This window comes from Helicoverpa armigera, chromosome 19 (genome assembly GCF_030705265.1).
Source record: "Helicoverpa armigera isolate CAAS_96S chromosome 19, ASM3070526v1, whole genome shotgun sequence".
NCBI classification, from domain to species: Eukaryota; Metazoa; Arthropoda; class Insecta; order Lepidoptera; family Noctuidae; genus Helicoverpa; species Helicoverpa armigera.
Genome location: NC_087138.1, coordinates 11,020,353 through 11,092,192, shown reverse-complemented (window position 1 = coordinate 11,092,192; position 71,840 = coordinate 11,020,353). Strand labels below are relative to the sequence as shown.

The 71,840-nt window shown below is 42.2% G+C and overlaps 4 protein-coding genes across 7 annotated transcripts; 2 read left to right on the top strand and 2 right to left on the bottom strand.

Annotated features, from left to right (window-relative positions):
* Positions 1-16,564: 16,564 nt before the first annotated feature.
* On the bottom strand, positions 16,565-24,380 carry LOC110375109 (transmembrane protein 131). Its single transcript, XM_049841602.2, has 12 exons — positions 24,161-24,380; positions 23,674-23,717; positions 22,135-22,329; positions 19,862-20,098; positions 19,347-19,643; positions 19,115-19,277; positions 18,949-19,041; positions 18,736-18,883; positions 18,387-18,672; positions 17,846-18,049; positions 17,478-17,774; positions 16,565-16,705 (listed from the first exon to the last, which is right to left on the bottom strand). The coding sequence occupies exons 1-11, from the start codon at positions 24,252-24,254 to the stop codon at positions 17,478-17,480; spliced, it is 2,058 nt and encodes a 685-aa protein (XP_049697559.2). The 5' UTR covers positions 24,255-24,380; the 3' UTR covers positions 16,565-16,705.
* Positions 24,381-24,660: 280 nt separating this feature from the next.
* LOC110375144 (protein cereblon) lies at positions 24,661-29,944 on the top strand. 2 transcript variants are annotated; one of them, XR_007511135.2, is made up of 9 exons: positions 24,661-25,042; positions 27,056-27,276; positions 27,709-27,908; positions 28,032-28,298; positions 28,372-28,502; positions 28,582-28,730; positions 28,804-28,906; positions 29,042-29,248; positions 29,288-29,944. XR_007511135.2 is itself a non-coding variant. In XM_049841603.2 (9 exons), exons 1-9 carry the CDS (start codon positions 25,030-25,032, stop codon positions 29,385-29,387), a joined length of 1,329 nt encoding a protein of 442 aa, XP_049697560.2. In that variant the 5' UTR covers positions 24,672-25,029; the 3' UTR covers positions 29,388-29,944. The 2 variants fall into 2 exon arrangements, 1 of the variants encoding a protein (XP_049697560.2); XM_049841603.2 differs by having other exon boundaries at positions 24,672-25,042; positions 29,042-29,186.
* Positions 29,945-30,440: 496 nt separating this feature from the next.
* Positions 30,441-33,141, bottom strand: LOC110375121 (vacuolar protein sorting-associated protein 26C). Of its 2 annotated transcripts, none has more exons than XM_021333114.3 (7): positions 32,888-33,141; positions 32,348-32,491; positions 32,024-32,272; positions 31,798-31,950; positions 31,250-31,346; positions 30,900-31,025; positions 30,441-30,598 (listed from the first exon to the last, which is right to left on the bottom strand). In XM_021333114.3, the coding sequence occupies exons 1-7, from the start codon at positions 32,945-32,947 to the stop codon at positions 30,513-30,515; spliced, it is 915 nt and encodes a 304-aa protein (XP_021188789.2). In that variant the 5' UTR covers positions 32,948-33,141; the 3' UTR covers positions 30,441-30,512. The 2 variants fall into 2 exon arrangements, with proteins under 2 accessions (XP_021188789.2, XP_021188788.2); XM_021333113.3 differs by having other exon boundaries at positions 31,798-31,953; positions 32,888-33,139.
* Positions 33,142-33,434: 293 nt separating this feature from the next.
* LOC110375120 (kinesin-like protein Klp68D) lies at positions 33,435-70,968 on the top strand. Of its 2 annotated transcripts, XM_021333110.3 has the most exons (10): positions 33,435-33,968; positions 38,320-38,406; positions 39,600-39,725; positions 45,582-45,854; positions 57,377-57,570; positions 68,083-68,384; positions 68,458-68,622; positions 68,743-69,064; positions 69,152-69,382; positions 69,678-70,968. In XM_021333110.3, exons 1-10 carry the CDS (start codon positions 33,864-33,866, stop codon positions 69,967-69,969), a joined length of 2,097 nt encoding a protein of 698 aa, XP_021188785.3. In that variant the 5' UTR covers positions 33,435-33,863; the 3' UTR covers positions 69,970-70,968. The 2 variants fall into 2 exon arrangements, with proteins under 2 accessions (XP_021188785.3, XP_021188786.3); XM_021333111.3 differs by lacking the exon at positions 38,320-38,406 and having other exon boundaries at positions 33,444-33,968.
* Positions 70,969-71,840: the final 872 nt, after the last annotated feature.

Here is a 71,840-nt window from a genome sequence, read left to right as displayed (position 1 = left end):
TTAGAAACACTTTTGATTACCTAATTCCATCCCAATTTTCATTTCTGAATTAAATAAATCAATATAAAAACTTTCTTTAAATTATTGAACCAGTATGAAATTACATAGGGAACAAATAAATACTAAAACATACAAACATAACAAACAAATAAATACTAAAACATAGGGGACAAATAAATAATACAAGGGTGTGTGTTTTTTCTTGCCATAAGTATACGGTGCGCAAAGCGATCCCCACTCTTCCGCTGAGAGCTGATTATCCGTGCCGATAATTATAAAATTGGGCGTCTCGGAGAATTTTTTCAACCATTACTCGTACTAAATCATCTAGGCCCCAATCCACTTAAATAAATCAATATTTTGAAATTTGTCACGTAAACTTAACCAAAAACGTTTTTATTAGAATTCCTCCTTCCGTAAGTATATATTTCTAAAATATAAAATATATATATGTCGGAGACTGTCATTAGTACGGACACTAAACGTCACGCAAGCGCGCCATCTGGTGGCGTTTCCGGTGAAACAACATTTTGGCGCGCTTGGCAGAGTGGTGGCGGTCAGCGTGGCGTCCGCGGAGCTCAGTCTTGGTCGAGGCTTCGTCGAGTCTTCGTGGAGTTCGTTACTGCCTTTCGTTACGTGTGGTGTACCTAGTGTTATTGCCTAGCGTTGTAGTACCTAAACTAATTGTAGTGTCTTATGATTTTTGTTTTGTAATGGTTCTTCTAACCTAACAGACAGACATGTGTTGCTGGGGAGTTTGTTCCGCCACTTCTTCTCCCCAGCCAAAACACATAGGAAGTGGCGAAGGGCGGGCGTTTTGGGGGCTGTCTTTTGTTCTGACTAATTTGAATAAACGTTTGAGTTTTTAGTTTGTTTGAGTTTCTTTGAGTTATCTCTTTGCTTGATTACCCTAACTGATGTCGGACGATAGTGCCATCCTGATGACGCCTCCGACATATACAACATTATTTTTTGTTTGTGCCAAACCTGAATATAGTTTGTTCAGAATCAGTAACTGAATCGATTGCAATAGTTTTTACACCATGTTATATTTTTTCCCAGAATTATCTAAACAGCTTTGAATGTTGGATACCACAAATAGGCATTTATTCTCGCACAACGGCGGTCACGGCGAGTTCATAGCGGGCGCGAGCGCAGTGCTATCGCGTTGCGCGGCATGTGTGCGTTTTGTTGTGATTATGTATTTTTACGGACAGTCCCGTAACTTTACAAGCTTATAACTTTGTGACTTCATGATACGGTTTTGAAATTTCGTACATAGATTCTTTACATAAAAATACTAGATAGGTGTATCAGGTTTCGCATAAACAAAAAATTATGTTGTACATATTTTTAGTAAGAGAGTAATTTCAACGTAACATGAGTATATTTTAAAAAAGCAAAGCGTAATAATGCACTAGGCTGACCTCAAAGAGCAGCGGCGCGTCGGCGCCGGGGCGGCGGCCGCCCAGCTCGAAGCTGGGGTAGGCGCCCTGGCCCGCCAGCAGCACGGTCTCCAGCACCGTGAGGTTGTTGCGCAGGAACAGCTGCGCGCGCAGCGCGGCGGGCGCGGCGGGCGCGAAGCTCAGGCGCAGCTCGGCCTCGGCGGCCGGCGCCAGCAGCAGCAGCGGCGGCGCGCCGGGCTCGGGCCGGTGCTCGCGCCACTCGCGCACCGCGCCGCGCGCCGCGCGCCACTCCTGCAGCGAGAACGCGTCGCGCGCCCACGAGCAGCCCGCGCACTCCGCGCTGCGACACACGCACACAAGCGAATGATTTTCAGGCATAAAAAATATTTAGCATAACTATTGTTTCACCGAATATTTATAAGCCCTTTACAGTTACATACTTTTAAGATAGCAGAATTTTATTTCGCATAATTGCTTTTGGCATAGTTAGAGTTTCGCATTTTTTCGTTTAGTTAGATTTTAGAGATTTTTCCTCTCCTAGTCTGGTTCCATACCACTGTTGACAACGCTCATCTCAAAAAATTTTACCAGTACAAATCAATTTTCTATTAATGAGCCCTTTCATTTCATACTCATATTGCAGAAATGCAATCAAAATAATTACTAATCCTCTATCTAGAATGATCCGCCATATTGGCTTTAGAATAACGTCGAATTATTTTTCAAGTAACTTTTAATAAGCGATTTCATTTGATTTCATACCTATATTATAAATGTGCATTAAAAAAATTGGTTGCCTGCAAAGTCGGTATACGGGCGAAAGTTTTACGTGACAACGACTTTGAGTGGTAAAATAATTTTGATGTGAATATTCATTCGTATAGTAGGAAGAAGGATCGTGTGCCTTTCACTTTTTATGTCTGTCTCTCTCGCTTTTAGGCGGACTAACCATGCCCGAGTGGAAGGGACGCGTGCCTCTCACTCGCTCTCATTGTGAGCGCATAACGTGAGCGGAGCGTAACGCAGTTTCTTGAAGTGTCACCCGGCAAACCAATTTATAAGACGTTGTCACGTCAAAATAACTAATTCGCCATATTGTATTTAGATATAGTGCATTGTCATCGAAAGGACAATGGGCGAAATGTTCGAATGTTGGTCTACTCCCCCTCTAGTAATGAATCATACATCATTTGAAAGGTATTTTCAAGCGTTACATTTAGTACTAACATACTGTATGATCCCTTGCTGGACCCTACAATACTTTAGATGATGGTGGAAAGGAATAAAAGATTGTTAAGTACTGAACACTACTGTATTAACCGAAACGTACTAAAGGTAAAGATGAGCTTAATGGACTATGAGTGAATGAAATGAGTGACGCAGCCCTTGTTGGCTGTAACGAGAACGCTTGACCAACTTGGTAGCTCAACGCGAACTGAACATATATTATGAATTAAAATGTAAGTGGCGTAAAATGCTGATGTGCGGAATGTGCGGTTGCACCGTACATGCTCCCGAGCGGGAAGATGAGTATGAGATGAACATGATAAGATGAGTAACAAGGTGATGCCAATTGGTCCTTATACTTGATGATTAACAAGGTGATTCCAATTGGTCCTTATTTAATGCTTAGAGTCTCTACTTGAACTCCGTTTTACGTGATATAGGCACTGTACACTTGTCTAACTTATGCACCTTTGGAATTTCTCTGTAATCTGACACACACGGAATTTCACACTGATTACGCGCACTAGCACTATATTCCACAGTGGATGATGACAGAGAGGCCCCAGCCTCTGCCCGTGCCGGGGTCACGTGTTGCGTTGCCTGTAGACTTGCCAATGCGGCCCTTGCCACCTCGAGAGAAGCGGTCCGCCTGTTGTGCAGCCGACGCCGTACCATGAAGCCTGCTCCAACCACCAACACAACTCCGATCATCACATAAAATGCTGTGTAGTGATGGATATCGTGATAGGAAAGTTGATTTGGTAACTTTTCACTTGCTTTAAGTATGCGGAGTTGTTTCTTGATTTCGTCGAACTCCTCGTTACTCGAGAGTAGTGTATTGTTTTGTATCAGTGGTGTCGAGATGCCTGCGTTTATGATATGATTAATTGGTTCTATCTCAGGTAGCTTTAACGATGGTTTTATGTTTAAAGTGCTAAAAGCTTCATTGCGTGAGTAAACGGTAAAACTTTCAGTTTTAATTAGACAGTCGTGTTCGACTCCCAATATGCCTGCTTTTATTATCTGCCCCGGCGACACATTATCGCCGCATAGAACTCTTATTTCACACTGACTACAGCAGAAAAATGCGTAATTGTTTATTTTGCTAAGAGCTGTCCATTGGTTCGAACAAGTCGTAATGCTGATCTTGCATTTGCTTGAGTCTGGTTCTAGTTCACAAAATTTTTCATTATTCTTGAGATGATAAATTGGCTTCTCTATATGACATAGATAATTGTCCACATTGTCACTTAGACATACCTGAACGTCGGATATGGACATTGGTAAATACGAGTCCTTCTTTAAATTGATTGCAACATGTTCAGCAATCGGAGTTAATGTAGCCATCCTTGAATTACCTACAGATTGAGGTATTGGGATAATTTTCATGATGGAAAATGTATCTCTAGACACCAGAGGTACTTTCAATTCGAAGATTAAAAACTCTTCAGTCATTCTTGCTTTGACTGTCAATAAATGATAAATGTTTTAAAGTTGATTTGTAAGTTATTGATCGGTAACGTAAGATCCTTTGAAAGATGACTCGATATTGTATTCAGCGTGTTCTTCAGTTGTTCTGGTGACAATAAATGAATATTGAGTCTTCCGTGGTAAACATCTGTTACGGTATCTAATAAACTTGTTTGGATTGTTTTTAGCTGTCTGAGAACATTGCTTGTAGCGATTGCTCCCGTACTGAAATCGTTCATGATTCGATTTCTCTCTGATTCGTTCAATAAAACGTTTTCTATTCTATCTAGCTTGATTGATAATGTATTAAGCATCTTGTGTTGCTTATTAATTGCTTGCCCGTTTCTTTTCAAAATGTTGTATTCTGCTTCAATTACCGTTGTTTGTTGTTTCAACAGCGAGATTAAATGATCTTCATTGTCACGTATGGATTGAATATCTTGTTTATATTGTTCTGCGAATCTCTCATCAAGTACACCGAATAAATTGTTTGCAAGATACCCTACACCGTTGATAAGGCCTCGCTTGCGGCGGCGCAGGTCTCGTGCGCGGCGCGTGCCGGTATGCTGACTCAGCAGCAGGTGGTTATAGTACTCGAGTTCTGAGAATTCATGCTTTAGTTGAACTTGAATTACGTCACAATGTGATGTTTCTTTAAACTTATTGCATAGCTGTTCTAAGTAGCCGAGGTATTTACTGCATGCTTCGGTACCTTGCCAAAGTGAATTCATGTCATAGTATGTGACTATCTTCCATTCATCTCTGATTAGTTGCATGTTTGCAATTTTGTCCAAATAAAAACCTTGATTGTCTTTTAATTGTGTTACATTGTATGAACCGTATGCTGTGGTCAAAATGCTCATGAAAGACAAGAGTAACATTACCAGCGAAAAAAAGCTGTAGTTTACTCTTTTGATTTGATATGGCTTGCCATCCTTTACTTCCTTGGAACGCAACTCTTGTTTGTTGATTCTATCGTTCACAGGGAGAATAGACAGTTTGATAATAGGCCTCTTGATCAGCCCATTCTTTGTTTTCAATGTGACCACCCTGATGTGGCCATCGGCCCCGGGATGCAGCTGGACGACTCGACCAACTGCCCATTTCCCAGGAGGTAAGTTTGCATCGTTAATTGTGACGATGTCATTTAGTTGAATGTCTGGTTGAGAATGTCTCCACTTGCTTCTTGCTGACAGCTGTGTGAGATATTCTGCATGCCAACGTTTCCAAATATCTTGTACTATTTTTTGAGTTAAATGCCATCTTGTCCGCATATCAGTTTCTGTTTCTAATATAGTCATATCTTGATTTAGATTGATAAAGCTTGACGGAGAGAGGAAATCTAGATCGTTGGGGTCTTCAGTAAGAGGACACAATGGCCTTGAGTTAAGTACTGCTTCTAACTGGGCCAGAACTGTGCTGAACTCTTCAAAAGTGAGCTTTTGCTCTCCAACGACTCTTCTTAAATGATATTTTAAACTTTTAACTGCAGCCTCCCACAGCCCTCCTGCTGTGGGCCATGAGGGTGCGTTAAAATGCCATTCAATCTCCAGGCTAGTAATTTCTTTGATGAAATCTTGATCAAATGTTTTTTGTATTTGTTCCAATTCTTCCTGTAAAATTTTGTTAGCACCAACAAAGTTTGTACCATTGTCGCTATACAAGTGTTTCGGCGAGCCTTTTCTTCCAGCCATTCGTCGCAATGCAGCTAGGAATGCTGATGATGTGAGGTCCGAGACTAAATCTAGATGAACAAGCTTGGTTGCCATACAGACAAATACCACTACGTAGCCCTTTGTAGTCTTAATTCCTCGGCCCTTGTTGGCCTTTATGAGCACGTGTCCGGTAAAATCGACGCCTGTATGTTCAAAAGGCTTTGCAATGTTACATCTCTGCGTAGGTAAATCACCCATCAACTGTGTCATCTTGCTTGGATTGTGTTTACGACAGGTAACGCAGGTACGTATACGTTTTTTGACGGCTCGATTACCGCCTATGATCCAATAATTCTTGCGAATGAATGCTGATGTCACCCGTGCTCCTCCATGGAAGGTAAGTTCATGTGCTTGATCTATAATTAAGTTTGTTAAATGTCCTTCGTGAGCTATGATAATCGGATGCATCATGTCTTGATTGATATTGGCCTTGCTTAGTCTTCCTTTGACTCTGAGAAGTCCCTCGTTGTCAAGGAATGGATTTAATTGCAATAACTTGTTTTTTGCTGATAGCGGCTTATTTTCTTTTAAATAATGTACTTCCTGAGCAAATTCTCTGCTGTACATGTAATATTATTTTATGCTTAGCATTTTTTAGTTCATGTAATGTTAAATAAGTTTGCATGCGATTTTTCTTGTATCTCGCTTGCTTGATAAATCTTAATATCCATGCTAAAACTCTTGTTAGTTTAGCGAGTGTACTATATCTTACTAATAATTCATCCAAAATATTATCGCTTTCTTGCTGCGATATGTGATTAATAAGTTTCTTGGCTTTTCGTGCTTCTTCGTCTGTGGTAAACACTGCTTGCTCAGTTTCATGGTCAGGGTCGTATTTTCGGAGCCACGACGGTCCTTCCCACCACAGCGAATGATTTTCCAATTGATCGATACTCAATCCGCGGCTTGCACAGTCCGCTGGATTTTCTGCTGACTTGACGTAACGCCAGCAATCTATCGGTATTATGCTTGATATTTGTCGCACCCTGTTGGCGACAAAGGCTTCCAACGTCCTGGCTCTTTTGTAACCAGGCTAGGACTACCATTGAGTCTGTCCAAGTATATATCTTGATATTATGACTGATAAAGCATTGTTTAATTTTAGCCAACAATTTTGACAATAATAAAGCACCACTCAACTCTAATTTTGGTAATGATATTGATTTGTTTACTGGAGCTAATCTTGCTTTTCCTGCCACCAAAGAAATCTTTGTTACTCCGTTGTTTTCAGTCTTGCAATAAACAACGCATGCGTAGGCTTTATTAGACGAATCGCAGAATCCATGTAATTCTAGCGTGTTGTTTTCTCCTGTACCCAGCCAACGCTCCAACTTGAATTGATTGATTTTGTGCATGTCATCTTTAATGTTTAGCCATTCTTTGCTAATTTGATCGGGTAACTTGTCATCCCATTGACTACTTGACATCCAAACTTGCTGAAATAGTAGTTTTAGCTTTGTTGATAACGGTGACAGCCAACCAAGAGGGTCAAACAACTTTGATATGTCTGATAACATGGATCTTTTAGTTGGTGTTTTGTTTGATGGTTCCATTTTTGATTGAAATGTAAATAAGTCTTGTTTTGAATTCCAACGTAATCCCAATGTTTTTGATGTCTCCATTTCCTTAAAATCGAAATTTTCTTGCTCTCTATTCGCACTGATTGCATCGTCTTGTAAGACTGATACGTTGGACGACCACTTTCTTAAATTAAACCCCCCTGATTTTAGCAATGTGATTAAATCTTGCTTTAGTTTTACTGCTAACTCGACAGAATGCGACCCATGAAGGACGTCATCCATGTAGAATGACTGCTCCAAGGCCTTGATTGCAACACTGTCGAAATTTTGTCTCTCATCTTCAGCCAGTTGTTTTAAAGTCATCATAGCTAAAAATGGTGCGGCCTTGGTGCCGTATGTAACCGTGCATAGTTGGTATACCTGATGACGCATGTCAGTAGTATCCCTCCATATGATTTTTTGGAATTTTTGATCCTGTTCATTTAGCCAAATAAAACGGAACATTTTTTCGATATCTGCCGTAAAAGCAACGCGATATTGTCTCCACCTTAATAGTAAAGATTGGAGATCTTGCTGTAGATTTGGGCCTTTTAACATGACGTCATTTAAGCTAGTTCCTGTTGTTGTTTTTGATGAAGCGTTGAAAACTACGCGAAGTGCTGTCGTAGTGGAATCGTTTCGCAATACACAATGGTGCGGTAAATAATAATCCGGTTGCATGTTACCGGACGCCGGTATCATATGTCCTAACGTTTTATATTCTTGAATAAATAATTTATATTGTTTTGCTAATTCTTCATTATTGTGAAATTTCCTTTCCAACTGTTGAAATTGCGCCATTGCTTTATTTTTAGACAATCCCAACTGTACCTCAAAGTTTTCTTGAAAAGGCAATCTTACTTCATACATGCCATTATCATGCCTTCTTGTGGTTTTCTTGTAATACTCAATGCATTGTAGATCTTCTGCAGATAAATTGGATGATTCCGAGATGTCTTCAATCTCCCAAAATCTTTGTACTTCGTCCACTTGATTCAGGACTACGCTACAATGAAAAGTGTTTAAGTTTCCGCATAAGATCCATCCCAGTCGTGTCTGTTGCGCGACCGGTAATGATAGATCCACCCTGATAATGCCCTCTAAAATGATATGGGAATACACATCGGCTCCCAATAAGATGTCGATAGGACGGCTGACATTGTATTCTGGATCGGCTAGTTGCACGCCAGCTAGATGTGCCCATGTTGGCTTGGTAAATGTACATCTTGGTAACTGATTAATCAGCGTGTCCATGATTACTACATCTGTTTTAAATGTAAAGTCATTGAAATGCGAACAACATGTTATGTTCGTAACGCCCTTGCTACTGCTCTCCTTTTCTCCTATCCCGCAGATGACGGCCTTGCAATACTTTCTTGATAAAGCTAGCTGTTGTGTCGCTCTCGCTGTGATAAGAGAGGCTTGAGAGCCTTGATCTATTAGCGCACGCATTTTGTGGTATGATCCGTCACTTGCTTGAACTTTGATCATTGCGGTTGCTAATAATGTTTCGATCATGTTATTGCCTTGTTGCGCAACGTGATTTTCTTGAGATTCTTGATTTTGCGTTGCAAGGACCACTGGTGTTTTATTCTCAGTAATTGTGTTACATGAAGACTTATTGTTGAACGCTTCATGTAAAGTGTATTATGTCTACCGCTACATTCGCGGCACCGTTTTCGGACGTACATTCCTTATCCCCATGCGAATAAAGACAATTTTTGCACAGACGTAATCGTGTTATAGCTTGTCGCTTCGAACTTGGCGTCATAGTTAAAACTTATTACAATAGTATATTCCATGTGACTCTTTGCATAATGGACATGTTAATTCGATATTATTTACCGAAGTCTTACTTGCTGAATATTTATTCTTGAAGAATGATGACGATGTTTTATTTTGCTTGCTTGTTGATGGTTTGGAATTTTCGTTTTCTTGCGTGAAGATTCCAATGCGGTGAATCTGCTCTCTAAGAAGCTTAGAAACTCCGTCAATTTTGGTAGATCTCTGGGTTTCTTCAGAGATTCCAAATAATGATCATGCGTGTCCGCATCCAATTTCAGCAATAAAATACGCACGATGAATGGATCCCAGCTGTCTATGTTAACGCCTAGGTTCCTTATTGAGTTTAAACACTCTAGAGTGGTATCGTGAATTTTCTTGATCTGAAAACATTTGCTTGTTGAACTACTGGAAGATTCAGTACGAGATCTAGATGAGATGTAAAATCAACCATTTGTTGTTGTACCTATTGTTCAATATCTCCCAGCAGACATTGTAATTGTCAGAACTGATTTGTAAATGCTGTATCAAACGTTCAGCTTCTCCTCGCACCTTGCTTTTAAGAAACTGCATCTTGTGGGCGTTTGATAAGGAGATGTTACTGTGGATAGCTTCAGTAAACAAGTCCTTGAAAGACACCCAATTTTGATAATTGCCACTGAAGAACGGGATGTCGATTTTTGGCGTCCAATTCTCTTTGTGAACTACTGACTCTAGTTTTCTATTAATTGCATTTTTTAATTCATTGTAAATAGTTTCTTGCTTCGTATAAGACACCTCATATTCTTGATTCGTACCCTCTAATTCGCTGTCTAGTTCCCAATGTAAGGAATCTATAATAGACCATCGAGACTGTAGAATACGCAAGGCATCTTTCAACTCCCACTTTTCGGACATAAAATCCAAATTTATCCCTGCCACAGTGCGCTGCAGCGCCCTGAAGTTGCTTGCTTGTTTCTTCAATAGTTCATCAAGCTTGCTAGATGAACCTCTGGAGCATGTCTCGACAGGCGGCGATTGTTGTCCCACCGGATCTTCTTGCTCAGACCATGCAGGACCCTGTTCTTCCTGTGTAGAATCTCCTTGTTGAGTTTCTTTCATCTTCATCAACAAAACTTGATATTGTTGATTGATAAGTTCCTTAGTCGAGATATATAGCTCTTTTGTTTTTTCGTATTTACGGCCAATGAAATAGGGATGAGTCTTACTTTCTTCCATGAGAAGACGTTCGTGATGGTACTGGTAATCAGACCAATATTGATTTAAAGTATCTAAACGTCGCTTGAAATAGTCAGCAGTCTTACGATCCGCTGAGTCTTTTTTGATATTTGTAGCCAACTTTAGGATGGCTGTGTAAAGTTCGTCCTGATTTGCATGTAAGGCCTCCATGACGAGGATTTAATTATAGTAAGAAATAAATGGAAAGATCTTACTTGACTGTTTTGATAACTGCTTACGAATCCTTGGTGATCCGCTGATACACCTGTTAGCCTCAGATTTTGATGATGAAGCGCTTCTTGAGACACCTGTTAGTCTCGAGTCTGTTGCACTGAACTCCTTATAGTTCGCGGGTCCTTGATGACCCTGGGTCACTTGTTAGTCCCAAAGTTTTGTAGTCACTCAACACAATTCACACAAGTTTTGAGTCACTGGTTAGCTAACCGCTGCACTGTCCACGCGCGCGATATGGACTATGCAGCGTGCAATGTTCACAACCGAAGGACCATAAATATGTATGATCCCTTGCTGGACCCTACAATACTTTAGATGATGGTGGAAAGGAATAAAAGATTGTTAAGTACTGAACACTACTGTATTAACCGAAACGTACTAAAGGTAAAGATGAGCTTAATGGACTATGAGTGAATGAAATGAGTGACGCAGCCCTTGTTGGCTGTAACGAGAACGCTTGACCAACTTGGTAGCTCAACGCGAACTGAACATATATTATGAATTAAAATGTAAGTGGCGTAAAATGCTGATGTGCGGAATGTGCGGTTGCACCGTACACATACTACTTACCAATTCTTAGTACTTTTGATGTTAGAACATGTTTAAGGTTTTTCATCGATAGTTAGTTCCAAGTTCTTAGATTTCTTCTCTAGTAATTAATTATATATCACTGGAAAGGCCTTTTTAAATAGAACATTTCGTATGAACATACCTCCTACGAATTAGGTATCAGTACTTTAGAAGCTAGAGCTTAATTTAGATTATATTATCGATAGTTAGTTTCAAGTTCTTAGATTCCTTCTCTAGTAATGAATTATATATCACTGGAAAGGCCTTTTTAAATAGAACATTTCGTACTAATATACCTCCAACAAATTGTCAGTACTTTAGAAGCTACAGCATATTTTAGACATAGTTATTATTTCACTAAACACGTTCTAACTCCCTAAATACTAACAAATGACAATCGCCGCCATACAAGAAAATACTCTACATAACACAAGCTTTCTATTGATATATCTCTTAATGCTAGAGGAGAGGTAGACCAAAACGCTCATTTTCTTTTAACGTAGTGGAAGATATCTACTTCATGATTGAGTTCAAAGAATCCTTCATAACATACATACATAAATTGTCATTCAAGGCAGTTATGTTCAGATACCAATGAGAGCACTTGTTTTACTCGTCTTAACGAACCGACAACCTTACACAAATAAAAGCTTTTAAGATTCTATAAGTGAATTTAATCATTAATCGAGATCAAAAAAGGAGTTGGGAAACTTAATGTTTGTTATTATTATTCAACTTTATGTTTGTTATATCATCTCTGGTCTCTGTTTTATTCCAAAAAGAACATGTATATACAGGGTGTTTGGCGCATGGACCGACACAATTTTTTGGGGGATTCGTGAGGCCATGTACTAGTTTTCACTCATAGACCCAATGTCCTATATGTCACTGTATTCGAGATACGATTTTTTTTGTTTGTTTTTAAAAATTACCGGAACTATCACCTTTAAAACGCTATAACTTTTCAGTCTGTTGTCGAATTTACACCAAATCACTTTCATTGCGTTCTCTGATGTATTATTATTCCAAATAAAACATAAATTCATAGCACTAGATGGAAAAAAAATACTTGTTGAGCTTCCAAACTCTTAAAAATGAAAAAACGTATGAAAAATGTCAAATTCAAAATTAATTATAAAAAAAAGTAAAAGCTTTTATGAACTTCATTTAATAAAAAAAAAATGCCTACTTAATACCCTTTCCAACGATATGCCACATGGGTGTGAAATCATTAATAATGTCGTCACAAACCTAAAGGTACACATTAACCAGTGCCAGGGTAATGAAAACACAAAAATGTTTTAAAATGTTTTAATTAAATTTAAGTTATAAATTATGTTCAAAATGACTGCCTCTGTTGCGAATGCATGCACGGCATCTTTTTCTAATTTCTACAGTCGTCGTCCTCAGTCGCATTTCTGCTTTCATAATTTCAAAGGCGCAATTTATTCTTTCGATTAAAATTTCTCTTGTGGGTACTTCAGTCGCATACACAATTTCTTTTGCACGGCCCCAGACATAAAAATCCAAGGGCGTCAGGTCTGGTGAACGTGCAGGCCAAGGAATTGGGCCGCCTCTTCCGATCCATGAATTTGGAAAACAGTTGTCCAAATGTTCTCGCACGTCTCGCTGGTAATGTGCTGGACAGCCATCATTTTGGAAAATAATTGGTTCTCCATCTAATACTGGTAATACCAATTCAGGTAAATCTTCGAGTAAAAAATTCAAATAATTTTCTCCGGTCAGGCGCTCTGGTAAGAAATGTGGACCGATCAGGTGTCTTCCAATAACCCCCGCCCAAACGTTTACACTAAACTTAGTTTGAAAGGAACTTTGTCTTTTCTTGCGGGGATTTTGTCTTTTTTGCGCCCAATGGTGAAGGTTGTGGAGATTCACAATTCCCTCGTGATTAAAATTGGATTCATCAGTCCACAAAATTCTTTTTAAAAAATTTGTATCATCTACGTCCGTATGCATCATAAATCGGCAAAAATCGAGCCGTCTCCTGTGATCATCATCTATGAGACCTAGAACAATCCATTAAAGACTGGTAAAAATTCACTTTTTGAATGGCAAAAACTAACATAAATTTAAAAGATAAAATTAGAAAAAATAAAAGTTACTAGGTATTTATTTGAAAAACGAACCAGTAAAGCTACAAGGATATTTGTAAACGTTTAAAATAAGTGTATGGTTAAAACCATTTTAAAATACAAGTTTTTTGGGTGCAAAATTTCAGCACAATAAGGTCGAAGATAACTGGTTCAAAATTTAGTTTTACGATTTCGCCTGATAAAATAAATAAAGTACTTAACGTACCTTGAACAGAAGTGTAGTGATACGCATGCTTTCCATTTTCCCGAAGAACTGACCAAACTTTCCAAACCGACAAGTGAAGTCTTTCAGCTACAACTCGAATACTTGTCGTTGGATCCTCATCAAAAGCTTGCAAAATGCTTTCATCAATTACAACATTATGTTGCCTCACATTAACGCGAGGCTCTTGGAAATTTATGTTTCCAGTCTCCCTCAGACGTCGATAGGTTGTAGCAAACGTCTCGTGGTGTGGTATACGCCGGTTAGGATAACGCTGCTGGTAAATTCTACGCGCTTCACGAGCGTTACAATTAGCGCTGCCATATGCCAACAACATGTCAGCATACTCTTCGTTGCTGAAGTTAGGCATTGTAACAAGCACGGTGAATACACCAACAGTTTAACAGAAAAGTTCAACAAACAAAACTTAACAAAAACAAACTTTAACAAAAAACAACGAAATAGGAAAACGTGAAATACACGGACACTTCCGATAGCAGAGATAGTCAAATCTCGACTAAACAAGGATCACATAACAAACTCCAACCCAATGATAGACAAAGACAAGAGATATTTTTCATGCGTAAGAAAGAGACAGGCAGTTTACCTGCCAATTACCTGCTTACCATTGTTCTATCAAACGGGTTCGTTGTTAGAGACGTTAGAGTGCGTGTTCGTTCCTGCTCTGATTTTGACGACATTATTAATGATTTCACACCCATGTGGCATATCGTTGGAAAGGGTATTAAGTAGGCAATTTTTTTTTATTAAACGAAGTTCATAAAAGCTTTTACTTTTTTTTATAATTAATTTTGAATTTGACATTTTTCATACGTTTTTTCATTTTTAAGAGTTTGGAAGCTCAACAAGTATTTTTTTTCCATCTAGTGCTATGAATTTATGTTTTATTTGGAATAATAATACATCAGAGAACGCAATGAAAGTGATTTGGTGTAAATTCGACAACAGACTGAAAAGTTATAGCGTTTTAAAGGTGATAGTTCCGGTAATTTTTAAAAACAAACAAAAAAAATCGTATCTCGAATACAGTGACATATAGGACATTGGGTCTATGAGTGAAAACTAGTACATGGCCTCACGAATCCCCCAAAAATTTTTGTCGGTCCATGCGCCAAACACCCTGTATATTTGCCGAGGCCCCCCCTCTCTTCAACGTAAGATGAGATGATATTTGACTCGGTTTCTCGGACTTCGGAAAAAAGTTTCTCTTAATTACCGGCAATTGTAGTTTTGTCCTATTGAAAAAACTTAAATGGCAATGTTGTAGGTAGTAACATAGCCTCAAAACAAGATGTTTCAAATCCAGCCCACTATATGTACAGTACCTCTTATAATCCAGAAAAATCTAAGAAATTCGGGAAAATACAGATAAATTCCTAAAATACGTACTTTTCTTGTTTATCAATCAATTTTATTGACTTTAAATATGGCGTTTCGCCAATTTCGATACTATGTGACAAAATAAATGTTAGTTAACCATAGATAATAAGGCGAAAAATTAATATTTCACCGGAGAGAGATCAGGAAATAAATTACAGTGTATTTGGAACGTAATAACAGAAGTTTTCATGAAATTTCGTAGAAAAATTTTTTTTTTTTTTAAATTGATAAAAATATAAAACTTGTTTTTTTTTTTTGGGAAATTATAAGTCTAGCCACAAAATTATTTATTGGACACATGTTTAAACTTCTAATTTTATAACTAAGCAACGAGGAAATGGCATAGCCTCTAATAAACTAATTCGTCTTTTTTACAACGCCATCTACTAGAAAGCTTCAATAAAAGATCATCAATTATTGTAACTTGTCCTTCTTATTTATACATTGTCATCTAATTTACTAACTCGGCGTCATTTTTCCAAAAACGAGCCAAGAAAAACGAGATCAACGTTGTTCTTGGCTCGTTTTTTTTTGATGGTAGAATTTAATTTGGATTCATTTTATTTAGCATATTGCCATTTATAACCTTCAATTAAAATACATTGTATTAAAAATTGAAGTTAGTGACGAAAACGCGCTGCAAAACCGACTCCACGTAGTCTTGTCTGCCCTACCCCTAGAGTGCAATTCAGAACCGCGTAGGCGCGGAGGGGCGAGGCGGCCTGCGAGCTGAGGCGCAGGTAGTTTGCGCTGGTGAGCTGCAGTGGTGAGCGTGAAAACCATCGCAGCGCCGGAGCCGTGACAGAAGCCATGCTTGCCGCATGTTGCATGCTTACTTCCATGTGTTATATTTTAAACAAAAAACGCAGTAGGTACGGGTTAAAAAATTAGAAGCTAAATAAATATTTTTATGATGTCACTTAATAGTATTTAAGAAGTTTACTGTTAGAATGCATGTTACAAATTTAGATGCAAAAAAATAACCATCATGCTGAGTTGTATTTAGAGTGGAAGATAACTCGTGGCTAAGATAGTATTGTTAAGATGCTCGACGCTTTATTAATTGTGGCTGACTTAGTAATTTAGAAGGCAACATGCATTTTTGGGGGCGAATAATGATATTAAAAAGAAGCCTTTTTATTTAGCACCCTTTTTTTGTTACCTTTTTTTAACGACGTCAAAAATATTTTTTTTGTTACTTTACGTGACAAAATTGTAAATACAAAAGTTGTAGATGTTTTTATCAAGTACAATTTTGCTATTTAACTTATCATTTTTTTACTGTTAAACCATTTTTCACTATTTTTGAAGGCTTCGGCCCTGGTCTATATAGTGTGATGTGGAATTAAAACTAGTGTGTAAGGGTGTGACTCACTCGGCGTCGAGCGGCAGCGCCAGCACGGGCTGCAGCAGCAGCGCGTGGTCGGCGGAGGGGTTGCGCGCGCGCACGAGCAGCGGTGCCGCGCCGCCCACCGCCGCCAGCCCCGCGTCCGCGCGCGCCGCCGCCAGGCGCGCCAGTGCGGCGCCGCCACGCCGCGCCGCCACGCCCACCGCGCGCGACGTGTGCACCAGCAGCGACACGTTGCGCGGCGCCGCGGCCGCGTACAGCGCGCGGCGCGCCGCCAGCAGCGCGGCGTCGGGCTTGAGCGCGGGGCGCGCGAGCGCGGCGCGGCGCAGCCAGGCGGCGCCGTCGCCGCGCGCCACGTCCAGCCCCGTGTAGCAGTGCGGCGCGCACAGCCGCTCCGCCGCGTACAGCACCGTGCCCACCGCGTGCCGCCCCGCCCACACCTCCGCCTCCGCGCCCGCCCTGACACCCACACCACGCATACATTACTACCACTCCTATGACTTGGACTGACATCGTCGACATCGTCTGATGATGAGGAGTAGGTACTATAAATATGTAATAACAACATTTCTTTGTCGTGTTATGCTAATGACATTCCATGACTGATGATTCCAAAACAATAAAAAATACAGTAAGTTTGTTTTTATTCAAGATTTTTACTTTATTTTCTACCTGCGTATTTTTCCTTGTAATGTACACATCATCATCCTCCGAGCCTTTTCCCAACTATGTTGGGGTCGGCTTCCAGTCTAACCGGATTCAGCTGAGTACCAGTGCTTTACAAGAAGCGACTGCCTATCTGACCTCCTCAACCCAGTTACCCGGGAAACCCGAAACCCTTTGGTTAGACTGGTGTCAGACTTACTAACTTCTGACTATCCGTAACGACTGTCAAGGATGTTCAATGACAGTCAGGACTTACAGTTTAACGTGCCATCCGAAACACAGCCAATAGTGTCTAAGATATACTTAGAAAGTACATACAAACTTAGAAAAGTTGCATTGGTACTTGCCTGACCTGGGATCGAACCCGCGCCCTCATACTTGAGAGGTCGGTTCTTTACTCACTAGGCCACCACTACTTTTTTTTTCAGTAATTTAAAAGTTAAAAAATTCCCTAACGACAATATCCAAGGGCGCATGGCGATAAAATGTACAATTTCAAGGACAACATGTTCACGAAACAAAGAGAACCTAAATAAAACCAAAACTGAGAAATGTGTAAACTTACTCATAAGAGAGCGCAGGGTCGGTGGGCGGCAGCGCCACGCCGGTGACGCGCATGCGCTGCGCCATGCTGCAGTCCAGCACGAGCGGCGCCCGCGCCCACACGTAGGGCGCCACGCGCGGCAGCGCCAGCGGCAGCGCGGCCACGCGGCCCGGCGCCGCCTCCAGCGCCAGCGCCGCGCGAGACCGCGCCGCCCGCGCCCTCCGCGCGCAGCGCCAGCGCCCCGCGCAGCGCGCCCGCCCGCGCCGGCGCCACCACCGTCAGCAGCGCGCCCAGCGCCCCGCGCGCCGCCACGCAGCGCTGCAACACACGAGCGTCACACTCCGCGCGACCACTCCGCGCCACACACACCCCGCACGCTCGCTACTCACGCAGGCGTGTCCGGGCGGCGGCGCGCGCAGGGGCCCGCACGGCGCCAGCGCCAGCGAGGCGCCGGGCAGGTCGAGCGCCACGTCGGTGATGCAGAGCGGCGCGGGCGCGGGGTTGCGCACGGTGGCCGCCACGCGCCGGGTGGACGACGTGCCCACCAGCCCCAGCCGCAGCTCGCCGTCCTCTGAGTTCGGCCAATCCCATTCCTGAAGCGAAACATTCTCGTTATTTATCAATAAATCCTACTTCCTATCCTACTTATATTATAAATGTGAAAGTTTGTAAGAATGTATGGATGTATGTTTCTTATTCAATCACGCAAAAATGGCTGGACCGATTTGATTGAAATTTGGTATGTAGATAAGTAATACTCTGGATCAACATATAGGCTACTTCTTATCAACACACCACGCGGGCGAAGCCGCTGGCGGAAGCTAGTAATTAATAATAATAAGCATTCCTCTTTATTTTATTATTATAGCCGATGACAAATATTCCCATGGGAAACTATCTTTGGTCAGCAGTGTGGGATGTGAGACTCACAATTTGCAGTTGTCCAGAGTAGACGTACAGCGGCACCTCGTAGTCAGTGACGTTAGAGCGCAGCGACACGTGCGCGCTGAGCTGCGCCGCGGGCGCCAGGCCCCCGCGCAGCCGCACCCGCGCCACCACGCCGCCCGCGCCCGGCGCCAGCGCCAGCGGCGTCAGCGACGTCAGCTCCACCAGCTCGGCGCCCTCGCTGAGCGCCGCGCCCGTCACCAGCACCGGCGCCGGGAAGTCGTTGTGCACGCGCAGCTCCAGCGTCTCCGCGCGCGCCGCCGTCACGAAGCTGCGGACACAGGCGCGTGAGGAGCAGCCGCGGGCGGCGCCGGCGACCAGGCGCGGTACTCACTGCAGCGCGGGCGGGTCCAGGCGCAGCGTGCCGGGCAGCAGGCGCACGCTGTAGGGCAGCGCGGCGCGGCCCAGGCGCAGCCAGCCCGCGCACCACGCGCCCGCCGCGCCCGCGCCGCCCGCCGCCGCCGCGCCCCACAGCGCCGCGTCTGCACAGCGGGAGAGCGTTAGAGCGGGCCGGGCGCCAGCGCGCACACTCGGCGGCGACACTCACAGTCGAAGGTGAGGTGCGCGGCGCGGGCCAGCGCCTGGTGCGGCTCCAGCGAGGCGCGCAGCAGCGTCACGCGCACGCCGTCGGCCGCCGCGCCTGCAACGCGCACACGTCAGCGAGCGCACACACACCGGTGTACGCACACGAGGCAGTGAGGAACGAGAGTCACCGTTTCCGTTAGCCATCCCCTTGTCGCTCTGTCCGTTGTGCGTGGGCGCGCGGTCGGCGGGCGGCGGCGGCGGCGCGGGCGGCGCGGGCCCGCAGCGCGGCGCCCACACGCCGCCCGCCAGCGGCGCCGGCGTGCCCGCACTGTTGCCGGCCTCGATGTCGAACTGCAACACGCACGGGTGTCAGGCAGCGGCCGCGCGGCCGGCAGCGGGCGCGGCGGCGGCGGTACGTACCACGTCGGGCGGGTCGAGCGAGCCGCGCGTGCGCAGACGCAGCTGCAGCGGGCTGAGGTGCTCGCCGGGCGGCACGGAGCGCGCCGTGACGCACACCAGCAGGCCGCCGCCCGTCATGTTGCCCTTGATGCGCACGTAGGCCGTGAGCGGCGCGGCGGCGGCGCCGGGCGCCAGGCGCAGGCGCACGAGCGGCCGCGAGCTGCGCGCCGGCACGGCCCACAGCTCGCGCGGGGCCCGCGCGCCGCCGCCCGGCAGCTCCAGCCCCAGCCACGCGCCCGACGAGTACACCTCGCTCACCTGCACACTCACACCTCATCACCACGCCGCACCAACATCACACGAAAAGAGCGCCGCCTCATATTATATGGATAAAACATCAATTCTATACAATGTAATGTTCTTGCCTAACTGTTCTTCGATGTGAGTCATAGACGGCGGTACCAGGTGGAAGAATTATCCGGTACAAATGAGGCACCATAGGTATAATGAATACGGAAACAGAGGCTCGCTCTCACTTGTATGGTGTGGTCGGTGGGGTTGTGCAGCGTGAGCAGCGGCTCGACGCTGGCGTTGAGCGGCACGCGCACGCCCAGCAGCGGCCACACGCCCCACTGGCTGGCCACGCCCTCCGCCGACACCGGGTACTTGTGCACGCCCAGCGACGTGTGGATGTAGATGTGCGCCGACACCGGGCCCTCGCGCCGCCCCAGGTACACCACCGTGAACGACGTGTTGGCTTGCGGCGGCAGCGTCTGCACGCACAATAACTCACCTCACTATTTTATAACAGTACTAGCTTTTGCCCGCGACTTCGTTCGCGTGGCATAGTGACTTACGGCAGATTTTTGTTTTGACCAATAGATGGCGCTGTATGTCCGGTTTTTTTTTTGTTTTCTTTAATAAAAACTATCCTATGTCCTTTCTCAAGTTCCAAAATATGTCTGTATCAAATTTCACACAAATCGGTTCAGTAGTTTAGGCGTGAAGAAAAGACAAACAGACAGAGTTACTTTCGCATTTATAATATTAGTTTGGATTAAACCTACATTGAAAACAAATGCAGTCTCATCAAGGTATCATTTTCAATGGCAATGGAAGCTTGCACATGGTCCTCCTAGGCATAAGATAACATAATATAGCCACATAGGCAAGATAACGTAGCCGGTGCCGATAGTGTTGTAGTCGGCGACGAGGCTAAATATAAACAAGCATGGCATGCATCTGTTTGCGTCGGAGAAAGCGCGCGCCAGCGGGAGATACGCGCGTCGCGTCACACTGTAAACAACGCGCCTCGTAACGTACTCGCTACTCGCTGATAATGATAACATCTTATGTAAAATGTGTAACATTGATTATCTTGACATCCGCCTGAGCGTCGAGCGCACTCACACTCTGGACCACCACACACAACTTCTTTAATCGTTTTTCGGTTATCAAACAAACTATCATCATGGAAAAATATTTTTTTGTTTAAATAATATACTTCTACGTCGCTTTAGAAATCGGTGTCTAGAGGATACTGCTAAGAATTGAGATGCCTTACTTTTCGGGAAATAGATTAAAAATAAAACCAATATAAAATGATTTTGGGAGGTATTTCACGTTGCCAATAGTCGCAGGAACACTGGTGACTTTATCAGATAGGAGACGTGAGATGTGCAGCTGCTTCAAATGTGAAGCATACTCAGTGTGCTCGAAACTTTCCAAAGTTCCGACTCCTTTCAGATTTATGGAAAAAAAATGAGTGTTTTTCAACAATAACTACGAAACGTATGACGACAATGTCCGTCCATGTATTACAGTGTGTAAATAAAGTAGCACTTAACATGGATACGTAAAATGTTCTCGGCGCGGGTGAAGTAAACAAATGCCGCTCGAATGTTTGCTTCATTTTACTTATAGAGGTAGTGTGACTCACTGCCAATAAACGGTTTCTACCATTGCTTGGTTTCAGAACTATAAACAAAATGGAAGCGTTCACATCTGTGGTTCCACTGGTTCTACTGCAACGTAAACTTTGGAGCTGGCTTCTCTCGACCGACTCACTGTTGAGGGTTTTGCCTACACAATTATCGAGCGCCTGCACTGACTGAGCCTGCTCAGTACCTAGCAGTACAGAGGCATTCAGCGGTGTGTAACCCGGTGACCTTAAGCCCGGCGGCGCTCGGAGCTTCGCGTCCTACGTGATGTATGTCAGATAACAAACCACAATGTCGGCGTTCTATTTCATTATGCGATGCTTCCATACTATTTATATAAGTAACAGTGTCACAATTACTTAACTTACCTACTTATTTCTTTTATTTCAATGACTTTGACTTTGTCTCAATTAAATGTGCGTTCACACAGAAAGTCCGGAAAACGGGACGTTTGTATGTATAAATTTGCACATACATATTGAATTCATCTAGTTGCTAGGTTTTACCCTTTTGTGGGCCTGAGAAAAAATGGGCTCATGCATATGACAAAAGCAAAGAAAAAGAAGGGCCTGACTGATCGGTGGATATTGGATCTAGGATACAGTCGTGTCCATGCCTCACGGTCGTACATCATACTCCAATGTCGAATAAAGCCGTAGCAGGTGATGATGACTGTTCTGTTCGGGTAATTTCAGTTTTCTCCGACATATATATTGTACAGCTTACATGTCCAGTGTCGTTCAGTATGTATCCCACATACTACTACGTCGCGAGTGCCTCCTTATACTAGACTAGAGGATTGGCGACAACTCCGCTACAGTACTTACAAGTTTGCGACTCGGGATGTGATGAAATAGGAGGTGTTGTACCTTAGAGTCGAAGAAGGAGGCGTGGAAGTCCGGCGTGGTGCCGGCGACGGAGGCGAGGTGCATGGTGGTGTTGGCGGTGTTGGTGAGCGTGACGGTGAGCGCGTGCGCGGCCGCCAGCGCCGCGCGCCCGAAGTGCAGCGCGGGCGGCGACAGCTGCAGCGCGCCCGCCGCCACCGCGCCCGGCCCGCCCCATTCCTGCGCGCAACAACCACTCTTATCATCTAAACGAAACTCTATTCCAGACAATTGTTTATGAACTACGTATTTAATTGTCAGTCATTCCGTACAGCACAAGTAAAAACATTATACAGAACTATACGCGTGTTCTGCTTTACATCTAGCAACTGACCTCTCTTGCAATATCCTATAAACTACAGAGAGAAAACAACAGATTCCAATACTGTTTAATTGATTGAAATAATTCCATAGGGTGGTGATGAATAGGTAGTAGGTACTAGTTTGTTTGATTTAAACATCATCATTATCATCTGCACTAATCCCAGACCTATTTGGGAAACTCTCAAGTAAAATCTTCTGAATATTTAGATACTTTTGCACAGCAAAGTATCTTCACTTTTGTTTTAAGCTGAGGATTTTTGGAACTAAGCTGACAGTGAAAGGTTTTGGTATTCCAACATAATATTCAAATGGAACACAATAATGATCATTTTCCTCGGCCAGGAATTCAGTAAACATGTGTTGTGTCATGTACCCATTGTCCTGTTGTTGATAGTGGGAGGAAAACAAATAGTTTCATGTCATCCACAACATTTATATGTAAAATAATGTCATACATTATCAACTGAGCTATCTACTGCTGATTCAGGAGACATTAATAAGACTACTTAAAGTTATTTTAGCCTGCAACAAAACGGCATGTCCCAGGACGCTACTCATATATTGGAAATCACTTTCTACTGTATGGTGGTTACATTAATAGTAAAAAAAATGTATGACAGCTAATTGGTGTGTAGCACCCACAGGTGGTGCCTCACAAACAACCCAGTCACACAGAGGAAGTGGTACACAAACAATACTTACCACAAACAACTGATAATATCTTGCTAATGTTAAGGACTTTCATTTGTTATAATGAACGCAAATGGTGAAATACTATGCATGTTTTAGACATTAACAAGCTTGTGTAGGAAAACAACATGAGATGTTGTGATTCTTTCAAAATAAAGTGTGTTTGTCTTTGTGTGTGTACTACAATACATAAACAAAATGTTTTTGGTAAATGTGTAAACTTTTAGGCATGCTAAACAGGAAATTGAATTGGAGACTGATTTGAACAGATTGAATTGAACAGGAGATAGAATTTCAAAGCAGCTAGTGGTCCAGTCACAGAGCACAGAAGGTAAGTTGTGATCCTGTAATGTATATCACTAGTACTGTTGTCACAACCAAAGTCCAGCTTCAGACCCATGTGAGGTGCCTGCTACATTGACCATATGCAATACTTGTGTCGGATTCTGTCTAATAACCAAAGTACATAGGTGCTTCAGAGTCTAAAGTGTAATGAACAGCGTAGCTTACCTGAAATGTAATTCCCTCTATGAGGGAATCATGTACTGTGACACCTGAAAAGATAAATGTACATTAAATAAAGTAGATGTACTGAATTTGTAACATTCCACCAATACCAGGTCGCATCTGATTAAATAGGTACTCTACTTGAGTTCTTAAGTGGGGGTAGTTTTGGGGTGCACAATGACATCACGCCGCGTGCCTCACACGTGCACCCCGCGCTCTTGCCGGCTCCCACATCTCTCAACTTATTAAAATACCATACACAAAGTTAAAGAAAAACGACAAACATGCAAGCACACCTCGTCCCCGATCTAAAATAACATCGCACTGCACACTACCGCCTCACGACGAACCTGCCAATTTATTGTTGCTATTCCTTCACACATTTATTTAAGTTCCCTTCGACCATACCACAAGCGAATTAGGACGAATTTGAAGGAAAATAACTACATAGTTATATTTAGTATTGTATTAAAATTAAAATCGATTTTACCATGGCTCTTTCCCTGAGCTGACAGCTTAGTATTCAGTGTAATATCCAATAACGTCAATACAAACACATAACACCACACTATTTTACGATACATTTTAGTGCAACTTGCACTGTTTATTCACATTTCTCAAACACAATTCGATATTTTTATCACATCAGTCAACTCACGAGACGTGCGTTCGCGAAATCGTGAATGACAACAGATAAAATAGAAATCGTAGAAGCCATTACTACCTACCACAGAATATAAAGAAAATGTAACACAGATAATTGATAAGAAATCTCTCTTATAAATTAATAATTATTTTATGTAATGGAGAATAGACGTGAAATGTCCTGTTACATTTAATACTCATTTCAAAATGGGCAAGACCAGTGTAAAAAGTCCCAAACGTGACTGTGAGGTGTTAGATAACATAATAACATCCACATAGACATAACATCTGACGGATGAAGTTGGCCGAGGTTAAGCGGATACGAGGACTCTAGCTTACTTCGCCTCACAATATTCCTTCATCGTTGTAGGCTCGCAACTTCGCTTCGCAATCTCACCGAGAGCTTGCGAAGTTGCGAGTTGTTTGGAAGATACTTTTGGTTGCGTTTGCGTAGAGAGGTAGAGAGCATGTAGAGAGTCGGTTAGTGTCTGTCAGTTCTATCACTGTCAGCGTCAGGTCAGTGAATGTCACGTCGACTGGTTCGTTTACCAATACACCTGCTGATACGACTGCGTGCGACTGTACGACATAGGAAAACCAAAAATAAACAGCATATTTTCTTTAAATAACGATCAGTGTTACTTCAAGTTTATCTCCTGTGTGAGATCGTCCGCCGTCAAGATCTCGTCTTTACAAGAATTACTTTTGAGCCTGATGGATGGCAATGGTAAATCTAACAATATCTTGATCACATTGTCGGCCTATTGAAACTGCTTATTGTAGTCTTCCGTTAATCCTCAATGAGCGCACCTTACCGGTCTTTGGGAGCCCGCATCCTTCCACCGCTTGCACTGGTCGCCGTTCTTAAATATTGGGTCCAAAGACTGCAGCATTTTTACTAATAAATTTATTTTATTTATTTATTTAGTACACTATGGAGAACTTACAGCTAAACAAAAACTAAACAATGAAAGGAGACATAGTCGACAGAGAGCTAAATAATATACTAAAGGATTGTTTATTGCATGTTGTATTGTGTATGCGAGCAAATTATATATTCTTATAACATAAATACTGTCTGTCGGGTTTGAGTATTTTTGAATGGCCTACGCAAATGTTCTGCAGATCTGGTATTGTCGTGTGACATGTCGTTGAGCTCCCTAAGACATACTTACATGACGACTGATGCATGCGTGCCGTCTGTTGGGACTGGTCAGCTCCAGCCTGATTTGGCTCTCTCCTCAAAAGACCATTCCAGACCGCGTACATGGTGACACTCACACATAATATTATTTGATTTATAACATGTTTGGACTTTAAAAGAGAGTATGACCCTTGAGTTTGTTTCGGTGTTTCTTCTCAGGGATCAGTCAGTTAGGAAATGCCGACCTCAGCGTTCTTAAAATGATGTGTAAAAGTGATTTAATGTCCAACGATTTCATTTCATTTCATGTATATTTACAGAACTAGTATTTTACAATTATATTTACAAAAATAAAAAAGGGGGAAAAATTAAAACTAAGTATCAAAATATTCATCTGCACCGCTGTCAGCGGGGATCGTGCCCAAAAGGCTGGCTGCATTGCCACGCTGGATGGCAATGCATAGCATATCCTTTGGCCGAAGCATAGGCCAGCCTTTTGGTCATGAGTGGTCTCCACTAATTGCTTGGATATTTCGCGATAAAGTCTGTGGGCACTCGGGCCCCATGGTCCCAAGGTTTCAACCCCAAATGGCTAAAACATGTAATTGCCAGTGGGATTTACATATTTGCGCCGTTTGAGATTTTCCGCGGCTGCAGCAGCTGCACCGTGGTAAGGTGCAAGGGTGTTGACGCAGGTTGTGTCCCACACCAATGACCTTCCTATCTTCCAAGGCATTATAGACATCCCGCCTGGTCTCTTGCTATCGTCGCGTGCTAAGCTTTTGGGTTCTAAAACGGCTGGTACTCCAGCGGTGACAAAAGCACGACGGATAATGTCATTTATGCTGGAGTGACGTGCCATGCGACCAGCCCTTTTGCTGCAGGCTGCAGGAAAGACCATGGTGCCCAAGGCAGTCCACAGATTCGCCGCGCTGGCTGCGATGCGGAGCCTCAGTGGGAGTGCCAAGGCGTAGGCACATAGCGAGCCGGAACGTTGTGTCACCCAGCATAATTCCAACGCTGGGTGAAGGCAGTGCGTGAAGCCATAGACCTGACTCCCACTCTCCCACAGCCAGCAGGCGCTCAGCAGTATTGACAGATGTTTCACTTCGTTTATTTCTCGTCAATCTATAGAGCAGCCCGTCCCACGGTCTCAGGGAAGCCGGGTTGTCAGGGAATACTGTATTTGGGCAAGCCATTTTCCGGGCGTTCATACCATCAGTCAGATACGGCTCCTCAGAATCGACCAGTGAATAGGATAGGAATGCCGGTAGACTGGAAATTTTGCGGACGCCGAGGCCACTGAATCTGATCGGAAGGGTTAAAGCCACGCTCGGTCGTCCAAAGCCAAATTAAAAGAGGTGCAAGAAAGAGTAATACGGATTTAGACAGAATTTGGTCAATTCTGTCTAAATCCATAAAGATGTGGCTGCTTCCATAAAGGAGAGGATGTATATAAATTTTGAGCCAAAACAACAGTATTTTACGTAATGATGATGTAATGGATTGTAAATAACTTATGTAGTCTTATTGCAATATTGTTATATGTAGCCAATGCTAGCACTATCTAGCTATAGCTATTTTTTGTTGGTGCAGAAAGCGATGGCAGTGATAGTGGGTCTGAGGAGCTACCAACTCAAAACCGTGACGATCACGGCGAAGCGGACGATCCTGACGAGGACGGCAGCGAGGCTTCGCCGGTGCACATGCAGGCGACGCTCCGACAAGTCTACTACGACAGTGAAGCAGAGTCCGTTGATGTAGAGGCCATTGAAGTAGAGGAGCCCTACGATATATCTATAGCCGCTTCACACTCGGTCAGTAGTCACCACTATTACTGTGATGTCACACTTATCTCATCTTTTTATGTACTCCATATATATTCTGCCTCGTGTAGGTACTACCCAGACTATCCATATATATATAGATAATATCTAACATACTGCCTTACATACTTACTACTAATATTATAAATGCGAAAGTCCGTTTATTTGCTACGCTTTCAAAAAAAAACTACTTAACTATATAATCATTATGAAACTTTGTACACATATTCTTGGTGTTACTAGAACGAACATAGGATTCTTTTTATCAACACACTACGTGGGCAAAGCAGGGGCGAAGCTAGTCTTTATATAATTCCTTATAGACTTTCTCAAGTACTCCCGTGAGTATTACTTCACCTAATATATACCATTTTTTGTGTTTGAATAGTATTGTTGTGAAGTAGCATGTGTTACGTTGCGCAGTACCTGGGCGCGGGGCTGGAGCAGGCGCGCGGGCGGCGCGTGCTGGAGGCGGGCTGGCGCGGCCGCGTGCCCGTGGCGGCGCACCACGGCGTGGTGTTCCCGGGCGAGGTGGTGCCCATGCTGCTGCCGCACGCCGCCGACGCCGCGCTCATCGTGGACGCCATCAACACGCACAAGCTGTTCGGCCTGCTCTGTCCCAGGTCACGAGCATCACGAGCACCACGCACGTCACGCTGCCCTAACTATATTTTACTGTTCAAATATTGCCTATCTAATTCCGTTCGGGGAGAGAGGCGTGGCTAATGACCGCTTATCGCGTGCAGTGAGACCGGCGACAAGCTGTCGGGCTACGGCGTGCTGTGCGAGGTGATGATGTTCGGCATCGAGCACATGCTGGCGCAGCCCACGTCGGTGACGTTCAAGGCGCGCGCCATCCACCGCTTCGTGCTGGAGCGCGGGCCGCGGGCGGCGCTGGCGTACCGCCGCATGCGCGCGGCCGAGCTGCGCGTGCTGCCCGAGCTGGCGGCGCGGGACGGGCTGCGCGCGGCGCGGCTGGCGTCGCTGGACGCGCTGCGCTCGCCGCTGCCCCTGTAGGTCGCCGTGCGGTACCCGGGCCGCTGCCCGCCGGCCCCGCCTGCCCCCGCCTCACTGTGCGTGTTGCAGCGCGCCGGGGCAGCGCCGCCTGCGCGCGCTGGACGCCGCCGCCACGCCGTGGCCGCTCTTCGTGCACGACATCCTGGACTTCGAGCGCATGCGTCGCTTCATCTGCGACTACTTCGACACCATGTCGTTGGGTGAGTGCAACCAGCTCGTACATTAGCCGAGCCTTGGTGTCAGTTGTGACGATGATATGTAAGCGAGTGTGGTGCGCAGGGGACCGGCTGCCGGAGGAGCCGGTGTCGCTGTCGTTCTGGGTGGCGAGCAACCTGCCGCTGTCGCTGGCGGACCGGCTGGCGCTGTTCGCCGTCGACAACGCGCTGCTGCGCCTGCACATGGAGTGCCACTTCATCAGCCGGGTCAATGTACGCGACCGTGGAACATGTTCTATGAATTGGGTTTGTGACATGTTCTTCATGTTGGCTCTTTGGATTTCAGAAAAGCGTGTTGTGCTGCTCGTCGTGCATGACGCAGATCGCGCGCAGAGAACATTTATTTGCCATGTCCAGCGAGGGAGTGCACTCCAATTATACTAATCTAGGTGAGCAAAAGTATCCTGACTAGGCATTTTTTTACCTCTTAGAGACACGGGAATTCTGGAGTTCTAAAGTTTTTAAACGTTCTTGTTTTAATATTAGGCATGACAGTATATATGTATATTAATCATGTTCGGCAGGCGGCTACATGCACGACCTGCTGACAGTCCGCGAGGTGAGCAACGTGCGAGCAGCCGGCCCCAGCAGCGAGGAGTACTCGTGGTTCCCGGGCTACTCCTGGACAGTCGCGCACTGCCGCCTCTGCGCCGCGCACGTCGGCTGGCGGTGAGTACACGCGGCGCTACAGTCGCGCACTGCCGCCTCTGCGCCGCGCACGTCGGCTGGCGGTGAGTACACGCGCGTAGTGACGTGTGTGTGTGTGGCAGGTTCGACGCGACCAAGGGACGCCTGCGGCCGCTCACCTTCTACGGCATCTGCCGCAACTACGTCACGCCGCACACAGACGACAGCGCGCAACATCTGTGAACCACATCGTGTTCAGCAGAGGTCAAAACAAACGAGTTTACCATCGGAAGGAGCTGCCGACTGATGTCATCACCTTTACCCTCCACATCTGAAATTATGCAATTAGCATTCTGCATATTCGTGCTGGAGTCTACAAAGTCACTTGTTCTTTGTGTCTTCAGAGTACAATTTCTTTATATTAACGATGACGTAATTCGGCCAGTTGATGACCGGCCTTGTGCTACAGTGAGGGTAGTGGTGGGCCGCTGTCGGACTGTCCCCGCCACCCTTGCTTGTTCCTCCTACGTCATACATGTAACAGTGTACCTAGTACACACTAGGATTTATATTAGCAGTTTAATTTCAAACTGTCATGCTAATCATTGTAAAGTCTTCATGAAATCTGTACCTATAATTAGTACCTTAATCATTTTTTATATTGACTGTCAAATAAGATCTAAATATGAAATGATGATTGGGAATAAATCATCATAAGTTATGTAAATAAAAGTCATATTTCTAGATAAACTTTCGTTACCTTCTTAATAGTAAGTAAATAAAGTATTTTATGCAGTGCATTGTTGTCTTTGTCTGTATCGACCTACCTTCACCGAGCGCTTAGCTGTCTGCCTGTTGGGCCGACTTCTGACGGATCAGTGCACAACTGACACCTACCTGATGTCCTCCCAGACGTGTCCGTCGACGGCGACCCCCTGTCAACTCCCGGCATTCTGTCTTCGCTCATGGGCCCGGCGGTGACTTGCGAAGCCGAATTTGTCTTTAAAAACTCGGTCACATGAAGCACAGTAGAGCTCTCCGTTTGCATTAAAGTTTAATTATACGACAGTTTGTTTAGCACTAATTTTACGGGCCAAGCGTTTATCAAGGTCTTTAAGACGGTGGGACTCGAAGTAGTAGGCCTACACAACTGAAGTCTACAAATAAATATGTATTAAAGTTTTTGTAGATACTGAAAATGAAACTTGAAACTCGTAGTAATTCGCTCGGATCGCATAATCTCATGTTCCATCAGGGTGCTACGATATGAAACTGAAAATGGATAAAAACAATAAATAATACGTATATCTTTATTTGTAATATAAATAGAATAGATTGAATAATAATATTTATCTTAAATCTACAGAACTATCTACTCCTCAGGAGCAGTATTGGAAAATTTTCAGTAACTAAATAATCGTCATCGAATATAACCGCGATGTTGAGTTCGAACTCTGAAATAAAACATAAGAAAACGTTTTCATCATCTGCTAGTAACTACGTACACAAAAAATAACACTATCATTGATACCCGATTATGTGCATTTGATTTACAAATGCACTCCAGACCTACTGGACCGATTTGAAAAATCTTGCTGAGTTTGATAGAAGGCCCTCTGTAGGTTTAGCCGGGTGAGCGGAGGAGTTCCGAAGGGCCGCGGGTGAAATCGCTAGAGGAGTGCATATTTGACACGTTTTTGGTGCATGGTTGTATGCATGTTGTCATTTAGATGTGTGATGTATCGCGCAGCATACCTATCTTGAAGTTGACGGTGGTGGTGGTGGGGCAGGTGAAGAGCCGCGGCAGCACCATGTGCAGCGGCACGTCGCGCGCGCGGCACACGTCGCCCTCGCCCACCTGGATGTTCTGGATCTCCGTCGCTGAGTACACAACACACTCCCGTCACTTTCCTCTACCTACTACATCTGTATACTGCATGGACAATATACGAGTGCCGTACAGCCTGACAAACTACGGCAAGCACTTATCAATTTAAAGTAAATGATCTTGAAAGCTAGAATTACAAGTCCGCATTTGGTACATATAAACAATGTTGCAATACTTATAGTTAAATGAATGTAATGTGACGAGCTTATGCACTGACCGTCCTTGGAGTACCCCTCCGTACAGCCGCAGGTCTCCACGCGCACCAGCTGCAGCTCGATGGAGCGGATGGGCACCGAGCACTCGTCCACGCGGATCTGTCGTAACACACAACTCTTCTATAATATTCATTATGTTTTGACATTACATACTAATCAATTATGTCAACCATTAGTTATCAGAGGATCTAGGCATTAACAAAGGTGATGAAAATTCACACGTGTAAATTCAGGTACTTAAATAAGGAGGTACATATAATATTTAAGAAGTTCATCAGATTATGTAAGAGAGAGTAAAGTAGATAGAGGTAGTACTGTGGATAGTACACATATAAGGCAGGATGAAAGGATTGGGAGTAACTACATAAAAAGAAGTGTGATGTATTTAACAAATACAATGAGTTGTGGCGTTGTGGACATGTCAAGTACGGTAAATCCGCCGCAGTCATTTACGATCACTCATTAAATTATTAATACTTGTTTTAGTCTCATGAGGAAAATCAGCCCTATCACGAAACAAGATAGTGTATGTTTGAGTGCTTCGCAATACCTTCCCAGTGAGCGGCTTGTCGAGCGCGCAGACGGTGGAGTCGATCTCGGCGTATATCTGGAAGTGCGGCATGGCGGCGCGGCTGCCGGCGCCGGCCGCGCGGATGCTGGCGGGCGTGATCTCGCAGCGCACCGGCTTCACCGGGCCCGCCTCCTGCTGCGCACACGCGTTGCACGTACATACGACTTCATCACAACCACCCAACAACAAATGATGCAACTCTTACCTGTCTGTACTGTACAAAGAACTGACAACTGGTATTGACAGGCTTATTGAGGAATGATCTCTTCATGCTACACTTGAGAGTGTACATGATATTAACAAACACTCCATGATAGGTTTCCAATAGGCCAGGGTATCCCGGGGAGACTGCCTGCCGGGCTCGGAGGGGCATCTCAAAGGGTATCTCGGTGATACCCACAGGGATCTTGCCCGGGGGAGCCAGTTCAATGCATGTGTTTATTAAGTTTATTGGCTGTAAAATGTAAATTCTTTTATTTATTCATTTATAGTACATTACTTATACTTGTAATTTTCAAGATTCACCAACCTTGATACTGTTTGAGAATGCCTCGAAGATGCCAACATTCTTAGTACTGAGCTGCAGGTTGACGGAGCCCTCCATGGTGAGGGAGAGTCCTTCGTGTCTGACATCAGAGTTGCTCTCCACCACCACTACTCCCGCAATTATTTCCTGGAATGGTATAACTTATTCTATTGCATCACATGCATGCTGTGCTACTATCAATATACATGCTTTATGTTTTCTTTTTATGTTATTTATTGTAACACTGATGAATTTGCAATTGATTTATTTTACTTTTATTTTTATATCCAGTTGAATGAAGTAATACTCTCAAGAGCTCAAAGCTTGTAGTAGTGAGTAGTCAATGTACTGATGCTAAATCTTAGAGCATGACTTAATGCTGCCTGATACTTTTCACTGCACAAGTTCAGTTATACCTAGCACGAACAGAAGCAGTAACCGCTCCTCAGGTGGCCATTAAAGGATCTATTTACATATCAGACAGATATACGATACAATTCGTAAGTAAGATGAGCATTTAATTTAACAAAATTTCTAACTTACGCCCTCATGATACACTTTGCTGGCTCTTTTAAGCACAATTGCGGTTGAAATGGCAGACATTGCAATTTTCTCCTAAATTTAATACAGAGTTTATTTTGTTATACTTAAGTGTCTCAAGTGGTCTCAAGATAAGAGACGGACTATAAATAAACATCAGTTTATAAAAGTATAGAATTCCGATAATGTATTGTACACAACACAAGTACACAAACTGACAAACATTCATTATTTTTTTTAAGGAACAGATGGTAGTAACAGTGACACTCCTGACACTTAAGTGAAGTGTCAGAACATCTTGTTAGCTGCCCGCTGAACATTTCCTTGTACAAGGATCTTCTTGAAATATTAGAAGAAAAGAGGAAAGGTTGGGATTGCAGAAAGATAAAAAGCAAAAAAATAAAATTTTGTTATTATTGTCGAGTTTCTGTCCCTATGTATTTTTTACGTTTGCAATAATCACATTGACTGTCAAAGTGCGTGTTTTCCTGCTGAGCGAAGTTGTGTAGTACAGTAAACGTCATTTATGTTTTAGGTCTTTAAGATTGTATTCGATTTAGTGATCTATCGCAATGAATTAAAGTATAAAATACTTATAGACCTATCGTTCCATAATTTCAAACTTCAGTGCAGATGTGTACACCGCAGAAACTTGTTTTCGTTTCACTGACATGCGCAGCGGGAAAATAAAGTCAAATCAAATGGAATCAGTTGAAAAGTATGTCCGCTAGTGGCGGTCGGCTGCGAGACGTCTGTTTTAACTAATTTACGATTTTTATTTATATTGTTACGTTTCTAAATATTTAATCGTGTTGTTCAGTTTTTAATAATATTGTGTGTTGGTTTATCGGCTGTACAGTTATTGTTTTTTACGAAATCTACTGGAACAGGTGATGCCGATAAGGGTTCCCCGAATGGATCGATATCGGTGACTGCGAGCTTGGACGAAAAATTACGCCAAGAAAGGGGTTGTTCCAAGATGGAGAAGTCGGCTCGGCCACGGACGGCTCTCAACGAGTGCGTGAAGGTGGTGGTGCGATGTCGCCCGCTCTCGGAGAGAGAGAAGAACGAGGGCTTCGAGGAGGTGAGGCAGCACTTGATATTGTTTATGTCGCCAGGCTGCGCGGGATAGGTGCGTCGTATGCTCTCGGCGGCTCTACCGCCCCACTGTGTTCTCATTGACTGTAATGTCTCAAATAATGCAGGCACGCGATGCTGTTTTTAATAACAATAGGCGCGAGCTGGGTTCCTCAACATCGACGTCTGTTTACCAATAGTGGTTTAGGTTCACGTATCAACTTGTATTGCTTGTAATTGAAGAAAGGGGACAGGCGTGAATCAGGTGCGTGGGCCCGCATTCCTTGCAAAATGTACGCCTATGCAAACATAGACATTGTACTAAATACGACAGCTAAAATTCGTTATACAATGGAGCTCAATAATAAATGAAGTAGCACCTACTTCAAACATCAGATGATTGCAGTGGATACTCAGTTATTGCTTGTCTTGACTCACTCCTTATTGCCTTCTACCTTCACAGACAAATAAATAAAATATGTAAATGTGACTGACAGCTGATAACAGATATTTTCTTAAAAGATTGTTTTATAAGCAGACACCTATTATGTGGCCTACAAACAATTATTTACTGCATTGTAAGCACTGTATTGTTGTTAGTGCAAGTTTGTTTGTCATGCTGTTTATTTAATTTATAGTTATCAAAAATATAAGATTCAATAATATTTTTTAAACATTATTCTTAAAGTAGAGATACCTATCTATCAAATAGAACATTCATGTAGATGGAAGGCTATGAAGAAGACCTGTCCCAGCAGTGAGTGGGACAATATAGGCTAAATGAAATAAATAGATAAAGTGACTGTGACGAGGCAGTACTGGACATCAACATTTGTGGTGTCACCTACAATAATACTTACAAGTGTTTGGCCGACACTTCATCGAACAAAATGACTCTGCATCAACATAGAAGCACTTCTTTCACTTGAAGTGTTGGATAAGCTCAGCTCTGATTCACAGTACACGATGCAGTGTGAATCATGCGTGCTAGATAATCAATGTTGATTGTAAACAATGAACTAAATAGGAAGACAGCGCTTATCTGTAATGCCGTTTGAGTCAGCTGTTTATAGGAGCGAGTTACTAACAAATAGATTTTATTTTGCAGCTAAAATAAAATTCCCTATATGTATTTAACAAAATACTAAGACATTATGAGGAAATACTGGGAATTAAATTGACTAATGTGATTGATTCCTTATTGAAGGAAACATGCATGCTACAAAATTCTTGGTATAATATAAAACATGAAAAGTTTCAAGAATCTGTGCCAAAACCACAGCATATAATATATGCTGTGTCATATATTATACTTATATTTTTAGCCATCTAATTAATTACTATTGGTACTCAAGATTCCTGTTTACAAAAAGATAAAGGAAGGCGGGCAAAGCAGCTTCCCACAGCTGCAGAGATGAGTGAGCACATTAGCGTAGTGGTTATGCTGCGCCGGCGCAGACAGGTTCACTAAGTAGGTTTAATTACGTAGTCGTGGTCGCGGTGTCGCGAACAAAGCGCTCGTCCCGCTAACTGCACGCGCCATCATTGTATGAGACAGCAATTATCGCACTGATCGTCCTCATGCAAGAGATTTGCGACTATAATTAACTGCATAAATCTTTGAGAATACTTCCGACCTCAGGTTGTTTACTTGCCTTACTTAGTAGTAATTAACATGCGTGTGATTTTCTATGCACTCCATGGTAATGACCAAGCGCTCTCTGGCGCCTTATACATACATATGCAGCATGATAATTACGAGGAGAATCAACAGAAATGCTAATGAAACGGAAATGCCGACTGTCAGTTGAACATCTTTAGCAGTCGTTACGGGTAGTCAGGAGCCAGAAAGTTTGACAACCAGTTTTACCAAGGGGTATCATGTTGCCCTGGTTGATTAACTAGCTGTGGAAGTCAGATAGGCAGTCGTACCGTGTGGCACCTAGTACTCAGCTGCATACGGTTAGACTGGAAGCCGACCCCAACATGGTTGGGAAAAGGCTGAGCAGATGATCGACGATCCCGAAGTTGTGGTTCTTTACATATTGCTTGTTAATCCCTTTCATTAGCAATTAGCAGGTTTTGTAGTTGATATAAGTTGATAGACATTGTTGAAAAGCACGTAAAAGCAGGCATACCGAGACGAGTTGTCCTGCGCGCATGTACCTACATGAGCGGTAATGTCCATACGCAGCCGCGCCATATTGGGAGCTCGTCAGCTGGCGCGCTGCACAGAAGGCCGCGGACACTCGCTTATCAAGCATTGTACTTATTTCTCACTCCAGCTTGCAATTGTTGGGTTGCTTTCAATGTTTTACTGAACTACCGATCCATTTTTTGGGGGTTCAGCGTCGATCGTGTGATGTAATTTGCTGGCCGCAAATAGACTATTATGTTTCAGTAAAAAATTACCTAGGTATTAAGGTTTATTTGCACTTGACGTGTCGAAGTCTCAACAAACATAAAACAACCCACGTTCAACACGTTCAGTCGCCAGAATTAAATCTGCCGGTTGTAGGTATATTTTTTTCTATAAATTGTATTGATAGCACTGACAAATTGTCAAACGATTTCGCGGGAAATGAACTAGCGGAATATAAACGAGACAAAAAGTCATGTCTCACGTACTACCAGCTCAAGATTGAAGTTTGGTAGGTAATATATTTTTTGAGTCGATCCTCTTTCAGCATTGTGTATCAGACGGCGAGATGGCGACGCTAGTTTTTGCTGCGGTGAAACCGAACCAGGCGGCTAGCGGTTTCTGTATTGCTGCACTCACAAAACATTTTACTGGCTATTCGGAAACTTAACAGCTTTGAAATCGACCTTGAGGGATACGAGATTAATGATCAATTTGCTGGTTCTTGCGCAATAATTGCCTGCACAATTAGGTGCATTATGTTGCGAAAATGTAATTTGCAAGAGTAGCCGGCGCGTGCCGTACGAGTGCGCTTTGTTGTGTGTAGGGCTGCCATCCGTCCGGGTTTCCCCGGATTTGTCCTCGTTTTGACCCCGTCCGGGGGACGTCCGGGCGGATTTTCTAGAAGCGTCCGGGGAAAACCCGGACACTTTTCATGTAAGAAAGTACCTCAGTTAATTTAAGTATATGTTAATAGTAAATGGATTACAAAATAGGTATTATTTTGTTTAAACAAAATCGTACTCGTTCGGGGGAAAAATGCGTTTTACGCCAAATGTCCGGGTTTTTGTAATGTTTGTCCGGGTTTGGCAAAATTCGAGATGGCAGCCCTAGTTGTGTGCAGCTGCCCTAGACACATTTCATTTCGTAATTTTGGGTCAATTAGACAAATTCAATATATAGTTTGTAAAAGGCGTGATGACAGCGGTAAAAAGTAGTGTTTTTTTGTTTTCTAAAAAACGGACTAATTAGGTACTTCATTCACCGTGCCTATTGTATTCAAGTCGTTATATAAACTTCATAACATTCAGCAAGTAACTATGGGATGTTAACATTCAGAGGTACTTTTACTTTATCTACAACTGTATAAATGCATAGATAAAAATATTTTGCCATAGGTGAATACACGTAAATGACCCCTATACGTGAACACGCCGCTGTAGGCACTGATGTATTGCCGCTAAGTTATGAAATCGCAGATACATTTTCAGCGGGCTGAAAGCGGCCGTCGCCCGTGACACGGCGACGCACGCGCACCTGCCCGTGAAAACTGCCACACTACGTTATTTGCTGTTGCACCTGCGAACTGACATGTACACCACTTAGTTTCTATATGAATTTAGAACCAGCCCCTCACTGAAATAACTTGGCGATTTTTTAGGATATAAGGTGCGAAGTTTATTTTTAGGTAACAGTCAATTATAGCATTTAACATTGCAGCTCTGATCGCTAAACAGTTTAGCTACATTAAGAGCCGGAAGAGAACACTTCAGGCAACATTGACATGGTTCGTTACAATAGCCACTGACTTTGTTCGATTTGTTCTTGAGCAGGAGAACGCTAACCTTCAAGCATTTCAGGGTCTGAGTAACTTCTCTAACAACCTTGAGTACTTGTAGTTTCATTCGTGATTGTCTGATACGTTTACCTAGACCGTGATGTCAAAGTTCATTTTATCTCGTGCAGTTTGTTTCTATAACTAGGCTTTCAGCAACTAGGCAATTCGGCAAGGTTATTAAAGAAATATAAGATTTTCAGCAAACCTTCAAATCCAGCACTTTGATTACATTGAAGTCTCGCCAAGTCCTCGAGGACGTACATATGTAATCGGTGCAACACATTTCAATTCTGCTGTATCTGATTGTGCTGATGATAGACTAATCTTTATGCTCAGTAGTACATTGAAGATATTCTCTAGCATGCGTTTCAAACTGTCCAGGTGAAGAAAGCGCGCGAGCAGACCTGGTACGAGCGGTTGTCCACGAAGACGCCGGCGGACAGTAAAAAGTTTGATGGGCGTTTACAGGTGCGACACGAGCCGGTGGCGAGCACTAACACCCGGGAGCACGCACTAACTCGGACTGGTCGCCTCCCCCATACCATGTAGCCTCCATCACCGTTACCTGCAGCAGTTTTTATAATAGACCAGTTGGTGATTGTGTAGGAATATTCAGTTGTCATTGCTGGTGTCAAACAGTTGCAGTTGACTCCTTTTTAATAATTCATTTATCGTTGTTACAAAATTCAAGTCATAAGATATCCTTGCAAGTAAAAGATGATATAGCACGTGCAGTTAAGAGAAATAATGATAAACAGCGCATTAGTATCACACGTGGTTAACAAGAGGTGGTGGTTTAGTTGACATCGATGCTTATTGATTCGAAGGACTGGGCGATGCCTGATTGGCGTACCTTTCGTCCTTACACATAACACGCGATAGGGAATTTCTAATGGCTCACTAACTGGCGGGGTCAGGACAGGTTTTGGGAAAATCTCACTAAAGCAATCTGATGGTAAATTGTCATCAAAGACCAGCCTTAAACTAAGAAACTACCAAAAGGAATAATATTTAATGGCTAGCCTTCTTTTGCTATGCCGTAAAGGGTCCTAAAGAGTTTCCAGACCATGCTGGTTCTACAAGAGGACACATAATTGTTTCATAGAAATTAACTTATTGAAACAAGGCAAAATATGCCACTGGTACCATAGTATAAAGCGTAGATGAATAAAACATGAATTATAGAAGTGGGCGTGTTTGAGAAACTCAGAGTCGATAAACCGCCTGACGTCTAGACTCGCATCATTTACTTTAATAACTTCATCATAATAAAGTGAATCGCTCTGTTGAAGTATTCCACGACATCCTTAGGTCGACAACATGCGACTGGGTCAGGCAAATCTTTACTTTTTATTGAACTTCAAATCCTTTGTATTAGATCTCGGAATCGAAAATATTTCTGACGTTTTCTTGTTTGTCCACAAAAACGAGCGACAAATGCGGAAGAAACCGTTCATGTAATTTAAGTGAGCTTTTTTCTAACAGCTAGAGGCCAAACTATCCTGTAGTTAAAGGTTATTTACCCGGGCTTTGGAGAAGGCGCTGCTTTGATAATAATGACACACAGTATGAAGCAAACGAATGGCTGGTAACCTAGTGTATCTGGTTATGAGCAGTTCGTTGTCTGAGTACTTTGTTGTGTAACGCGATGTGTGCGACAGGTGGTGAAGGTGTGGCCGGAGCGCGGCGCGGTGCAGGTGTACAACCCCAAGGGGCAGGACAAGATGTTCACGTACGACGCCGCCTACGACGCCAGCGCCGACACGCAGACCATGTACGACGAGATGGTGAGTTGCACACTCTTACATTTACTGTAGCTTAGTACTCAATTACTAGGAGGCCCTACCAATAGTGGCTTCTCGTTACATGCCTATAATGCCCAAAATGCCCAATGGATATAAGGCATCTGAATAGTGGATGTTTCTTCCAGTAGAAGTTCTATGTGGCTCATTCATCTACAATTCTACATAATAACTCGAACAACTGTGAGCTGGCCCTTATCGATTTATAAATTACAGATCACGGTAATAAACCTATGTATGGATTGGTAATAGTCGCGGGACTAGAGTAAATGCAGTTTTAAATAGTTCGCTTTGGTGCACGTGCCCCGCAGTTCACTCTCATGTCTTAAGAAGTGGTCATGCTCTGTTCCATCAATCAAACATAGCAAGACTCACGAGTATTACCATAGGTAACCACTAACCTTTGAATGGGATCTGCATTGAAATGTAACGTCAGCAGAATGAGAGTTCATTCTGAAACGTTTTGTATGAATTTAGATAAAAATAGTTCATCGATAATAGAGTGTGCCTCTAACTAACATCTCCACTTAATAATTCAGTCCATTTATTTTTGTCTCAGTATGTTTATGAGGTTTCATAAAGTTTCATATTTTTAAATAGATGTTGTAGCTCGTTCCATAACAATGTTATCTTGACTCTTATTGAAAGAGAATAAACTTGATTCCTCAAGTGTAGTGGAGTTGTACAATGAAACCGTGTTAGATCAGAGCATAATACGTATTAGTGTGTTAGCGCAGGAAGTGTGTCAGTTTCAGTGGAGCGTTGTATAATATATCGTAAACGTACGAATATCAGGAGAAATCTGTTGGTCCGCGCGGCGCATTCCCCCGCGCGACGCACGCGCGCCCGCGCCACGCTGCTCTTGCCAAAATATTGCTCTGCAGCCGGAGCTGAGGCGAGTCCACGACCACCATACAGTATAAACCCATGTACTTACAGGGATCTATTACGTGAAGCTTCACGCATCTTTATGATTACACGTCCTCTTAAGCTCTTACTTCACGTTCCTAGCATTATTTTGATGTTCATTTACCTCTATAATGATGTTAGCCTTCTGTATGTATATTTATGTATTATTCCGCATGCACTGGATTCGACGTGACAAGATATTTTATTTTAGAGAATAGATTTTGTTACTGTGTTGAACATTCCCGGGAATGTACAGTTTGGTAATTATTAATATTAGCTATAGCAAGTGAACATGTGATCCAACACGCGGAATTGTTGATTGCTCCCGTGATTTATTGATCAGATACACGCTTTGTGGGTTTAACACATCGTTTTACGCATTCTACGCTCGATAGATACCTTCGCGTTGAAAATAATTTTGTCATCATATCATATCGATTTCTTGATACATGTTACCTATCAAGGATAATCGAGGCACCAAAAAATCCTAAGTGAAATACATAGTTAGGTAGATATACTCATCCTAGTTTTCGGGTTCACCGTGTTGACCACATAAGTGCAATGCACAAATAGCCAAATATGAGGTGTAATAGGAAAACAGGTAGACAGTACGTAACGCGAGGCAGTCAGGTGACGCTAATCATATAATGGCGTGCGGCGAGAGTCCGAATCGAGCAGTCCGATGTATCACCGGCGGCACGCGACGCCGCCCGGCGCCGGGAGCTGACCCTCTGTGCCATTAAGGCCTCAAACCAGGATATACTGAACTTCTCTAACCCATGCATACAAAACATACTTTACATACTTAACGGCTTTCTATTTGGTTATATGGTAGCCTCATTCTTTTAACTTATGATCGTCAAAGACGGGTGCTTGAAACGCTGTCATATAAAAGCTTATGAGTCCAGTTGATACGGATGCACTCGTACTCCATAAATTCCCCTGGTTGAACAGTAATGGCGGCGGGTGGGCGCAAGGCTGACTCCGCGGCGTCTGGGCGACGCGCTATTAATGTTGTCCAGCTGATCGCTTGGCAACGCGCCGCTCTTGAGCTTGACTTTGAAACTTTACGATCTAGTTCACGTTCTCGATCTCCGATACATACCTGAACGTCTATGTAGATCAGCAATTACGCCTGTGCTTACTATTGGTCAGCTTATAATGTTAGTAAATGTTTAATTTGAAGCGGGTAATTTGCGTTGGCACTGAACTGAATAAAATCTGCAATAGGCACGCAATATAAAAGCTTAGCTCGTTACTACACTACTGGTAGGTACTGCAAATGTGGCTGTAGACTGAGTACACAATCTCAATGTCAATTAAAGCGTGCGATGTGGTTCTATGAGCGCTCGCATGCGGAAGGTAGCATCTTGCAGTGGCGGTAGCGCGCGGGCGTTCCCTTCCACTTTCTGTGGCTTGCCTTGGCGAGATCGAAGGTCTTCAATGGTAGATGTTTTCTTCAAAATGCTGTGATTCAGCGTCGGCGTAGGCGGCGAGTACGAGACCAACCTCGCCGCGGCTGTATGGGCGGCTGGTTTGTGTTAGCGATTACTAATCCATTGTACTAGCACTATAATAGGAAATAACAGATAGACCGCGCGTACCTACTCGCGGTGAGTTAGCCTGTAAAAAAGAAACAATGCTTTTATAAGCTGTCACGTCAAAATGAACACAAGTGTTTACGAAGATATCCGCATTAGACTAAACTTCTAGTCCTTGTCATAGTTAAAGGCGGTTTACAAATATGACTTCATATTTTTTTCATTCTTTATGCATAAACGTCGCAATTTTAGCATATACCGGCAGCTTAGAGTAGTTTTATTGCAGTTTATGGGTCATATTCAAAAAAATTGTATATTAAAACGTCCAACAGAGTTATTCTTTTTTAAAGAATAGCTACTAGCTAATTACTCTTAAAACAGAATAAACATTTATTTCAGCATTATGAAAAACAAAAATAACGCCCCATAATCCTCAATGAATGATTAATTTTAAAAGAAAACTACAACGTAGAACATTTGTTTTCATATAAGCAATGCGTGTCCACATTCTTGGCGCGACATTTAGAAAACATTTTATTATTCAATATTAGTATTTTAACTGACAAATAATTGATTTCTTAGCAAAGCATTGTGGAACCTGAAGGAATTTGCTAAAATTATCATGAAATATAACACGCAGAATTCAGGAATAATTAATTAAAGCAAGTCTTGATTTCACTTCATTTCTGTTATTCCTGTCTGTTACATTAGTAATTTTAATATTTTTGTAGTAGTTATCAAAATTATTATACCTAAAACATTAGCAACTGAACTGTCAAAGAATCGACGAATCAAAATGTTCGGTAATTTTGTTAAGCGCAACAAGCACGAAATATTGTGGTGCAGTGATTATTCGACAATTAAAAGTTACTTATTACTGTGAGACTTTTAAAGTATCAGTAAGTACTTTTACTGTTTTATAACTCAGCTTAGAATAAATGTATATTGACACTATCACTGTACTATACAAGTTTCGTATAAAGTAAGAATTAGCATTGAAAAGAGATTTTTAGATTAGACACAAGCAATTTATTCATATCGGTTATCATATCGATTACTTTTTTCTGTGACGTAACAGATATGAACGGTTAAGGTTTGTTCACTGTGTACGTACCGAGATAAAAACGTATTTAATCAAACCTACCACTTTTCTTTTTATTTTATAATTTTATAAAGGTATCTTTACGAAAAGTCGACATGAACAGAGTAAATAAAAATCAATCCACTAATAAAATATAAAACTCGAAAATGTTTTCTATCGATATACATTTTTACAATCGATATTTGCAGGTAACATCATGTATTATAATGGGATAAGTTTGGGATAGTTACCTACCTACGAATGGCTTTAGTTCGGGTATAAGAATTGCTGTGGGGTTTGTTTTAGAATATTTAATATTTATGTATTAAGGTTTTCTTTTCTTCACAGGCAATATGCCACTAACACCAGGTGGACGACAGCGAAATTATAGAGAACAATTCGAATACTACTATCTACTTATTTTCTTTTAAAAGTGCGTCGTTATATACTGACCCTAATAATTCGTCTCTGTTACTTTTCCGTTATAACAATATAGCTTTCCTATCTGTTTCATATCTGTTTTTTACAATTTTTTTGAAAACGACCCTTATACAATGCACGTCCGTGACATCGAGTACGAGGCGAGATACAGCTTCAGATAGAGCGCGCCGCGTTACTCACTCACAAACTAATTCAATTTGTTAACGTAGCTCTACTTTAATTGTTGATTATTTGCGCTTATGAATCGCCATTCATATTGAAATTGCCGTGAAAATAGATATTGTTGTCCGATCGCCTTTTGTTAAGCAAATAATTGATTGCGCGCGGTTGGAATAATGCGCTGAGTACTAACAACACCCAGCTCCAGTTGCTGTCGGTAACGCAGCAGGTCTTAAACTCTATGCAATTAATTAATCCAGTTAATAGTACAAAGACTACTGCGAGTTACGGCTGGTAGGTACTAATATTTTGGTAGACGTTGTATTATGCGTAGAGGCACAAAGGAACAAGAAGAAGAATTTTCACGCATCGCGTTGATTGAACCTTCTGCAAAATATTGTATGTTGGCTCGCGCGACCAAGGCTGTATGCGCGCTAAGCTCATAGTGACGTCACTCCTCTATAACATCGTAGCGACCTTTTTCAGAACGATCATGTGTTTGCTTTTTATCGACACTTCGTAAAATTATATTTATCTCAATGAAATCATGACTGCGATACGGAAATTCAAGTCGTATCGAATAGAACCGATTGCTGATTAGCGTAATTTTGTTATGTACAGGACTAATTTGTGTATTGAGAAACAAAACATCCATTCTTATGTAGTTATGTAATCCTCAAATGTCATGATTGTATAGTACGCTTGCAGTAAACATTAAGAAAATTATCGTGGTAATTTCGAGCACCCAAAAAGCTGCATCACATATTGACATCATGACCATCACTTATGTAACGTCAGCTGTATTCGCAGTAACGAGTAAAGAAGTAAACAAAAATGGCCACATTTACATCGTGGTTCCGTAGCACGGGGGGCTGCAGTATAGAGCCTCCGGAGCCGTCTTGCTCACGCGCATACTCGCCGCTTATATGCCGATGTGAACTAATGCAATGCCCTATTATTCAAATAGCATTTCAAACAATTAGTACTTACTTCCGATTACTTTTGAAATGACTAGTACTTTTATTTGTGTAACATTTTTGAATTGTATTTGTATGAGCCATAAATTGAACTACTTTTCATCCCATCATCTCGGAAAGAGTAGTTTTACCCTTTGATATCTGAGCGTAGAAGCCGTTTTTATCCTCTAGAGCGGCAAAGTGATTTGAATTTAGAACATCGTGTGCAATACTCCATTTGTGACAATCTTGATAAGACTTTTCAAACACATACATATTAAACAAATAAAATACTGCTTAAAATAATTATTCAATTAATTACGTAATTTTTATTATTGTTTTTACATAGATTTTTAACCTCGTTTCATTTTTAAAGTGAGTTATCAAATAAATGAACTTTAATAGGCACTTATTTTTAATTTGATACTCATATGTGCGCGCCATTTTGTTTTTTTGCATTTAGTAATTTCCTCGATGAGGTGGGATGAAAAGTTACGTGTTGCACTCCAGTGCAAAGATTTTTCACCTTGTGCTCTTTTGATTCCCTCGCTATCGCTCAGGATTCTAAAATTGTTTAGAATCGCTTCGCTTCGCTTGCTCGGTCATCAAAATTGAACCCGCGGTTAAAAAGCAACTTTGCACTCTTGTATAACAAATAACTATTATGGCGTATGTAGTAGTTCTTATTACTCCAAAAGTTCCCATGCAGTGTAATAATGATGTGCGAGCGAGGAGTGACGGTGGCGTGTTGCAGGTGCGGCCGCTGGTGGCGTCGGTGCTGGACGGGTTCAACGGGTGCGTGTTCGCGTACGGACAGACGGGCACCGGCAAGACGCACACCATGGAGGGCACGGCCGAGCACGAGGGCATCATCCCGCGCGCCTTCCGCCACATCTGGGCGCACATCGAGAACAGCGCCTCGCCCGACGTCACGCACCTCGTCTCCTGCTCCTACATCGAGCTCTACCTCGAGGACGTGCGCGACCTGCTCGCCAAAGACTGCAAGAAGCTCACCATTAGGGGACAGGTACGTCTCATGTTGCCCACTCTCAACTCAACCAATATTAGCGACGTCAATAGGACAGGTGCGATGTTGAGCCACCATGGCGCGCGCTCGTCATCGGGGTCACGGTTATGTTTAATTGTAAATAGTGGGACTTTGCTGTGTTTGTCATTATAATTATGTATTTGGATTTCCATTTGTAATGTTTGTTAAATAATGGTCGTTTGGACTGAACAGTTTTCATGATTATTTTAGAACATTACCATTACAATGGCTTGCTCGTTAGTATGTGGCTACAATGCCGGTAATTATTGCGCGGAAATAAATTAACGCGAAGTTTAGCAACTTCCCTCTGTTCGTGAATGCCTTTACGAATACGTACATATTGAATCCTTAATTGCGTTCCTTTGTGTATTAAACATTACGGAGTTATGACAGGCATTTGATTGAGGTGGTCAGTTGACACCACACCATCGGAGAGGCGAGCGTGTATACAGTCGCAATCACGCATCGCGACATTCACTTTCGTCTTAATTTATTTACCATTATAGTGTCTAAGACAAAATATGAAATCATCCCTTAAGTTCATACAGTTCCATCCAGAGTTTAGAGCAGAAGTCCCTGTAATGGCGAGTACAAGCCAGCAGCACCCGCATTCTTGTTAACTAATGTGTTATGTGGCGATGTACGAAGTGAGCCTTCTGCGGAGTGTAGTTGTGTGCTCGTCATTTGTTCGACAAATACAATTGTATAACCGTGACGGTGTGACATAACACGCGCCAGCTGACGCCCCAACGACCAATATTTCACGGCGCATTAGCACAGAATGCTGACCCCCTCCATACACCACATTCATCACTTGACTGCAACCATTGACAACATTATACACAGCTTTCAGTCTGTACAAACTCTTTTTTACTGCAAAGAAACTGTTTTGGTATGAAAATGCACTGAAAAAGTTGACGTGAGTTCGAGGAAATTGATAAAGTCAATGTCATAAGAAAGAATTAAAGTGATTATTTTTTTTATCGTTTATTGATAATGTGTGATTATTGATGATGTATTAGACGCGAAGGACAGGTGGTACAGCTGTGTCGGCGCGCGTCATCGCACCGGTGCCGCTTCCTCCCATTCTTCTAATTGACGAGCTTGCTTGCATTTGGCTGAAGCGTATTTACAGAGTGTACATAGCCAAAACGCATCCATAGGAAACTGCTCGCTGATATTTTGTAATGCTATTTTTTAATTTGTGATTTCAAAGTATACACGAATTTTGCGTACTGCTCGCGTATAATTCGTAGTTTAGACGTGCACATGCATCTTTCCAATTTATACACGGTCAAATTTAACTATACAAAATTAATATTAGGTAAAGCAATAAATAAAAATGGCTTTTGAATCTGAATTTGTTTATTAAAAATGCTAATTAAACAGGCTTCTTTTTAATATCATTATTCGCCCCCAAAAATGTATGTTGCCTTCTAAATTATTAGGTCAGCCACAATTTATTTATACAACAATTAATGAGCATCTAAATAATACTATCTTAGCCACTAGTTATCTTCTAAGTAAACCACTCTAAATACAACTCAGCATGATGGTTATTTTTTAGCATCTAAATTTGTAGCAGGCATTCTAACAGTAAACTTCTAAAATACTATTAAATGACATCATAAAATATATTTAATTAGCTTCTAATTTTTTAACTCAGTACGTTTAAAATGTAAGCAAGCAACATGCAGCAAGCATCGCTTCTGTCACGGCTCCGGTGCTGCGGGGCTCCGGCGGTCCCATGCGAGCTTATCGTCGCAGATGGTTTTCACGCTCACCACCGCAGCTTCGGCTTGCTGGCCGGCTCTGCCGACCAGCCTCAGCCGCGTCGGCGGGCGTTAAAACCTGCGCCTCAGCTCGCAGGCCGCCTCGCCCTCCGCGCCTACGCGGTTTTGAATTGCACTCTAGGGGTAGGGCAGACAAGACTACGTAGAGTCGGTTTTGCAGCGATTCGTTTTCGTCACTAACTTCAATTTTTAATACAATGTTTTTTAATTGAACGAGAATTATTAATATTTAAATTAAATGCTAGGTCGTGTTTTAATCAAAATGGCGAGCATGCAACTGCTCGCGAATAGATTGGAATCGTAAAGTTTTTCGCACCTATTCCCATGTATACACGATTAGTTTGCATGCGGACTAGCACTGTATATTATGGAACAAAGCAAGTTACTTTGGCCACTACAAAATATATGCGAGTATTTGCGTACTGCTGCTGTATACATCGGAAGACTTTGTATAAAAAGTGAATTCCAATCTATTCGCGACTAGTTTCACACGCTTGCGTACTAGCCATGTATATACTGTAAATACGCTTGGCTGAAAGCCAACATCATTCTATGCTCTTGACGAACTTTATAGCGAATTACGTAATGGAAAGTGTTCATGATCAATATTTATAATTTTAGAAGTTCAAAAATATTATTGTAACGGAGTTGTCTCATGGCTCGATAGATGGCGTTGTCGCATTTAAATGCGCGCTATGGTTTCGTTACCAGCAGATGCATAAGACACCAATTTTTTTTGTAATAAAAAAACCAGCTTAGAACAGATCACAGATGTGGTTTCATTTATATTCAACCCTTCTAGTGCATCTCAATTAGGTCAGCAGATCAACTAGTAGTTTAGCTAGAAAACATTGGTCCATCGACCCTGGATATCAGACCCAGATTAGTCTGAAGTTTTTGTTAGATAGCGGTGTCAGCTTAGGCCCGCACCCCATAGTACTCGCAGTGGATCGCTGCGGCAAAGGTACTGGGATTCCCGCTCAGGCAGCAACAGTGCTGTGGGAATTTAGTTCAACGTGACGCTAAAGAGGGCGCCACTAGTACATCGAGTTCACCGAGGGACACTTCGACGTTTCGAGCTTCACGTCGACTCAGGGGCAGCGTGACGTCACAGAGGACGTTACGCGCAGTTTCATCAGTGGCCACTGAGGGCGCCACTAGTACGAGACTTAGTGCAGCCTACGGGTTTGTGTGAGTGAAGTGAAATCGTGAGTACAATTTCATCAATTAAACATCAGCACAATTTAATTAATTATACATCAGCAGTGACGATTAATAAAATTGCGCCGCAAATCTTGCCAAGCCATATTGAACTATTTTACAAAGAAGATTTTAACTTTAAGTTTTACTTTATATTGTTGTCAAAGTGTGCATGTTAAGTTAAGGACTTAGAATAATTTTATAAAAAACGAGGGAACGGGGAATCCATGCCCGATTTCCGTCAGAGTGTATTAGTTTTAAAACACTTGTAAAATTTTACGGTCATATTTGGACTTAGAAAAATATTTTAAGTTTACAAAATTTGCAGTACACATTTTTTTTTTTGTTTATTTATTTGCCTGTGTGTTTTGTTTATAATTTGGTTGTTTATTTACACATACATAGAGTTCACTTAATATATTTTTAATTTTAATAGTACATATTCTTAATTTATTTACCTTATTATTTCGATATCAATTTACTTATTTACTTTATTAATTTGATATCAATTTACACTTTTCTTTGCATTTGTTTATTTCATTAAATTTGCATTTGTTTGATAATTAAGATGGAGGGCAAAATGAATATATTAAAAGACCTTCAGAATGTTATACAAAAGACTTATACTAATTTCAAAAAGTGTCCAAAGGATAGACTTACTATAGAATACATACAAGCTAGACTTGAATTATTAGAAACCGATTGGTCTACATTTAAAAATACAAAATTACAACTCTATGGTCAATTTAAATTGGAAGACATAATTGAAAAAATTGATGATATATACGATACGACAGAAGATACTTACATAGCATGCAAATGTTTGATGAAATCTAAGCTTAATAAAATTGATGTTAAAGAATCGCAATCATCGCAATCGCAATCCAATAATAATTCATTGAAGTCATCTAGTTCCATTGCAAAGTTGCCAAAGATAACTATACCAACTTTCTCTGGAAAGTACAATGAATGGACAACTTTTCACGATTTGTTCATTTCTTTGGTACATAATAACACATCTTTGGATAATGTACAAAAACTGCATTATCTTAAAGGCCACCTTACTGGTGAAGCCGAGCAGTTGATTAGGCATACTCCGATAACAGATGCCAATTATAGCGAATGTTGGTCTCTTTTAGAGAAGCGCTATGCCAATAAAAAGTATTTAACCAATTGTATATTGAAAAGGTTGTTCGGCCAAAAACGCTTAAATATAGAATCAGCTTCTTCATTAAAGGAGTTATTAGATACCACAAATGATTGTTTAAATGCGTTAAAAAATTTGAATATTGACGTGAGTACGTGGGACGTTATCATTATTCATATAGTGACGTTTAAATTAGATACTGAAACTCGCAAACAGTGGGAGTTAAGTATTTCCAACGACTCCAGCAACGAGTTGCCCACCTTTGAACAGTTCAAGCTATTTATTGAAAGTCGGTTTCGCGCTTTAGAGTGTATAGAACCAAAGAAGGCTGTGACTCACCAGGGCAATAACAGTTCACACTTATTTCATAGTTCAAAGGCAATGCTAGTCACAAAGTCTTCCAATCTACGCTGCGAATATTGCACAGAACCGCATAAGCTATGCTTCTGTAAACAATTTGCAAAACAACCTTTAGAGAATAGGCGCGAGTTTGTCGCAAAACACAAAATATGCTTTAATTGTTTAGGCGGAAACCATACAGTATATGACTGTAAGAAGCAGACCTGCTGCCGAGTTTGCAAAAGGCGCCACCACTCTTTGTTGCATCTGAACAGAGAACCAAACTCAGAAGCTGATGGCCAAAATGCTCCAACAAGGTCGGCTACCGATATCGCTAGTTCTTCGACCAGTGATAATATTGTGGCCTGCTTTTCGACAGGCAGAATTCCTAAGGTCAGACAGGTTTTATTAGCCACTGCGTTAGTAAAAGCTGAGTCCAGTATAGGCGAAGTACAAATAGTTCGAGCCTTGCTAGATCAGGGCTCTCAGGCTTGTTTCATAACTGAAGCCACTGTACAACTGCTTCGATTAAAGAAAATTCCGGTCCATGGCGTTGTGTCTGGTTTGGGAAATGACAGATCAACCATTTCTAAACACATGGTAAATCTAACGATTAAATCCACGGTAGATCACGAGTTTCAACTTACAGTAAAGGCATATGTTTTAAGCAAGATTACTTCGTATTTACCTGAGCGAAGTATTAATCCCAGTTCATTGGAATGGATTAATATCAAAGGTATGTCTCTCGCTGATCCGTATTGTAACACGCCCAATAGAATTGACGTTCTGTTAGGTGCGGACGCTTACTGCGATATTGTAAAGGAAGGCATAGTAAAGGGTCCTTCAGGTAGTTTGATAGTGCAGAACACCTCTTTAGGATGGGTCCTTTCTGGTGTAGTCAGTTTAGATAGTGATTATTCAGAACACCATTCTAAAAACATAAGCGTGCACTGTGCTCAGTTTAATGAAGAAAATCTATTGAAACAGTTTTGGGAAATAGAAGAAATGATTAGTACAAAGAAAATTCTTACTCCAGAAGAACAGAAATGTGAAGATTTATATATTAAAACTACAAAGAGAGATGATACAGGAAGATACATTGTACGATTACCATTTCGAGACCAAGATCCAGCATGTAAGGGCGGAAATTCACGGGACATCGCTGAAATAAGATTTAAATCCTTGGAGAAGAGACTGAATAAGAACACAGAATTAAAAGAACAATATACACAAGTAATCAATGAATATTTACAGTTAGGACATATGAGAGCTGTAAAAGAAGGAGATAGTAATAAAAACAACGCGGTGTATTTACCCCACCACGCAGTAATTAGGGAGGATAAGACCACAACAAAGGTTCGTGTTGTTTTCAACGCCTCTGAGAAAAACAAAAACGGAATTTCACTCAACGATACTCTTATGGTGGGACCAACCTTGCAAGCCGATTTGAGACATACGGTGATGAAATGGCGAGTACACAGGATTGGTATTGTAGCGGACATAATCAAAATGTATCGCCAGGTCAGAATAGCGGACGAAGACGCCATTTTTCAGAGAATACTCTGGCGCGACAGTCCTGAAAAACCTATTAGAGATTATGAGCTGATTACAGTAACTTTCGGTACTGCTTCGGCGCCATACCAAGCAGTCAGATCACTACACCAGGTTGCCTACGACGAAGGAGACAAATATCCTCTTGCAACTGAAAGAGTATTACATTGTTTTTATATGGATGATTTAATGGTAGGATGTAATAGCCTCGAAGAGGGTGTAGAAGTATGTAAACAGTTAAATGAATTGTTAGGAAAAGGTGGATTTCAATTACAAAAATGGAATAGCAACGATCAAGAATTATTAGATAAAATAAGTTCAATAAATATAAATAAAGTAGTACACGAAATAGGTCAAACAAACATAGAAACTGAGGAAAATAAGGGTAGAAAGGAAAGGTTAGAAAGTAAATTAGAAAGTAAGGATATAGAAATTAAGTTAGATAGTACTATAAAAATTTTAGGTCTTACCTGGAACCGCCGTGAAGATTGTTTTCAATACTCAGTAACCCTTTCTCCGCTGTCAAGTTCACCTGTAACAAAAAGATCTATCATATCAGACATAGCTCGTTTATTCGACCCACTAGGATGGTTAGCTCCTAGTGTGGTATTGGCAAAGATATTTATACAGGAACTATGGCTCACCGGTGTGAATTGGGATGAGCAATTGAATGATAGCTTAGTAACCAAGTGGCGTACTTACCGCGAAGAGTTGTCACTACTCAAAAGGGTTCAGGTACCTCGTTGGATCCGTACAACTGGGGATGATAATATCGAGTTACACGGCTTTAGTGACGCCTCGAAAGCAGCATACGCAGCCGTAGTTTACCTGAGAACTATTAATTTAGCGGGAGAAATTCACGTCTCATTGTTGGTGGCTAAAACAAGAGTAGCGCCCATCAAGCAGGTCAGCATTCCTAGATTGGAGCTTTGTGGCGCAGTACTTTTGTCAAAACTTTTGACAGAAGCAACAGAGGTTTTAAATATTTCAAAGGACAAGGTCTTTGCATGGACGGACTCTACAGTAGTGCTATCGTGGCTAAGCAGTCACCCTAGCAGATGGAAGACGTTTGTTGCGAACAGGACCTCGGAGATATTGGGCAATATTAGTTCAACTCAATGGTTTCATGTGTCAACCAAAGAGAATCCAGCCGACTGCGCTTCCAGGGGGCTAAACCCCAGTTCGTTAGTGGAAAGCAAATTATGGTTTTCTGGTCCGCCATTCCTGAAAAACAATTTAGTTGAATACAAAAGGCCAAAGGAATTAAAAACGGAGTTAGAACAAATAAAAGTACATACCGCTGTAGTTACTGATAAGTTAGATTTAGATAAATATTCTAGTTTAAGTAAATTAGTTAGAGTAGTCGCCTATTGCAGAAGATTTTTAAAAAAGGACAAGCACGGTACAAAGTATTTAACAGTTCACGAAATAGAAGCAGCATTACAAACTTGTATAAAAAAAGTTCAAATAGAAACATTCTCAACTGAGTATACACAATTAAAAGAGAAAGGTTATTTAACGATAAAATCAAGTAAATTAAAATCACTTTGCCCTTTTCTTGATAAAATGGGTATCATTAGAATTCGAGGACGAGTCGAAAAGTCAGAGCTAGCGGAGCAAGTAAAACACCCTATAGTTCTACCACATTCTCATCATCTGACTCATCTTATAGTTGCAGATGCTCACGAAAAGACTCTGCATGGTGGTCCTCAATTAATGGCAAACTTTTTAAGGTCCGCTTATTGGATAATAAGTGCTAGATCTCTGATTCAACAATACGTGCGTAAATGCGTTACTTGTGCAAAACAAAGGGCTAACGTTAAAAATCAACTAATGGGAGATCTACCGTCGGTTCGTTGTATTCCAGCCAGACCATTCTTGCATAGTGGCGTGGACTATGCGGGGCCCATTAGCATCAGAACAAGTAAGGGGCGTGGGCATCGGGCCTATAAGGGCTACATTTGCCTATTTGTTTGCATGACCACGCGAGCTATTCACTTAGAGGTAGTCAGTGACATGACCACGCAGGCATTTTTGGCGGCATTTAGACGATTCGTGTCTCGTAGAGGTCACTGTGCTAAATTATGGAGCGATAACGGCACCAATTTTGGAGGTGCTTCTAGAGAGTTACAGCAGTTAGCTTCAATTCAGCCAGCAATAGCAGAACATTTGGAAGCAAATAATACAGAGTGGCATTTTATCCCGCCTCATGCTCCCAATTTCGGTGGTCTTTGGGAAGCGGGTGTAAAATCTACTAAGTTCCACCTTAAAAGGGTTATCGGTGAGTCCACTCTCACATACGAGGAAATGTCTACGTTCCTCAACCAAGTTGAAGCTTGCCTCAACTCACGGCCAATAAGCGTACTCAACTTTAGCGACCCTGGTGAACCACTACCTTTAACTCCCGGTCATTTTCTTATAGGAGAACCACTAATTAACGTTCCAGATAAAAATTATGAAAGTTCAAACGTAAATTATTTAACGCGTTGGCAATACGTTCAAAGGATGTTGCAATCGTTTTGGAGAAGATGGTCACATGAGTATTTATCGAATCTCATGAATAGATACAAGTGGTCGTTACAGGTTCCGGAACCTAAGTTGGGAGACATTGTTTTAATTAAAGAGGACGATTTACCTCCAAGCCGTTGGTTACTGGGCAGAGTAGTACAGAAACACCCTGGTAATGATAACCTCACCCGCGTAGTCACGTTACGTACAAATACAACAACCATAAAAAGGCCAACCAACAAGCTATGTATTTTACCGATAGTAGACTAATTAATTAAATTTAATAAGTAGTCATGCTGTTAATTTTAAGATATATACACAGTTTTTTTTTATATACACATACATGAACTTGCTGTTAATTTTAAGCTATATACACTGTTTTCTTTTTTTATATACACATGGATGAACTGTTTAAGATTATACACATTGTTTTTTTTTTTTTTACTTTACATTGTTAGCACTTAGTTAATAAGATACAATTTTCCGTATGGTTTTTTTTATTAATGAATTTAAGTTTCAACCTTTACATGTGATTTAGATCAAATAAAATCAAAGAACTTGTTTAATGAAATTATGTTACTCTTAAGCTTAGATATAAGTTGTTAGCAATAAGTTCAAATTGTAAAGGACATTCCGGCACTAAATGTCCTTGGTGGGCGGTATGTTCATGATCAATATTTATAATTTTAGAAGTTCAAAAATATTATTGTAACGGAGTTGTCTCATGGCTCGATAGATGGCGTTGTCGCATTTAAATGCGCGCTATGGTTTCGTTACCAGCAGATGCATAAGACACCAATTTTTTTTGTAATAAAAAAACCAGCTTAGAACAGATCACAGATGTGGTTTCATTTATATTCAACCCTTCTAGTGCATCTCAATTAGGTCAGCAGATCAACTAGTAGTTTAGCTAGAAAACAGAAAGCGTTTCTGTAAAAGTTTCTATTTGCCAAATGATTTCCGGAAAAATACACTACTCTTCTCAAGTGGTCCTTTTGTGGACAGGTTCCTTATCTATAGGAGAGCTAATTAAGCCCAGCGGCTGCTGTTTTATCGTTTAAGACGAGTGCCTAATGACATTGTAAGCAGGTCACGTCAATCTTATAATGAGGGTTTTTGAAATTTTTTCTGCCACCGGGTGGCGCCACGTATGCGTCTGGTCCAAACAGCTGTCAAATAGTATGGAATTGTAGGTGCCGAACTTATTGTTTATTGAAATTCTGTTATATTGGAAGTGTTATTGATTTTATTATGGACTACGGTCAGAATACGGTCATAAATAATAAGTCCGAACTAAAAATTGAGCTAAGAGAGAGGGTGCAAAAGTCACTGGTACTAAGGAAAAGCTTGTTGAAAAATTTGTTAAGACAATATGATTTAGTTTTTTTTATTTACTCAACCGCAATAGTAAAATAATAATGCAGTGCTTTAATTATAAAATAAAAAAACACTAAAATCGTTCACTATTCATAGTAAAGATAAGCACTTTGACAGTTATTAGACCTGACGACTCGGTGCTGCCACCTCGTGGATTGCCATTTTAGAAAACCCTCATTGATGCGAGCGCGCCGCGTGGGTCCTTGGCCGTCGCCGCGCCGCTGTGTGCCGCCTGTGTCGCGTGGGTCAAGGGGATACCACCATAGCCAGGTGTGCCCACGCACACGCGTACTTCCAGTTTGATAGCACACGCTGCGTTGAGCTTTCATTTGATAAGAGATGTTATCGTCCTTTTTCCCAGTATTACCTGCGTACTTTTTTAAATAACAAGTCGATATTTTTATAAGCCATAATTGGGTTTTCCTGTTCTGAGGGAAGTATATTTCCTTTCGAGATAAATGTTTGGCAAGTTTGCCAGTTAAAGTCAATAGGGGTAGAGCGCAGATAGCACTGCGTGGAGCGGTCGCCTGGCGACGTCCACTCAAACAATAGCACATGCGGTACATGTGGCGCCGCCTCGCCGCTCATGCTCGCCTGGTACTCCACGCGTGTGGCGAAATCGAAAGTACTACAAACTCGCAAAAATAACATTACTAATAATAGCCTGAATCCACTTTATTACATACATTATGCATACCAACAGTTTTTTTATTTATAAACCACATGAGTCATCATCGTAATACAGTTTTGTTAATCTACTGAGGATTTCATAGAAATAGTAATAAGATGTCCTATTTAAATGTTAAGTACAAGAGTCAGGCATTCGCAATAACTCACAACCTTGGAATGCGTCACTCGGATGCGTCCGAAAATGTCTGCTTTCAGCGCATTGTGCAAACGATTACTTTACGTAATACACCACATTTAATATTGTGTACGTTTATGCAACCGCACATATGGTTCAGACTAGGCTAATATGCAGTTGTAAGTACAATTCGGCAGCGTGTTGAGATCAAGGCCGCTATTAAACACGCGTTACAGTAATTACAACACAACGCGATTACTGTACCACTTGATGCAGACAATAACATGTTTCTTCGATTTCCTTAAAGCTCGCCCATGTATAACTTAACCCTTGCACACTAGTGAATATTTTCAATCATCTAATCTAGTACCTAATCTGTGCTACTACCTATTTTTCATTTTTCACGTGTACTCCTTCCTCTCAAACATTTTAATAACCGAAATGGATAGTCTTTATGTACAGTTTACCAAATCGCATATGAAGTAATGTAACAAGCAAGCACTTAACTAATTAAAATGGGGTGCCTGTTAATTAGAGACGTTATTAAATACAATAGTGTTCACGTTTCACTTTCTTTGCATTGCTACCACTTTTTAGTTAACTTTTTAGCTATCTCTAGATACACTTCGGCGATTATAGAACAAGGCACGCAAGCCGCCTTGACATTTTATACCTCAAAAATTATAATCAAATACAGCAAACATCTCATACAGCCGTTAAGTTGAAAACAGTGTTTGCTATTAGAACGTGCAGGTATGTATGTATGGTGTTTGTTGGTCAGGAGCTGAACGGGTTCTACATCCCGGAGATGACGTCGGTGGTGTGCAAGAGCGCGGCGGAGATGGTGCGCGTGATGCGCGCCGGCAACCGCAACCGCGCCGCCGGCCGCACCGACATGAACGAGCACTCCTCGCGCAGCCACGCCGTCTTCCTCGTCACCGTCGAGACCGCGCACCGCAAGACCAACAGGATACGGTACGTCACACAACTACTACCCACGGCACCATATCATAACCATACCTTCTTATTACGAACGTGATTCTTTCTGGTCTCGGGGAATGAACATATAGGAAGAAAAATATCATATCATATCAAATATTCTAGACGAAAAACTGTTAGGGATAGAATTAGGAGTTAATTCGATACCATGTATAATGTTTTCGTACATACAGTAGATATTGTATGTATCTTCTATGCTATGGCATGTTACGAGTCAATTGGAGCACATTTCTCCAGTTCCTCAGCGTGACCTTATTTCTGTGGAATATGGGCCGGACTGTGACGTCACTGCAAACAGACTAATAAAACAATCATACTAATGTCTGTCTGTGAGCTGAGCCTTACCGGCTGGTCGATCGATGCGGACACGTGGTCCGTGAAAACGAGCTTCACCTCGGCACTGGCCACAACCGCCCTTAGGTATATACTCGTGGGTACAATCCGGAGATAAATGCCGAGAAATGAACTCGGTACATATACTTCTACAACGTAGCCTCATCCGAAATACGTTGACCCCGTCTAGCTAGACCAACGTATTGATTTGCCTGTATTGCTAGGTACATTCGGTAATTAACAACTCTGGATAAAGGATGCGATCCGGGCTGATTATGCCTAAATTGGTTTACTCATTCGTTGTACACGGAACATTGACCCTCCTTTGTCTGAATTGGCCACAATTTCAGACGGAAAATAAAAATGCTAGCTTCTGAATGTACATACATATTTAGGCGCTTCGCCAATCCTCCTACGCAAACAAAAATATATAGATAGGGTACGGAGAGACTTTGATTTAGAAGAAAACTACACTGAAGCAAATATTTTACCGAAATATGAGAATAATTGTAAAGAAATGTACGAAATTAATGCACACTTGCCCATGTACGAAAATGCTTTCAAGTGACGAGCTGTTCAATTGGTTTGGATATAGGAATCATTTTCAGGCAAGTGCCAAATACCAACAGGAAAGTTTATTTAAATAAGCATTTGTAAGCAATTACGAGGACGTTGCCTTGCTGGAAGGCAACCACAGCTGCTTTTGGAAGTTTTAAAAAATGAGGTCATTCAAATATTCCTTCATAAAAGTGATCCATCCAGATGTATGATAAATAGGCATGTTGATTGTGTTGGTGAGCAAATGAAGTTGATTGGCGGCGAGTGGGCCGCGGGTGCCGGGAGCACTTGAGCGATGATGCGAGCGCTATTACGTGTTCAACCTTCACGTGCTGAACACTGAAGGAACAGACCTCTAGTCACGAGCCACTCGGGACTACACGCCGACCAGTTCAATATAAACAACCATCGCGACTCTACTGTCACTTGCACGCTGACATGAATGATCCCTGGATGGAGGAATGTAGCGAAGATGAAGATTTCATCTACAGGTAAGAGCACCCTTACTCGGATAATTTCATCCAATAAGTTCACTGATTTATTGTATACATGACATATTACTGAGAATCCATCAGTCTTGACTGCACAAACTACAATTTTTATGTCAATTTTGGAGTTGATTGAACACCTCCTTCATGCATGCACCTTGAAATGTGTTCCTGATGAACGGGCGCTGAGTCGTAAACATGGACAGTAATGCGCGCGGCTGTAAACGCTAATGTATGCACGACAGGGAAGTCACGACACGCCACGTGCGCGCAAAAACTTAATACTATCGTCTATCAAACTGCGTTTGTCGAGTGCGTGCTCAACAGCTCACAACAGAAACTCCACTAGCTCATGTGCACCAGTTGCAACTGACGAAGCTAGAAGAAGGAATTACATATGTATATAGCTTTAATTGCCTTGAATGGGTAATCTTGCAAGTGAGTTATAACTTGTGCACAAAGGTACAGCTAATGTTTGTAGCGCATGTAGTCAGTATGCCTTCTGTGGTGAGGCGTGTTGTGAGCGCGGCGAACTAGCGCGTGCCTTACATAACGAGACAATGATGTTTCCATCGCTACTGCAGCAACAAAGTGAACAACACACGAGCCTGCAGTGCTTCGCTGAAACTATTCATTCAGCTTCACTACAGCTGCACAATGAACAACATCTTATTATTCACATTTTCAGCTCTAATTGCCTTATCGTGTTGGCGTGCCTCCAAGTGGTACTATTCTAGTTGGAACATATCCTGTCACTTTAGTATGAGATTCTTGGAAAGCTTAAAGATTTTCTCTTGAAGTGGAGATTTTTATAATTTGATTTGTCGGAATCTTGCCTGTAGGAAATGAAATGAACAGCTAATATCAAAAACTACAGATATGATGGGTTATAAGTGTTTGAAGGAATATCACCATCCGTATTTGTGTAAAGTGAAATATGATGTATTGAGCAAAACGCTGTAGGGAATGCAACGCTTTGCTGAATAGGGTGAAGCCTAGTGAGTCGCGGATTAACCCCGTTTCATTGAAAGCGCTGAAACGTGCGCCGCCTGCCTGCCGAGCACGAGCGGCACCTAGCTCGATGTAGTTCCTCTCATTACTACACCAATGTTACTTGAACTATTGCTGCACATAGAACACGTGTATTTGAGTAATGAGTTTCTTCACCAAGATCCTATTTAAAATTCCGTAATTTTTATATTTGTGTCCGGACCGTAAATGGTCTTCTTTTTAATCGCTACATTACAAAGATTACTTCAGGCTTCAGGATGATGTTGGTTCGCCGCGCTATACAGATATACCAAACTTTAACGATAAAAATGGATTTGTCAGTAAATGCGCCGCGTGCCGATGTTTAGTTAATCCTGATCATAACTATAATCGTCATTATTAGTGTTTATCATTGTGTTTGCGATAAATACTCAATTCAATGCCATTATGTTTGTAAAGAATAGCTCATTCGTACGGTGAATGTTATTCTTATGTTATACTATGCAGCTTATTGAATGGAATTCTCAAATAATGATCTACATCAAGGATAATTGTTTAATGTTATATCGAGAGCTTCGCATAACTTACACGTCGAATACCCCTCCAGTGAACGACGAACGATTTGCTTTGTAATTATCCTCCCCAACGTCTGCTAGCCGCGTCAGTCGTGATATCGCGACGGTTGCCTTCACAGCTATTAAACTTACCCCTAAGTATGTTTATGGCTGTACAGGAGCGAAACATTTGCAAACAACGTTCGATGAGCCGCATATAACTGGCAATATTAACAGGCGTGCATTCAAGTAGACGTTTGTTGTTTGCGTCGGCGGCGTGCGTCACGTGCTGCCGGCTCATGCAGCCCTGGTACCTCCGGCGTCTGCCGTGAATGGAGATGTCGACTGCTAATGACTAACTCTTTCACAAAGTGCACTGACTCACTCAACCCGCTCCTAAAATGTGCCAGATGATCTAATTTACATTTATTGTTCTTCAAATAAAAACCGTTGTTGGATCCATACAGATGCAATATCTGAAATGGATCTCATGTTTTTATGTTCTGATTTCTCCACCTCTGCAATGCATGACTTTTATCTCGAATAAAGAGTAAGTACACTTTGTTCGTTAACGATATCAAATCTAATCTCCAAGAGTTGTAGTATCGGAGTAGTGGGAGTTATCTTTTACAGTCGATTGTTCAAAGTATTTTCCTAACAATAATACGCACACTTCAATACACCAATTGTTATCGGCGTCGCACCGATAAGCAGTTGATTACATTTTAATAGGTTATATCACTCGAGTGGTTTCAGCAAGATTTTCCATTTCCTTCTGCGTCAAGCATATTACTTGCAATTGTTAAATGTTAATATATGTAAAACTGTAAGTAATAATGATATTTCACAATGGTTTCAATGCTGGCGAGTATTTTCGAGAACGTGGTAGATTACCTAGCGGTGGGGGATTGTGGAAGGGTGGCCGCATGGCATGTAAACGCAGAAGTCTACTCTTTACAGAGAATTGCTACTTTTAATAGAAAGTAGACGAATCTTGATCTGTGTACGGACAATAACATTGACATCGTAGTAATCTGCAGTGGTATGTGCAATGACTGATGGGTGAGGAGTGGTACTTCTGCATTTAGTCTAGTAGTATGGCGCTACCGTGAAGACTGGTGGGTTTTCACGGCGCTTCAGGCGCGTGCGGCGCGCGCGCATTGCTCGCTGACTGCTCAGATTTATAACATTGTATCATTGCACACACTAGTGCACATTCGGAGCGCTAGTGTCGTTCAATCAGTTCCAGTTTCCGCTAACTATTTCCACGAAGTGTGCATGAGGTTCCTACTGCGTCCTGTTTGATGGATCACCGATGATGTTGTGTTGTTAGCTCGATGTAGGAGACAAAAAATGAACATTGATAACATCGTGCATAATTTTTAAATTGTACATCAGTTAGATTATTCAGTAATTTGTAGTACCTACAGTAAGTGTAGATACTGTTCGTTCAGTATGAGGTAGTTCGGCACAGGTCCATCGGTAGCTACTTACATGCTGCCGAGCTACAAGGACGGATTTCGTACGGGTGTACTTATTGCGGAGGTGATTCATTACTATTGCGATGCTTTGTTAACTACAACAACTGTACTAGCGAATAAAATAACTCAATATGAAATTGCTGTCTATTCTTGTCCAAGAGTAATAAGATATTTGGATAAAATAAGCTAAAAAACATTACCCTCCTTCTTTGGCAGTCGGGTAAATAGGGGAAATTGCACAATCAGGTTCGACATTGTAAAAGGAAGCGCTATTGTACTTAGATATGTTAATTTATGATTTTATTCAAACATAGAGAGCTATTGCCAATTGACTAGTGTGTTAAATATACATGATTATGACACAGCATGCCCGGGGCTGAGTGACAATGTAATGTATGTACAATAGCAGGCAAACATTAGTTATTGACACCGCGGTCAGTGGTCACTTGCACACTCGTGAGTAAACCCGGCGGGTTAGGCGGAGGTTAGATAACGCGCGCGCGCAGACTCGCCGGCGCCGCGCTATCTCCCGCATCGATAGGTCACAGTTATCGGGCGCTAGGCTCAGCCGCCCGGCAGGTCAAGCTGCGTGACCTCAGGTATATTTCCACTGATACATTACAGTTAGATACTCACAGTCCGTGTCCTGAACTTCACCTGTCTACCTCAATCATAAATCACTTACCTACCTGCTGTTATACTTTGCGTTATGGATATGCGATCAATTTTGTATGCCTATCGGCGGGACATGGCTTGTACATAAATCTGTAGAAAACACCTGTAATCACCCCTGTTTCACAAAATGAATAAATTGATTTGATTTGATCAAATGTTAAGTATGATCTATATCAGTCTAGTTTTGATGATTAGAAGTATTCAGAGGCTTCCGTATGGCACACATAGCTGAAAAGTAAAACGGTCGATAGTACTGGTAAATTGTTAACAGTCAACAATGTTTTTATTAATTTGCATTTATGGATTAGTATCTGATAATCCATTGTGAGTGCGAGTGCGGTGTCGGAGCAGTGCACGCGTCATCTTACTACGACTGGTAATTATAAAGTTAATCAGTTAGAAGTAACGCTCTGCGCTTATCAGTTAATGACCTAGTTATGACACAGGTAGCGATTACTCTGACTACACCCGTGTTTGCCATCTTGTTTACACTGTACTCTGCGACAATTATTTAATTAATACATGTTGATATTATTCACTAAATATTGAGCACCCACTCAGTACATTAGCGGAAAGGTAGAATCTGACCTTACTGAATCTCAAAGCGGAAACCTTACGGCTTTGTCGTGTCAACTATCAAACATGAGAACATTTATGTCAATAGTACGCTCCGAACTATGGCAAATATTGAATCTTCTGCACAACAAAAACTTTGGAGTTAACAAGAATAAGTCTCTAATGAGCCAAGACTGTAATTTTTCAATCGTAGCTTTGTAAGTGATCGTTTATTATGCATGATTTGCGCTCTTCCACTGAACGCATTTTTTGCACAAGTTCATTGAATGTGGGGAGCGTGGGTGCTCGCGGTAGTCGCGGTACTACCGCTGTCAGTGGGCGCGTGTCACTACTCACGCCTTCACACACTACATCGAAGCCTTACAAAGGTCTTACCTTACTTACCTATATGTACGTTCTTATGATTTATCTCTTGACTTACAAATAGCTAGTTTCTTTTTTTCGTACTGTTCTATGTAGAGTTACGGAGGACATACCTATAAGTTGTTGGAATCCGAATAGTACTTCGAGCTTAATTAGACATTTGTAAAATAAGTCTGATAAGGCATCTCTCATTTTTATAGATATAATGGCATGAACGTTCTAATTTTTTCCACCTAATTCTCCTGTGTACTACTTCTATCGTTACCATGGCGACGTGACTAACAACCTTGACCAACAGAGAGACTACAAAAAAGTCCTAAGAAGGAAAACTAAGACCATATTAGAACATAATGATTAACATCGAGTCGTTTCTTAAGGAAAAGGCTCGATTACATCATTTGCATACCTAGTAGGTGTGTTCTTGTTTGTGTTCAGGTATTATAAATATACCATCATATACTGATGTAATTCTCACGGTGACAAATGTTACTCAATTAATAATGTAGTTATCATTTTGTTTTACCATAAGGATTCGCGCGCAAACGGTTCTATACCATTACCTACCTAAAACGATCAAAACAAATACGTTCATTCTTGTTTTCAATTGTTTGTTTTCCCATTTTACCCCTAGGGTGCGCCGTGCGGGTCCCTAAAAACTACGCGAATGATGGGTATTGCTCGATAAGCACATACCTACTTAACCGGCAAATCAATACATTTGTATATACCTACTGAGCACAGTTTCGGTGCTTCATTCATTATAATTGATATTTACGTTGATACTACGCTAAACAAACATGGGCGGCGCGCGCGCAGACTCCACATCTACGTTACTTATAAAAATAAACACGCAATACATTAGTCAGGCGAACTTGCTGAACTCGCCAGGTGTTGCCGATTTATAAGAAACATAGCAAAAACACCACTAGGTCATATCATTGAGTTTTTTGTTCTTATTCAACATTCAGCAATAAACAGTGACAGATACAGGATTAACTAATCATTTAGCATTAAGATCAATCATTGTTTTTGTGGTGTTAGCGTTCAGTCTCAATGTTATAGGAAAATATATTCTCATTGATAATCAACATCATCACATCATTCGAGTATTTTTTACCCTGGTTTACATTCTGAAAATAATAATTTAGTTAGTTTAGTTAGGTACCTACTTAGTTAATCTTTTATTGACTATCTGACCGGAGCTCGGGCTTTACTTATTATAATGATGTGGTTTATAGCCGTGCTTGTACTTAACAAAATGTCTACAATGTAGAGCGAGTGTCCGCCGTCATTTGTTTGATCACGTGCACTCCGCATTATAGGAGGACGTTAGACACAAGTCCTACCGACACAAAGCTACCTTCGTTAGAACCTACTAATAGTAAATCTACGCCATGCATGCTACAAAAGACTATTACTGTGTAGAAGTTGTAAACCACGGACAGCTCGAGGAAACATTATGACGACCCGTAGCCTATCGATGGTGCCACTATTCTATGGCATGAGGGTTTTATAACAAGTGTTAGCAAATGATTAATTGACAATGATGATTCCTTGTACATATGGGTATCAGTGTCGTAAGAGACCTCAAAACCCGACGTCCAATTCGTTTAGAAATACAATACAGTCTAAACATACATAAGTGAGATGCACTCTGCACCTCGGTATAGTTTTGGGAGCGTGCCTTATCACTCACTCGCGTTTGCACGTGTAACGATGACTGCTTTGATGAGTCTCAGTGGTTTCATGTAATATCTCTCCATCGTGTAAGTGTATTATAGTTTATAACCTGAGAGCACTCGTGTACAAGATGCACCGGTGACACACCACCCGCTCACCTTCGCGCACTGTTGTTAAGACTATGTACATATATACCAATATGTAAACAGACAGTTTGAAGTTATGACCACTCTGACGCAGAACCGTCACGACGAGTTCAGTAAGATGTGCAGTTTATGTTGATCCTGTGACATTGACAAGCGTCGCGCCCTACGCTCGCTAGTCAGCGTTATTTAAATTCCTGTTATAAGTCTGTACTAATAATATGGTATGATTAAGCGCTGGTTCACTTACTTTGTTGGCAAGTTCATGAAAACCTAGTCATACAGTGAATAATACGAATATAAACAGCAGCCCCGCATTGCGCGAGCATGCGCGTGCCAAAACGAATGGATTCGTTATCTACTGATCTACACGAAATAAAAGAAATTAATTGATTAGCCTTCAGGTCGAGTTTCACAACATAACTCTTACAAAATAATATTTGGAGCACTAAATGAAAGGTACTTATTACTCGAATACAAAAATGTTTAACTGCGTAGGAAAAAATAACACTATCGTGCGGGCTCCTGGATGTATGTAGATTAACTTAATTGTTGAGTGTGGCTCGAGACGTGCTCTCACCAACATTGTTGCGAATATGTACGTTACGAGTGAAGCCGGAAGCGCGCAGTAGTGGCGCGACGTGCGACCGGAGGGCTGCGGACCCTAATGCACTCACTCCAATTTCCTCTGTATCACACGATATGATTGCTGGGGTCATACGCGCTCATTGAGTGTCCAGCCGACTGCCTGCCGGCAGGACGTCGACCCCGGCAATATATCTAACTTGCCTTCTGTGGACTTGACTCTTGGTGTGACCTATTTTTTCTCAAATGCAATGAAAAGAAGGTTTCCCCATAATGCTACTGCTCCACCTGCATCTTAACGCGTTAAATTTTGGCATTACGCAGATGTGGCCAACGTTTTAATGGCAATTTATACTAATGGCATTATTAATAGCATTAAACGTTAAGCGATAACTCAGGTGTCGGTTTTTTGGACACATCAAAGGGTTTTAGTGCGTAGCTTAGAGCGCTAAGTGATGTTGGCTACATTAATGCCATCTCATTGCACGCATGCAAGGACGAGTGTAGATACTTTGTTTAAGTTGTAACTGCATTTTACGAGCACGATAATGGAATGGTCAAATGAGAAAGCTTTAGTTTTTAGAATTATTTTGTGTGTCTGAGTTTAATCTCTTTAATGTATGTTAACGCGTTACTTCATGAGGGATTAACTCTTTGCGTAAGTGTAGCCAACACGCATTTTTAATGCAATAAGTAACGTGTAGTTGGCCATTGACATTAACGTTAACGCTAACGCAGGTGGAGCAGGAGCATAAAGTTAGCAAAATTAATAATTTTATAATCATGGAACTCTAATGGCAGTTCCCGCCAATATACGTGATCAAATATCGAGCCAGAATCACTCAGGAAAAAAAGTCATGCATTTAGGGCAAGAAGTAGCAAGTTGTTACAACCGCAACAATTGTAACAATTACTGTAAGAAGCAAGCACGCGTCCTTTGTTTTGTAGCCATTATAAACAAAAACATTGTCGTAGTGCGACCGTATCGCGCGTTGTGATTCGATACAACTCCGCGGCTATTCGTCCTACTCCAGTGAACCGATATTTTATGCTTTTGCGCCAATTATGAACAAAAATAACTGTTACGAACTAATGTTACGAAGGGTTCGTTCGTATAGAAAACAGTGGCAGATCAACTACCTCTGTGGTCACTGTTGACATGCCCACAACCCTAATTTACTTGTGACGACACACTCAGTTCTTTTCCTTATAAATTCCCTTATGTACTCGCTATTTACTGTTTTTATGTACTACCCGTGCCAATAAAGAATGGGATTAGAAATGGCGGCGCATCTATTCACTTCTCGCTCGCACATTATTTCCGTCTATACTCACACTCTTTGGTACCGACTGACAAAAAAATAACGACTTTGATTATGCGTTCCCTCCCCTTTGTGATATTGATACGGTAATTGCCGGCACCAGCAAGATGTGAAATTTTACTGGAAATTTATTACATCCTTTTATTTCAAAACTAGCCTTTGCCCACGTGAATGTTGCGCATGCGTAGAAAGTCGAAGAAGAATAAAAAGTAGCATATATGTAGTAGTAAATTAGCCTAAGCCCAAGGAAGGCTAGGGATTCAAGTTATCTCCATACCAAATTTCATCAAAATCGGTTCAGTGGTTTAGCCGTGAAAGCATAACAGACAGACAGAGAGAGAGAGTTACTTACACATTTATGATATTAGTATGGATATTTAAGATTATTTAAAGTTATGAAGCGAAAATAGTTTATATCCAACCTTACCCTCTCCGCGATTCAGGTAATGGTTTTGTTGACAATTTGTGTACCTACGTAATGTAGTCTCAAAACGATCACAAATTTAACTAACATAAGCTTTATTTTAATTCATGAAATAACGAAACACTTTCAACGGTAACGATATTTTTTAACGTTATTCAGTTATTAGTTTTTATTGTTATTGCATTGTTATGCTGACGCTCCCAGCTCAATGAGCCGCCATTTCTAATCCCATTCTTTATCGGCACGGGTTGTACTTACTTTATTGACTACTTGATGTATTTCCGTATACATTGTGCATGTGTATGTTTGTGTGCAGCGTGGGCAAGCTGAACCTGGTGGACCTGGCGGGCAGCGAGCGGCAGCGCAAGACGGGCGCGTCGGCCGAGCGGCTGCGCGAGGCGTCGCGCATCAACCAGGCGCTGTCCTCGCTCGGCAACGTCATCTCCGCGCTGGCCGAGAGCAGCCCGCACGTGCCCTACCGCGACTCCAAGCTCACGCGCATCCTGCAGGACTCGCTCGGCGGCAACAGCAAGACCATCATGATCGCCAACATCGGCCCCGCCTCCTACAACTACGACGAGACCATCACCACGCTGCGGTACGCGCACCGCGCCAAAGGTGAGCATCGCCTGCTCGTCGCTGCTGCCTGACCCACGTCTGTCATACCTACACCCTCAATGTGATGTTGCAGCGATCAAGAACAAGCCGGTGCGCAACGAGGACCCGAAGGACGCCAAGCTGCGCGAGTACCAGGCGGAGATCGAGCGGCTCCGAGCCCTCATCGAGCAGCGCCGCGCGCTCGACCGCAAGCCGCGCCGCCTGCCCAAGCCCAGGCTGCCGCAGCCCAGCGACAACTGTCAGTACACGCATCTCCTTACAGCTATACACTAAACCGAAATTGTCAACACAAATTTGGATAACACAATAAATAACAAACAGCTATACACCAAACTGACTGATATAATTGATGTTCCAGCGGAAGAGGAGACAGTCAGTATAGAGAACGAGCATATACTGGCGGAGTCTACGATCGAGCAGGAGAAGAAGCAGATGGAGGAGCTGGAGCAGCAGATCCTGGCGCTGGAGGAGCGGCTGGTGCAGGGCGGCGGCGGCAAGGACCTGCTCAACAACCTCAACGAGACGCAGCTCATCCTCGAGCAGCGCCACTGCGAGATCACCGAGCGCAAGAAGCGCGAGGTCGAGATGCAGCAGCGCATCGAGCTGGAGGAGGAGACCACCGCCATCGTCACCAACACCTTCACCACGCTGCAGCAGGAGGTCGACCACAAGACGCAGAGGTACTCGCTGCCGCACGTCTCGTACCAGATGGACAATCAATATATTATGTAGTGGAAAATGTGTTCTAATATGTTGCGTGCGTGCAGGTTGAAGAAGTGCCTGTCCCGGTACGCGAGCCTGCGCGAGGAGGCGGTGGAGCAGCGCGAGGCGCACGACGGCGAGCGGCGCGAGCTGGAGGCGCTGCAGGCCGCGCTCATCGCCGAGCTGCGCCGCCGCCTGCTGGTGGCCGACTCCTTCCTGCCCGACGCCGGCCGCCCCGCCGTGCTGCGCGCGCGCTACTGCGACGACGCCGACGCCTGGCAGCTGCAGCAGCACAGGTGACGCCCCACCACCAATACTCAACGAACATATCATTCATTCATACTCATTTAGGTTAAATGATTAACTATAAATTCTCAATTTAGTATAAGCATTCTTCATTCTATAAAAACTAACTTTTGCTGTGCTTCACAGCATCCATAATCTATATTTTTTAGATATACCCTCCGTTGTGTCCATTGTACACTATAATATGAAAAATAAAGTATCAAGTACACACTCGTTAACAGTCTTCACATGCCCTATATATCTATACTGCAACAAAATATCTCATATAAGACGTGTATGCGACAGCGGCGTGGAGCCGCTGACGACGCGGCCGGTGGCGGCGGCGGGGCGGCGGCGGCCCACGTGCGCGGCGGCGCTGGCGGCGCGGCTGCCGCGGCACCGCGCGGAGGACGTGCTGGAGCTGGCGCCGCTGCCGCTGCCCGCCACCACGCGCGCCTACACGCCGCCGCGCCGCCCGCCCGCGCCGCCGCCCGGCAGGAAGGAGGCGGAGCTGGAGGCGGCGCCGGCGCGGCGCTCGGCGCGGCCGGCGCGGCCCAGCACGGCGCACCAGCGGCTCGGCACGGCGGGGGTGCGGTAGGCGCTGCTGACTGCCGCAGTGTTCCCGCAGAGTGCATCACTCACTCGGCGAGCGAGCACGCGGCGCCGGGTCGAGTGCGGAGCGTCGAGCGGCGTCGGCCGCGTGACGTCACGAGCCGCCACATGATCTCACTTAACTTAATTCCCAGTATTTAGCAAGGCAAAGAACCCTTATGTGTTAATTTGAGTACGTATGTATAAGCCGTAGCTACTCGGGAGCGCTTCGCTCTGCGCTCGTATTGTTTAGGTTGTTGTTTGTTTTATAAGATTTTATTTTACCATTGTTGTCTTTTTGTTTTTGTAAAATTTTATTTTGTGCCTCGATACCAACACACGTGTTTGAGCTAGTGATATTAGATAGTTTACGACGATTATGTATTACGTTCTACTGTGAAATTATTTAGAATTTCTATAATAAGGATGAAATTGCTGTGTAAATAGGTGCCTCGGCACCGCGAGCGATGTGATCAGTAATGTATGTTCAAATGTGTTACCAAAGATGGAGCAGTCCATTCCGAATGTCCACACCGGCCCACTTGTTCCTTTATTATGTGAAATTCATTTGTGGATATATTAATATAATTTCTAAACAGTTTCTAGTCAATGATGATGAATTATATTCTTGTATACAAATATTGTAAATAATAATAATACGGTATTTTAGGTATTTAAAAGTATCCTTATTACGGAGAATGAACTAGTGTAAGTAGGTTGCTAATTAGCGCACAATACTTTTGAATACCGTCGAGCGACGCCGCGACGCCGCCAGGCTCCGGCCTCTACTCGCTTACAATTTTGTTAAAACAATTTTTCCAACGTGAATGAATTATATATTTTGGGATCGTAAGTTATTTATAATGTATCATTGTATTGGCTTTATATTTAATTTAAATTATGAATGGAGATGATCATGTATTGTGATATATAATTTGGTAACTGCTAGTCAGTCGTGCCGCATACACGCTTATACTCACTAATGAAATATAAATTTTAAATTTTATGTGTTTCTTCATTTAGTTTACCTATTACCCTGTTGCCACACAGAGCTACATCTAACAGGAAATCATTCATGAATGATGTCAACTCTACTGTGTAAACTTGTGTTGCTAGTTACTGGTTTTGTGGAAGGACAGAGAATGGGGCAAAAAATATCGTTTGCCTTACCCAAGTAGGTACGCATTTATTATTGACTAGCTGTTGCCCGCAACTTCGTCTGCGTAGGCAATATAGAATAGTCAAAATACTACTTATCCCGTAGGTGCATTCTTTCACGTGACAGTATAATTAGGATTAGCACTTAGCAGTCGCATAGATTCATTGATCAAGGTTGTGTTGTGGAGTTATTCCCAATTTGTCATTAGTACCGATTGGTCACCAACTATTTTTTCCATACACCAAATCCCGATTGGTCATTCGGGCAAAATAAATAATTTTATATTTAAATTTTGAGTTCCGATTCGTCCCCGCATAAAATTTCACGTATCAGAGTACCGTCAGAAATAAAAGTGTTAGAAGAAATTTTAAATGAAAAACTTCAATGTAGGTAAAGGTTTTAATAGCTCTCATATAAATATAATAAAATTTACATTAAAACACAGGTGAAGACAACATGGGCATTTTATAAACCCGAAAATGTGACTCGATACTTTTTGTACCGGTAACAAAAGTACCAGGGGCCCATAACTAGCAAAGGTATGTTTATCTACAATTAGGAAAAAAACGAAAAATCCTGACACTCTTGACTGCTATACTCCTGTAAGTTATGCGGTCCTAGTACACGGTGGGCAGTTCCATGGACACTCGTTGATTGGTATTTTTGTACTACAGTTAACTCTATGCAGTTCCTACCGTCTTCTGCGCGCTTAGTACTCG

Excerpts from the sequence above, each read along its gene's own strand:
- LOC110375109 (XM_049841602.2), bottom strand. The coding sequence starts at position 24,254 with ATGTATCGTAAAATAGTGTGGTGTTATGTGTTTGTATTGACGTTATTG. Across the intron at positions 19,644-19,861 it reads CCACCGACCACACCATACAA|GTGAGCGAGGTGTACTCGTC; the intron begins GTGAGAGCGAGC and ends GTGAGTGTGCAG. Across the intron at positions 18,884-18,948 it reads CGCGCACCTCACCTTCGACT|ACGCGGCGCTGTGGGGCGCG; the intron begins GTGAGTGTCGCC and ends CCCGCTGTGCAG.
- LOC110375144 (XM_049841603.2), top strand. Across the intron at positions 27,277-27,708 it reads CTATAGCCGCTTCACACTCG|TACCTGGGCGCGGGGCTGGA; the intron begins GTCAGTAGTCAC and ends TACGTTGCGCAG. Across the intron at positions 27,909-28,031 it reads TTCGGCCTGCTCTGTCCCAG|TGAGACCGGCGACAAGCTGT; the intron begins GTCACGAGCATC and ends TATCGCGTGCAG.
- LOC110375121 (XM_021333113.3), bottom strand. The coding sequence starts at position 32,947 with ATGTCTGCCATTTCAACCGCAATTGTGCTTAAAAGAGCCAGCAAAGTG. Across the intron at positions 32,492-32,887 it reads GCAAAGTGTATCATGAGGGC|GAAATAATTGCGGGAGTAGT; the intron begins GTAAGTTAGAAA and ends ATACCATTCCAG. Across the intron at positions 32,273-32,347 it reads CATTCTCAAACAGTATCAAG|CCAATAAACTTAATAAACAC; the intron begins GTTGGTGAATCT and ends TACATTTTACAG.
- LOC110375120 (XM_021333110.3), top strand. The coding sequence starts at position 33,864 with ATGGAGAAGTCGGCTCGGCCACGGACGGCTCTCAACGAGTGCGTGAAG. Across the intron at positions 45,855-57,376 it reads AGCTCACCATTAGGGGACAG|GAGCTGAACGGGTTCTACAT; the intron begins GTACGTCTCATG and ends TTTGTTGGTCAG. Across the intron at positions 68,385-68,457 it reads GTACGCGCACCGCGCCAAAG|CGATCAAGAACAAGCCGGTG; the intron begins GTGAGCATCGCC and ends GTGATGTTGCAG.